Raw genomic sequence first — 72,089 nt, 5'->3', positions numbered from 1 at the left:
AAGCATGTACCATATGCTGGAGAATGCTTCTCCAACCCTACATACTAAAGCCACATAACTGATGGGGGGACTGGACCTGCCTTGGCTGAGTCTACCAGGCTGGGCTGACTCCCCAGGGGAGACCTTGTCTTGGAAGAGGTGGGAATGGGGTATGGATTGGAGGGGAGGTCTGGGGGGTGGGAGGAGGGAGGACAAGGGGATCCATGGCTGATATGTGAAATCAAGTTAATTATAAAATAAAAATAAAAATAAAAGGCTGTCCCACTAGCAGTGGAGCCTGTCCCTAACACCTTGGCTGGCTTTTAGGAACATGTTTCTAAAGCTGGGTTGCCTTGCTCAATCTTAATACAAGGAGAGGAGTTTAGTCCTACCTCAACTTGATATACTCTGATTTATTGACCCCAGAGGAAAATGTGCCCCTTTCTGAACGGAGGTGGAGGATGGGTGGATTGGGGGAGATGTCAGAAGGGAGGTGGGGGGACACAATCGGAGGAGAGAGGGAGGGGAAGCTTTATGTGAAACAAATGAGAAAATTTAAGTAATAAAAGAAAAAGAAAACTCTCCCATTGTTTTCTCAGGCCAGATGCTTTGGGATTGTGGTGACCATGGTAAGACCAGGGTTTTCCATAAGCTTGGGTCCACTGCATCACTTCACAGAGTGTTATGTGAGTTAATTGGTCAGAATCAGTGCTGTGTGGAGTACCATAAGGGTGGATAAGAAATTCCACAGGTGGCATAAGCATTATGTGCAAAAAAGGCAACTCCACAACCAAAATACATATCTGTTCTAGAAATGACAAAGTGTAACCCTTTCCCTGAAAGAAGTTTAATGCAGTATACTTGCCACAAAGTCACTAGTCATTTACCCAGAAGTGTGATGTCGTATTTACAGTTCAGCGTTGGTCTCTACTATTGGAGGGTTTGTCAATAAGAAGTAGCTATACCCTAGTTAGCTTTGGTGAATGGCAGTTCATGTTGTTGAGTTTATGAAAAACCTCCTCTGCTACCATTGGCCCTTTGCTCATGAGCACATTTTGCATTGACAGATGGCTAAAGAAAGATACTAACTCTCTGCAGAACAAGTCATCCTGTCTAATTTAGTACTGAACCCTTCCTCTGCTAAATGTTGGAAGACTCTTCCTTGAGTGAGATAAACTTGAGAATGTGAGAATCCTCAGGCTCGTTACAGCCCTCCACATACCTCCCTCCCAAGTTACAGAATCCCATGATTTTCCATCCAGTTCCTTTTCTTGAATTATAGACATTCTTCAAACTGAGATTTGAATTTTCATTGTAGATCAACCTATCTTATTAGTGCTTGGTTTCTTGTATTTGATTCCAGACAACTTGAACTCTATGGCTGCTGGAAAGATTCTTTTTCTGGGCACCCATAGATATCTTTAAACTGAAAGAATGGAACTACATATTTGTACACACACACACACACACACACACACACACACACACACACACACTATACATACATACATACATACATATATAATATATATACATACATTATATATACATTATATATATATAGAGAGAGAGAGAGAAAGAGAGAGAGAGAGAGAGAGCGAGAGAGAGAGAGTTGGTTTGTAGGATGTGGTCCAAGTAACCCAAGACAAGCTATGTCACACTGGAGAGACTGAGGATTCAGTAGTTGTTCAGATCATGAGGCTGTATGTCTCAGTAATACTAATCTGGTTCTGGGAGTCTAGAAGACTGAAACACAGCTCTACTTCCTTTGAAGTTTGTCTAAGGTAAGTTAGGATGTAGCTCTGTTATTAGAGTGTATATCTAGCACTCATGGAGTCTTTGGTTTGATTCCTAACACTGTATCACCTGGGTGTTGTAGTACACACCTGAAATGCCAGTATTCAGGAGACAAAGGATACTGGGGTTAAAAGTTCAATGTCATTCATCCAGAGTTTGAGGCCAGATGTCAACTGCCCTTGGTTCTGTCCATTCAGGAGTGAGTGGAACCAAATAGTCAAGCTTCTGATGTGGGAGTCCTGGACAAAGTATGGAGGTGCAGGAGATTAAACCCAGACCCTTTGTTTGCCTTGGGTCTTATTATGCTCTTATGAAGCAAACTGTTTTTTCTCTCTTCAGAATCTAGTGTGTGGCAATGTTTATGGCTGAACCTGGGCCAAAATCTAATAACCTGATCATGGAAATTGCCATGTACCCTTCCTGCTTGATTATATGGAAGCATTCATATAGCATAGATGATTATAGTACTGATCTTTAGTAAGAAAAAAAAGACTCATAATCCAAAATTTACATTTGGGTTATACACTTTCCACAGGCAATACTTTTTCTTCTCTCTTAAAAGCTCATTCCTAGTCCAAATTTCAAATATAAAAGTTAACTTTCCATAGTCAATAAATTATGAAAACAAACATTTAAAACATAGCACTTTGAAATGTAGAGTCAGAAAGTCTAGTCAGACTTTTCTGCCTTGAACTACTTGAGCATTATTGATTTTTGTGTGCTAATGGCATCATCCTGAGACAGGACAAATTCAGCTTCTAGGCCAGTGAGGGGTTTGACTTTGGTAAGCAGTCAAGAAAGATTCACAGTACTTGGTTTAGAGCAAGACTGCCTTTCCTGTTGTGCTTGAGAATCCATTGATCTATTTCCCCGCTGACAACTTCCTTAAGTGCATTTAGTTTACAGAGCTGAGTTTTGCAGTTAAGTACGTTCTATAAATACCTTTGTATAGGCTTCCCTATGTGCACTTCTTGTCTCCCCAATTACATCAAAAGTTTCTTTTAGAGAAAAGCATGTGTTGATCTTTCCACCATTTAATTTAAAACTAATGCTCAATTAATGCTTAATTGATTTTCAGTAGAAAGACTTTAACATAAAAAATAGCCTTTTCTGGACCAGATGAAGGGAATCACAGTAAGAAATGATTAGAAAGTATGCTTGCAGTATTGGTTCTGTAAGTTCCCTTTTATTTCAGAGGGAGGAAATTGTTAACATAATGTTTTGAAAGGCGCTTTGAAGACGTATTTAAGTATGCTATGTAGTAACTGTAGCTTCTACCTATGCAAGCTTTTTGTTTGCTTGGTTTTGGTTTTTCGAGACAGACTTTCTCTATGTAGCTTTGGAGTCTACCGTGGAACTCACTCTGTAGACCAGACTGGCCTGAAACTCATAGAGATCCACCTGCCTCTGCCTCCACAGTGATGGAATTAAAAGAGTGTGCCACAACCTCCTGGCTCATTTTCAATAACTATCTATATATTAGTACAAGGAATTCAGCCTCTTTTAGGGATAGCAAGTGGATTTCTTATCTATTCTCTTGCTTTGAATATTAAGTTTGAGCTCCAGTTTTCAATCCACAGGTACTGGATACCTGCATCTTTCCACTGTAAGGATTTATTTTCAACTCCCTTCTACTTCCTAGATTGGGTACATTGGCTTATGAAACTTCCCATTAATCTCTCAGTGTTTAGGTGATCTGTACAAAATGGAGAAAGGTTCTGAATGTAGTCATCTAAAGTATACTTTCATTACATTCACGTTATTTAACAAACTTTGTTGACTACCTTTATACCATAAACACTTTGTTTGTTGTAAGAAGTAAGAAAATATCAATTATGAAATTCTCTTAAACAGAACAATATGGAAAGTGCAGAGTTACCTAATTTTATTGCAGGTGAGACACAGGAAACAGAAATAGAGAGTGTCGTTTTTTGATGAGCAAAACAGAGAGACTGGGATCCATTCATCATCTTGCTGATTCCCTCATTAGAAGGACAAGTAAATCTGTCACTGTCTTAAGTTTGAAAACCGTGTGCTGATAATTACATGATTCTCACTGGAAATCCAAGAAGATTTTTACTAAGGAGTAAATTACACTGTCTTGTCTGAGATATTTCTCTCCTTGGCCATTTAAGCTCAGGCACATTGTTAATAGATCTTGTTGTTAAACTTAAAGAGAACAGGAATGGTTTTTCACTGATTCTGTTTCCTTCTCTGGTAATAATTTGTTTATTTGTTTATTTATTTTATAAAAGCTTGTTTTGCTCCTAATTAAGTTGTTAGTTTTAGTTATATTAGGCTTTTTTGCAAAGCACATTTAACCTCAAAAATTTAAAGTTCCCAGAATGCAATAGCATGTTGACACTGTCTGCAACAGCCGTCTCTGAGAACGTGAAGTACGGTTTATCCAGGTGTTGAAGCCTATCCATCCCTGGGAACCCTCACACCAGAGAATCATCTTGAAACTGTAACTTAAACGTGGCACCTTTCAGATTATTTAGGAATTGTAACCTATTGAGGAAGAGGTGAGCAATAATGTATTTTGATGCTATCTCTTATTTGTCTTTATGAATGCATAAATCACTAAAAAAATGTTTTGGCCTGGCATGGTAGTGCACATTTTTATTCCAAGGACTTAAGAAGCAGAGAGGTATGTAGAGATCTCTGTGAGTTCCAGGTCATCTCAGGATGACCTACATAGTGAGACTCTGTTTAAAAAAAATGTTTAAAAATAAAATATTTTGTATCAAATGAAGAAGAATAGAGACTTTTTTTTAATGGTGGAGATATATATATATATATATATATATATATATATATATATATATTCTCCTTTAACTATGCGACTGAAGTTCCTGTGTGCCTGTGTGCTTGCAGATAGATATTTTTATCTATCAGTGTCTGAGAATAAGAATGTCCTACCTCCACAACGTATGAAAAAGTATACTTCATTTATGTGACATAGCCCTATACTCCCAGAATGCACTGGGCTTATACAGGTTGTGCTTCAGCTCAGCGTGTTTTAGCGCAGAAGCTTACCTGTCTACATCAACAATATAAACATATAGTTTATATTATAGTTTATATTGTAAGGGGATACTTAAACAAGTATATTCCATTAAATAGGATACCTAAACAAAAATGGATAGATTTCTAGATTCATCTGAAACACAAAACTATCTAAGAAGATACCAACAATTTACCAAACTCTGGAGCACACAGTTTCATAAAAACCACATGACTGATGCCAGGCGGTGGTGGCACACGCCTTTAATCCCAGCACTCCGGAGGCAGAGCCAGGCAGATCTCTGTGAGTCTGAGGCCAGCCTGGTCTACAGAGCGAGATCCAGGACAGGCACCAAAACTACACAGAGAAATCCTGTCTCATAAAACAAACAACAACAACAACAAAAACCAACAACGAAAAGTACATGACTAGATTTAAAGATACATGTTAACTACAGCTGAAAACAATAGGAGTTTTCAATACCCCAGTTTCTTCAATAGGCAGGTCAACTGAAAAAAAAAAAAAATAAACAGAGAAGCATCAGAATTAAAGAGAGTCTTACATTAAAATATACTTAACAGATGTCTATGACTATTCCACCCAAACATAAAGGAATAAAATTCTATTCAGTATCCCATGGAAGCATCTTTAAAATGGAACACATACTGGGACACAAAACAAATCTTAATTGAAATAGCTCTGTATTTCCTATCTGACCACAAGGCAATAAAGCTTAAATTCAATAGTAACCAAAACCCCAGCAATTACACATACTCATGGAGAGGAAACAATACATTAGTGAGTGATGAATGAGTCAAAGACATCCAGAAAGAAATAAAAAAGCATACTGGAATCAGTATGAAAATAAAAACACAATATAATAAAACCTCTGGGACATATTAAAAGCAATCCTAAGAGGCAAATTCATACCTCTAAGTGCCTACGTTTACAAAATCATAAAAAAGCAAAAAGAAAGAATTTGATGCAACTGAAGGAACAGAAAAATAAGAATAAACTCATCCCAAATTCAGAAAATGGCCAGAAATTATAAAACCAAGAACAGAAATTAATGAAATAGAGAAAAAATATAATACAAAGAGTCAACCATTAGATGAGCTGGTTCTTTGAAGATATAACAAAGACAAATTTTAGCTTAGCAAAAAAGAAAAAATGAAATGAGAGAACACACTAACAGAAACAGAATGAGACATGAAAAGGGAAACTTTACAACAGACAGAATAAACTTCACAATATTGTAAGGGGATACTTAAACAAGTATATTCCATTAAATAGGATACCTAAACAAAAATGGATAGATATCTAGATTCATCTGAAACACAAAACTATCTAAGAAGATACCAACAATTTACACAGACCCTTAAAATGTAAGGATGAAGAGAGTAATATAAAGCTTTCTAACTAAAATATATCCAAGCCCACATCCAGATGGAACTACAACCAATATAAAATATTTTCCTTAAAAAAAAAATGAAGCCGGGAGGTGGTGGCACACGCCTTTAATCCCAGGACTCGGGAGGCAGAGCCAGGCGGATCTCTGTGAGTTCGAGGCCAGCCTGGGCTACCAAGTGAGTTCCAGGAGAGGCGCAAAGCAACACAGAGAAACCCTGTCTCGAAAAACCAAAAAAAAAAAAAAAAAAAAAAAATGAAACCATGGGCTGGGCAGTGGTTGTGCACGCCTTTAATCCCAGCACTTGGGAGGCAGAGGCAGGCAGATCTCTGTGAGTTCAAGGCCAGCCTGGTCTACAAAGCAAGTTCCAGGAAAGGTGTAAAGCTACACAGAGAAACCCTGTCTCAAAAATTCAAAAAAAAAAAAAAAAAAAAAAAAAGAAAAGAAAAAGAAAAAAGAAAAAGAAACCATTCTAAACTTTTTTGAATCCAATATTATTCTCATACCAAAATCAGGAATAAATATAACAATAAAAAAGATGGTTACAGGCCAATATCCTTAATGAACGTAGTCATAAAAGCTCTTAATAATATACTTGTAATTGATCACATATAAAAGATCACCCTCCACAATCAAAGTGGCTTTATCTCAGAGACGCAGGAATTATTCAACATACATAGGTTAATGAATGAAATAAATCATATACATGAACTTAAAAACAAAAGTGACATAACATATCTAAAAATCCAATATATCTAGAAAAAGCATTTGGCAAAATCCCACATAATGAAAGTTCTGCAGATAAGGAGACTAAAGGGAATACACATACTTCAACATACTAAAATCTATGTATGGCAAAATCATAGCCAATATCATCCTAAATGGGAAATAAATTCCATGAAATTAGGAATGGGGATGTCTATTTTCCTCATTCTTTTTCAATTTAGTTAGTGTTTGATGCACTAGCTAGAACATTAAGAGAATGATACTAAATGGATGTAAATATGAAAAGATGTCAAAATATTTCTATGTATAGATGAGTTAGTATTATTCATTTTGATAACTCAAATTCTATCAGATAATATCTAAAAATGATCATCACTGACAACAAAGTGGGAGGATACAAAAATCAATATCAGTGGCCTTTCTATAAATTCCTAATGCAGATCCTGAAATAAGATCATGAAAGCACTCCATACATATTAGCCTCACAGACTATCCAGGAAAAAACCTAACCAAGGAGTGCACAGACAGCTATAATGAAAACCTTACATCTATGAAGAAAGAGATTGAGGAAAACACTAGAAATGAAAAGACCTCCATTATTGTGAATTGGTAGAATTAATAATGTAACCATGATAATCCTACTAAAAGCAATTTACAGATTCAATGCAATCACTATATGAATCACCACACAATTCTTCACATAAAGAAAAACTACCCAAAAAATTACTGTAGAAGCCACTGGATAGTCAAAGTAATACTGAGCCCCAAAATCACTGTGCAAGGATTGGGATACCAGATTTCAAACTATATTAGAACCATATTAATAAAAACACCATGGTGCTGGTACAAAAACAGACATGTAGATCAATAGGTCGCCAAAATATGACTGTATCTAATTAGAGCCATCTGATATTTGACAAAGATACCAAAAATACACACTAGAAGACATGAAAAAATTCAAAAAGGGGTGTTAGGAAATCATATGTACAAGGATAGAAAAATGAAAGTAGACCCATATTTATCACCCTGAACAAAAATCAACTTCAGATGAATCAAAGACCTCATTATTAAACCTAAAACACAGAAAAATTTAGGAGACAAAAAGCAATACCCTAAGAGATACAAGTTCAGGAAATAATTTTCTGAATAGGTCTCTATTATCCACAGGTAAGAACAAAAATTGACAAGTGGGAACTCCTGAAGATAAAAGACTATTTACATGAAGAGAAAAAAATCAGCCATAATCTAGAGAATGAAAGACAATCTATCGTGAATGTATATCTGATGAAGAGTTAATATCCAGAATATACAAAGAAATTCAAACACAGAAGAATGAGGAAAACAAGTTTTAAATACGACATGGAGGCAAGGGCTGGCAAGATGGCTCAGAAGTTAAGAGCACTGGCTTCTTTTCCAATGAACCCATATTTGAGTCCCTGCACACACTGTGTGTCACAAACATCTGCAACTCCAGTTCCAGGGAATCTAGTTCCCTTTGCTAACCTCTATACGGACAGCACTGAATGCAAGAAAAGCACTCACAGACTTAAAATAAAATAAAACCAAAGAGTCTGCCAAAATATCATTTACATAGTTACCAGAGAGTTGGAGAAAACAAAATTTCTTCCTGTTTTTCATAAATAAAATTTAATATCATATATTATATTTATGTTGCTAAAGCAGTGGTTCTGAACCTTCCTAATACTGCAACCCTTTAATATAGTTCCTCATGTTGTGGTGACCACCAACCATAAAATTATTTTCATTGTTACTTCATAACTACAATTTTGCTACTGCTATGAATCGTAATTTAAATATTTTTTTTCTGATGGTCTTAAGCAACTCCTATGAAAGGGTTATTTGACCCCAAAAGAGTCATGACCTACAGGTTGAGAGCCACTGTTCTAAAGTATAGTGCTAGTTACAATGCTAGATGAATTCAGTATTTTAGATTTCAGTGAACAGATGATCAAATACAGGGTCTTAGATGCTATTCTAAGTTTCTTTCCTGTTTCTGTGACAAACAACTGACCACAGTAACTTTGGGGATGAAAAGATTTATTTGGCTTCTACTTTCAGGTCAAAGTCCATCATTGAGTAAAGCCAGGGCAGGAATTCTAACAGGAGACAAGCCAATAAACCAGTGTGATATGGGCAATCAGACTCGCAACTGGAGTTCCCTCCTCAGATGACTCAAGTCTATGTCAAGCTGACAGTTAAACCTAACTGGGGCAGAAGTCTATTCGTTAAGATAAAATATAATAATCAGACACACTGTGGTTCATTTTGGAAAGAAGCTGGGATGAATTTCCAGTGACTCAATAATTACATGCACCTTCATTTGGAAAGAAGCTGGGGTGAATTTCCAGTGACTCAATAATCAGTTACAGTTGTGCTAAAAGACTTGAGTCACCTCAAGTTCAGCTGATCCTAGCAGCAAAGTATATTACTGTACTCCAAGGGCTAATTCACAAACAGAGAGAGAGAGAGAGAGAGAGAGAGAGAGAGAGAGAGAGAGAGAGAGAGAGAGAGAGAGAGAGAATGACTTCTGACTTCTATTTTAAAATCGGCTTAGTGATGGTGATCATGCCTGGCAGAAGAATTAGTGCCATTTTTCTTGAAACTAGTGTCACCAATTCCTTTCTTCTTCCCACCTCTCTCTCTTCCTCTCCACCTCCCTTTGCCATCTTCCTTTTCAATTCTCTCACTTTTCCTCTACAATTATCTTCATATTCTCCATATCTTTAGTCATAAAAAGGTGAGAATTTAAGATACAGGCTTTATCTTATTATTTTATATGTAGATACATACAATAATCAGGCTTTGTATGCAACCAGGAGTATATAAACTTTAAGTAGTATATTATCAATCAATAAGCACAAAACTAGACTTCCAGGAGTCCTAGAGAAATGCACAGTGAAAAGCCAATCACTCTAACTGACAGTTAAGTTTTATATTAAAACATGAATTAAAAGCATATAATAGGTTCATGGACCACATTTTATCATAATCTAGAATATGTAGTCACCAAGAACCATAGCTTTGTGATACAACACATCTCTTGAAGTGTAATCCCTACACATTGGTTTTAGGGATGATTTGGTACCCCTGGAAATTACAATTTATAGTTATTTCTTCTAACTGCCCACAGTTCATCTTTATAGAATGTAAAATATTTTTCAAATATTTGCATTCATGCTTAATTCAAGCCCATGATAAGATTCATAGCATAAGTTTATTACTTTTTGTTTGCCTTCATTTCATCACCCCAGTCCCTGCTCTCATGCACTGAAACAAAAAGTATACAGTCTGTCTTCACAGTCTCTCAGTGGTATACGCTGCTCAATACAGTGAGACACTGAGCTTCACATGTAGTTTTCTTGGAGCTTCTTGAGACACAATGTGTTCTAATTTATTTACTCTTACCAGTTCCTGGAACATGAAGTGGATTTAATCTCTGGATCCCGATATTCTTAAAATCAGTAAATGATTCTAGGCCAATACTAACGCTGCTTAAAAATTATCTATGATTAAATATGCATACTTTAGTTCTCAAATCACTTTAGTTCTCAAATGCTATTTTTGCTATCTCCCAAACATGGCTATGTGATACAAAGATGGAGTGACTTCTATTTTTTTTATTTAAAGCATCTCTGACTTGATACAAATCTACAAGCCTGTTTTGTTGAAACTTTCAAATGATTTTAACTTCATGAATCTAACCAACTTTTATTTGTCTATTAGCTAGAATATCAAATATGTCAATTTCCTTTCATTTCTTATTTTTGTGTAAAACAGTGAATGATTCTTTGCTGTTAATGTCACTGATTTGTCTTACAAAATCTTTCCTATTTCATTACTTTTTATGTTGTTTCTTTAGCAGACACGTTATTTTTCACATATATTCATTGTATGTAATCATGGGTTTCATAAAGACAATCTTTTGCAAACAGATCTTGTACTTTGAGTATATGCTAGCTACACTTTCTGCATTCTCCCTCTCCCTGTCTCTTATGAGTCTGTGTTCCCGAAGTCTCCCATCTGTCTAATATCCTGTGTATATGAAGAGATATACAGCCAAACTAGGACTGACTCTCCTTTTGATCTATTTGATAATATAAATTTTTTCAACAGACATACTAGGTACACTTTTTGTCTTTTAAAAATCTGCTAGCATTTGGACAGAAACACTTATTCACTGTTGGTGTGAGTATAAACTACTACAGGAACCAGAGAAATCAGTGTACATGTTTCAAAAAAGATTAAAAGCAGAACTGTAGTCTGTACAAGCTACCATAGAGATACATCCAAAGAAGTGCATATACTACTACAGGGATATTTGCATACTCATGTTTGTTGTGCCTTTATTCTCAATAGAAAAGAAACAGAATTAGCTATGTCAATCAAAACAAGAATAGATGAGTAAAATATGGTCCATATACAAAATTAAATTTTATTCAACCAGAAATAAAAAAAATAGGTGGATGGAGAAATTGTTATATTAAGTGTGTTGCTTTGTTACAGAGATCAATGGGCTGCTTCAGCACTATGTACTACAAATAGAAGATGTACTTTCCCATCATGTGCAAGGAGTCTAGGTAATACATCACCTTTTCTGTGGAAAAGCGGTAAATTTTGGCCAGACTGGAGGCTCTTGTGTATATGTTTTCTGCTTGCTGAAGACAAGGAAAATAGTACAATTCTGAATTTCCCTGTTACCTGGAATGGCAGGAGGGCACCTGCATAAGCCAGAAGCATTAACACAGTGGGCTATGTTTTAGCTCCCTGGGCTTATCTTCTAGATCTCCAGGATCAGGTACTCATCTCTGGGATGAATGAAAAAGAATTTCTTACATCAAAGTACAACCACAATGATCTAGCTATTGACTTAATGTATTGTTTAAAGTTCACAATCCATTAGTGGCACGCAGTGAGCCTGTCTACATTCTTTAAGGATGTAGATCTTGGGGTTTTTTCTGGCTGGCTTATATAATTACATAATTATGCCTGTCTGCAAGATCAGTGATACAGTGATATATATATATATATATATATATATATATATATATATATATATATACACACATATATATATAGTAGTGTATTATATATAAGACATATTATATTTTATATATATATATATATATATATATTTACAAAGATATTCATGTGCTGAAAACAACACCATGCTATGCATTAAAAAAGTAGTTAAAAAATAAGGCCCCCCGTTGGGGAGTCAACAAAGTCTGGCATACTAAGTTGAGGCTGGACCAAGCCCCTACCCCCTGTGTCAAGGCTAAGCAAGGTAGCCCACCCTAGGGAATGTGTTCCAAAAAGTCATTTCATGTACTCTGGATGATTCTTGGTCCCACTGCCAGGGGCTCCCCAAACATATTTAGCCACATAACTGTCACCCACATTTAGTGGGCTTAGTTCAGGCCCATGCATGTTCCCCAGCTGACAGGCCAGAGTCCATGAGCTCCAACCAACTTGGGCCAGCTGTCACTGTGAGTCCCCCCATTATGATCTTGACCTCACTTGCTCCTGTGATCCCTCTCGCTCTCTTCAACTGAAGTCTAGGAACTCAGCTTAGTTGTAGATTACTTAGTTGTAGATTGCTGTATCTGCTTCCATCAGTTACTACATGTAGATTCTATGGTGACAATTGGGGTAGTCACTAATGTGATTATAGGGAAGGTAAGTTCAGGCATCCTTTCCATTATTGCTAGGAATCTTAGCTGGTGTCATCCTTGTGGATTCCTGGGGATTTCCCTAGCATTTCCCAATGGTTCCCTCTACCAAGTTTTCTCTTTCACTGTTCTCTCTCTCCATCCCTCCCTCCAGTGGCTGGGGAGTGGGATGGGAAGAAATGGGGGAAGCAGAGAAGGGGAATGAAGGGGAACTGGGATTGGTATGCAAAATGGAAAAAAAACCTTTTATTAAAATTAATTAATTTTAAAAAAAGTAATTAAGGTGGCTTGGAAATTGCTCAGAGGGTAAAATGTTTGGTGCGCAATCATGAGGACTTAAGTTCATACCCCAACGCACGTGTAAAAAGAGATGTATAGATCATACATATGTAACCCTATTCTGCGATAGGCATGAAGACAGGCAGTTATTGTGGGATAAATGGCCAACAGTCTACCTATAAAGAAAGGAACTCCATATTCAGTGAGTTCCCTGTCTGCCTGAATAAAATAAATTAGAACAATGAAGGAGGACACCCAATGTGCCATGGTCTCTACAGGCACACACATCTGCACGTTCACGTGCACACACAAATGTACATGTACACTGTCTTAGTGTTGTGTTGGTGCGAGGAGATCGCATTACCAAGGCAACTTATGGAATAAAATTGGGTAATGGCTAGAGTTTAAGGGGGCTACTCCATGATCATCTTGGTGGGAAGCAGACATGGACAGTTCTGTAGCAGTAACTGAGAGCTTTACATCCTGATCTGAAGGCAGCAGGCAGACAGAGACATAGGGCCTAGTACAACTTCAGATCCAGTGGTTCTCAACCTTCATAATGTTGTGACCCTTAAATGCCGTTCCCCAAACAATAAAATTATTTTGTTGCTACTTCATAATTGTAATTTTGCTATTTTATGAATTGTGATGTAAACATCTGATATGCAACTCCAAAGGGTGTCATGACCCATCCGTTGAGAACCACTTTTCAAAGTGACACTCTTCCTCCCACAAGCCCAGGCCTTGTCATCTTTCTCAAACAGTCCCAATACCTGGTAACTAAGCTATTAAATATATGAGCCTATGGAGGCCATTCTCATTCAAACCACCACACATGCACATGGTACACACACAGAGGTACACACACACACATAGGTAAATACACAATTATATACACATGTATACACACATTCATGCACACACATCAATATACACATGCATACACACACAGACACATGCATTCAAGCATACATGCACACACATACACATGTGCACACATATGCACAGACATACGCACACACACACACACACACACACACACACACACATTTTTTTTTCTAAATTTTCCCAAGATGTCTTAGTGTGACATATACCAGCTCCTGTTTTTTTCTACCTTCTTCATCCTAGCCTGTGCATACTATTTTTAAATGAAGTTCACAGAACCCTGCTATGGGGAGCCACACAGGGCTTTCAATTACCCAACACATACAGAACCAATACACTTGTCTTACTACATTTTAATCTGTGTTTATGATATAAAAGTTAAAATGTAGTATTCTTCATGCTCCCTTTCTGTTTATAATGGTAACATAAGAGACCAGCTTTTCTTCCGATAATAAATATATATTCATGTATACACATATTTATATACATATATGTGTGTATACATATATAAACACACACACAGATATATAATGAAACATTTGCTAACACACACGCCCTCCTGCAGGGCCAAAGCAGGCAAAGAACTATGCTGTAATCTAATTTTTATTTAAATTTAAATACAGAGGCTATTTATTGCACTTTTCTTCCGTAGCTAATTTTAGAAATGCTATCCTCCAACTGCTTCATGGTTCCCATATTGATTTCTCTTCTTTCCACCTTCCGCAATGTAACCATTAGCAGAACTAATGGCCTAAAGATATTTACTATAATAGCTAATATAATGATGAGTTTTAGAATTAATGATCTGACATTTCAAAAAGGAAAAGCACAGCTCTGCTCTGGGTTGTTGCTATTATGCCAAGTATCATTTTCTGTTTCAAAACATTATAATATAATTAAAAATTAAAAACAAAAACTAAAACAGTAATTCACTCATTTATTTAACAAATATATTTCGAAAATTCCCATGTTCTAGTAGTCTTCTAAAAATATCTTGGTAAAAATGGCACATAAAGCAGGAATATAATTAAAAGTATTTGTATTCATCTGCTGTGTTGTTTGTGTGGGATTATATTTTAATCTGATTGCTGTTTTATGTAAGTTTGAAAAACTTTATATATAAAACAAAACATGCATTCCCATTGACTGCCAAAACAAACGGCAAATGCATAAATGTGTAATTTGTTCTTCAGATAACTCACTTGTCTTAAATAATTTCTTAAGGTGACTGGTTTTTAATACAATGAATTTTAGACCATTTGAATACAACTAATTTCATTCTCTTATTGTTTTTACTGTGTTGATTATTAATTATTAATTAATTATTATTAATTAGGAGGCTAAAACTGTATAGCTTGATGCTATCCTGACATCAACACTAAGAAACATTATAAAATAGAACCTTAAGTGTCTTAAATGACTTTTTTTTTGCAACCAGAAAAACAGAAACACTACAGAGTGATGACAAAAACTGTGTTAAAGATATCTTTAATAGCAGTCAAACCGATTCTCTTTTGTTTTGTTATCTCTATCTCTTTTCCAAGTAATCAATCCTTCAAACCTCTCTGACACATCTTCCCCATCCATATGCTCTGTGCATCATCGATCGGCTCTAAGTGAACATTAATTTCAAAATAAGACTAGAAGACAGACAAAAAAAGTCAAAGTGCTGCCAATCCATAATCTTATCCCTTATTTTAGTGTAGATATCACTTAATTGTAAGCAAAGGTTTTAGTTCTGAAAATATATAAGGGCCATAAATCTTGAAGCTGAAAAAAAAAACGGTGCCATCATCTTAAATAATAGTCTGGTAACAAAGACTCCCTCTTTGATCAATTTTTATCTAGACTCTTCTGAATTCTTTTCCCAAATATACATTGACTTTGGAGTTTTTTTGTTCTTTTTTCATTGCTTAGCATTATGAAGTACCTTACTTTGCCAGTTTTGCAGGAGTCCCTTGCTATCAACCTCTGTCCACCCTAGATAGTTGACCATATGTCTAACTACCCTTTCTCATAAGCCACTCAAATCTGTGTTCAACAAGAATAATGTCAAGTTGATTTAGTCCAAATCCCCCAACACTGGTGCTTCTGTTGACCAACTCCCACCACTCCCAGCCATCACCATGTGGCGGTGTGAATGGTACCCATAGGCTCATATATTTGAATGCATAGTCATTATGGAGTGTGCTACTTGGCAGGGATTATGAAGTGTAGCCTTGTTAGAGAATGTGTTACTTAGTTGTGTGTCACTCATGATGCCACTCTGGGGTTTCAGATGCTGAAGCCAGGCCCAGTGTCTTTCTCTTCCTTCTGCCAGCAGATCTAGAGGGAGAACTGTTAGCTACTTCTCCAGCACCATGTCTGCCTACATGCTGCCTTGCTTCCTGCCACACTGAAAATAGACTACACTTTCTAAAACTATAAGAAAGCTCCAGTTCAATGCTTGCCTTTATAAGAGTTGCCATGGTCATGATATCTCTCCATAACAAAAGAGCATTAACTAAGGCAATTATAAAGACATCTACTTTGTCATCTTGGCAAGAGTCCCTTGCTATTAACATCTGCTCATTCTACATAGTGGATCAAACATCTAATTACCCTTTCCCATAAGCCACTCAAACCTGTGTTCAATATGAATTATGCCAAGTCATTTTAGCACACATCTTCCATCCACTGATGCTTCTATAGCCCAACCCCCAACACTTAAAGCCAACTTGCTTGGTTGAAAAATCCCTACTAGCCTCCAATTCATACTGGATTAGGCCTAGTCCTATAACTGGGTATCTTTTCCTTTCTTTTAACATTCTTTGCTTATAATCTACTTTTACTACTACTACCATTCAGCACTGGATTTCCATTGTGCTGGTTAAGGTGGCTATCAGCACTTGACAATGTTGAGAGATAATTTATATGGATTGGACAGCTGTGTGAATGAATCAGTAAAATATGGATTAGTCCAAACTTTCTGTTTTTGTGTGTTTGTGATGTATGCATGTGTGCCTGTGTATTTCTGCAAACACCCATGGAGGTCCATGTGGAGTCCAGATTCCCATCTCCAGGTTATTTACTTCAGAGCAAGCTGCTTACTCACAGCACAGCTTATTATTCAAGATAGACTGGATGCACAACAAATTTCAAGGACAGAAGCACCCAAGGATCTCTCCCACAGGGCTAGGGTTACAGAGATGTATTACAGTGCCCTGTTTTCATGAGGTGCTTGGGATCTAAACTCAGTACAATAAGAATTTTACCTAATAAGCCATTTATCCAGCCCTTATTCACAATTTCATTCATTTTTTTTTCCTTTTTCTTCTACCACACAGTGATCCCACTTCACATATACCCATTCTCCATTTGTTTTCCACATCTTAGTGAAGTTTTACATGATGCTCTTTAACACATTCATTTTTTTTACATGTTCATCGCAGCTGAAAATTCATTCAATGTAAAGAACTTTAATGGCCTTAATCCTCCCACTCGCTCTACAGCAAATACTGTTTTCTTTCTGTGGGTTTTAAACAATGTTCTCATTCTCACCAGAGAAAATTCTACTGTATACAGCCACTATCAACCAGTCAAAGCTGGCTGGGTCAGGTAAAACATATTGCCCATCACGAATCCCCACTAGATGATGCTTCAAATGAACCTAACATGTGCAATAATGAGCACATGCTTCAAGATTTGGGGTCTACAAGAACTCTTTTTATAGAGAAGAAAACAGAATGAACCAGCAAAACTAGAAGAATCCTGATGGAACATAGAAGCTTCACCCTGAACTGCCTGTCTGTTGTATCAGGACACTGATCAAAGACTCCTATCTTTTAAGACAAATTCAGTGTGTCCCTTTGTATGTGGGTGCAACAACTGAAACTCCCACATTGTAATGAATATTAATGTTGGTTGTAGAACTGAGAACAAAGCAAGGATTTTGCATGATGTTTGTTATTGTTGATTGGATCTTGATTATTTATTGTGTACTCACTCTACGTGATTTAGATGACTTTAGTGAAAGACGGGTATTCTGTATTTCATATGCAGATATATGTAGGTCCTAACTTTGGGAAATATATATGAAAACATACTACTCTAGTAGCATCCCAAAGTACATGTATTCATACAAAGCAATTTTCCTTTTTTAATATTTTATTAAGAAATTTTTTATTCACTCCACATACAGAAAACAGATCCCCTCCTCCCACTCCCCCCAAGAATTCCACCCCCAGCTTGCCCCCCCATCCTCTCCTCCAAAAAGGTATGGACTCCCATGGGGAGTCAGCAAAGCCCAGAATATTCAGCTGAGGCAGGTCCAAGTCCCTGAGAGGCACCCAAAAACAACAGCAATAGCCTGTATTGTTTTGAGAATCACTTAAATTTTTCTGACCAGCCATTTGAAAATAGAGTTTCTTATGTCTAGTAGTAGGTTTTGTTAGACTGTCTATGACTCTTATGAGCCTTATGAGGTACATTTCTTCCAATCACAGTCACTCTATGACTTTTACCATGAAAGCATGTTGAGTTTTGCTCTATCTGTAGAAGTGATCATGTGATTCCTACGTTAAATCCATTTATATTATTTATTACACTTGATTTACATGTGTTGAGCTATTCATGTATCTCCAGGTTAATGTCAACTTGATTATGGTGGATGACCTTGATATCTGCCTGCATCCAGTTTGCTATTTTATAGAGGAGTTTTGCATCCATGTTCATGAAGAATATTGTTCTGTCATATTTTATTGTTGCTGCTGATGATTTTGAGTCTTTAGTGGTTTTGATATTAGATTGATACCAGCTTTATAGTTCTTGTTTGGGAGTTCTCTCTCTCTCTCTCTCTCTCTCTCTCTCTCTCTCCCTTTCTTTCTAAGAATAATTTAATAAGTATTACCTGTAGGTCTTCTTTGAAAGACTGGTAGGATTCTGTTGTAACCTATCTTGGCCTGGGTTGTTTGTTTGTTTTTTGCTTTTACTGTAAGGGTTTTTACTACATCTGGCAACAGATAATGGTGAGGATATGGAAAAAAGAATCCTCATTTACTGAGGATAACAGTACAAAGTAGTTAAAGTAGTTCAGCTCCTCTGAAATTCAGAATGAAAAACATTCAGAAAGCTAAAAATAAATCTACCATATGACCCAATTATATCACTACTTGACTACTTGGCATATCCCCTAAGGACTTGATATCCTACTCCACAGATACTTGATCTGCCATGTTCATTGCCAGGCTTTTCACAAAACCTAGACAATTATATCAACCTAGAAGTTCTTCAAATGACAGAAACTGAAAATCTGGTACATGTATATAATGTATCACTATTATGTCATAAAAAAAAATGAAGTTTGTGGGTAAATGGATAGAACTAGAAAATATTATGTTGAGTAAAGTAATCAAGACCCAGAAGACAAATACTGTATGTTCTCTCTTATCTGTGGTTCCTAGCTCCAAATATTCAAACATGACTATTTAATTCTGAGTTTCCACAGAAACCAGGAATGTAAAAAGGAACCGTGGTGGTAGTATAGACAGGGAAATAGCAGGAAATAGGTGATCTGAAGAGGGAAATGGGAAAACTCTGAAGTGGGGATTTAATTAAAACATCAGAGGTTGATCAATGCAGACAGAGAAGGAGAGAGAAAAGTATATCTTAAATGGGAGTAAAATTCCTTGAATACTCCTCAAAATTATGAAGTTCTTTTTGGAAGGTTCATCAGTTGAAATAAATTTTCACATTAGAAATAAAAAAGCTGTGGTAACGATGTAACAGATTGTTATCTAATTTGATACTTTTCCTTAGGAATAGAGTGACTTTATTTTATGGTTGAATATGATTGAGCCCCAATTAACCATATTGCAATGTGGATTGGCTTTCCCACTGCTGAAGTACCTGAGGTCAACCTTGGTCAGATTTGCTAACATACCAAGTGCTAATGGCCCAAAGTGACATATTCATAACCACAGGACACTTAGGGCTGTTGAATGAACTGGTAATCATTAAAAGACAATAAAATATACAGCATTTATGAAGCAAATACATATTTTCTAAGAATTATAATGAGTATTTGGGATCTACTTCTATGACCAAATCAGCATTAAAAGAATAAAATCCATGCTATTTGTGAAGTGAATACATTTTCTTCTAGTAAAATTATATTCTAATAGTCATAATACTATGAGCTTTTTATCTAATTATGTGACTTAATCCATGGTCAACATTAAAGAGTAACAAGTTCATAAACCCAACACTTGATGGACTCGACATGATTTGGAACAACATACCCATCATGGACTGGACATGATTTGGAACAACACACACATCAATCATTTACTAGCAAAGAATGTGACTTTTCCTACAGTTCTGGACAGCTGAAGAAAAAGAATTACATGTAAGAGGGACAGTCAGAAAGCCCTTCTACTGTTTTCAGGATGGCCTCTCAGATGAGTTAAGAAGTTTCACAGATAAATCCTCATCTGTTTCACAAATACCACCTTGGAAGTATGGTAAAACAAACTTCTTGATTGAAATGAAGTATCACCAACTAACCTGAAAGCTATTCTGTGACATGGAGAGGAAACATTTCAAAAGTGAGATAATTGCAGGAAAAAAAAAAGAAAAGAAAAAAAATCTCATATTTAGTTATGAAGCGTTTTGACTCAATATATGGGAACAGAGTAATATTTTGGAAAAATTAAATAATGTCATTCCGACAAATTATGCAATATGAGAAAAGCTACAGTTGTTAGGACCCATTACCAGCTGATCACAGTTAATTACTGAATATGACTAACAAGCAAGCAAATCCATTAACACATGACATATGTACTTTTAACTTAAATCTGCTATTGTTGATTGTCATCTACAGTCACAGGAAATTATGTATGATAAATACATAGCTCACCTTACTTCAATAAGATGAATAGTGCATTTATTTCATAATTTATGTTTCATTGAGAATCTGAGCTAGAATTTCAACAGAGTTAGAATGACTTAAAACTTGTTTTGAAAAAAAATAATCAAATCAAGGCACAAATCATTATACATATGATGTTAGCTCAAATGGTAATCATTTGGAAGTCAGCATACTTTAAGAATCCTATAGAATGCCTAGCTTTAAATGAAATTGAATAGTTTCATATACAGAGTAACTGGTAAACCTAAATTAATATCTGAAAAGTTTAATGCATAGTTCTCTGCTGTTAAAAGAATCTAAGGAAAGAACATAGGAGCAAATGTAGGTTTAAATCAAATAATCTACAGCTGAATTGAATAAATTCATGTGAAGTATAAGCATATTTATGGGATATGTTATATTTTGACTATCATATAGTCTATAAAGTAATCTTAATAAGCTACTCAAAGGATTCATAAAGATTACAAAATCAGCTAAGCTTTAAATCAATCAACTGTTGTAAAACAAGAAGTGATTCTAAACAATCAATTGATAGGAAGTTATTTTATTCACTATTGTGAACACTTGAAATAAAGGCTTATTCAGTATTACATACTATTAAAATAAGTTGAAATTAGTCTGGTCTTTAGATGAAACAAAGCTGACATTGTATTTGATATGATTAAAGAAATCTGGACAGTGCCAAAAATTCAAGCTAGTGTAGTGCAAGGAAGTTATACCAAATAAATCGTGGAAGATTGATGAAGGAAATAAAATTATAAAAGCTGAAATTATAGAATAGAAAAAATAAATACCAAAATAAAAAGTCAACAAAGACAGCAGTTTTCCCTCTAAAAGGTAAAAGTTGTTTATAAATCATAGGTGATATCAAGAAAGAAGAGGGACAAAAAGAGTAAGCAGAAATTCAAAGATGAGAAACAAAAAAAGTAAAACTATTATGAATATTAGCATGGGAACAAATATGTATCTCACATAATTAATTGAGAATAGATATTACATTTGTCTTTATGATCAAAATTTCTAGAAAAAGGCATCAGCCTTTGGAACACAAATGGAAAACCCTAGTTCTCTAAGCACCAAAAATTATAGAATATATGAATAAACCCAGATCGTTCACAGTGAAAACTGCATGCTCAGATACCTTTACTGACAAGGTTTTCAAATTTATTTCAGTCATACACAGTTTTGCAATGTGAAAAGAGGTGGAGTTTTACAATTCTCCAATACTACAAACAAGGCACCATATCCTAAAGAATAGGTACACATTAAACTACAAAAAATCAAGCATAAATATAAAGTTAAATTGCTTGCAAGTCAATATTACATTTTGTATAAAAAAAAGGTAACATGTGTATTGCAGTCAATAAATGTTTACCATCAGAATGTCTGTCTAGTTAGATACTACAAATCATATGTCCATTTTAGCAGATTAAGAGGCAAATAATGAGTGACATATATTAATGCCACTAAAATTATATTAGAAGCTAAAATTAGAAAAGGTCAGAAGGCTTAGTGTTTCTAAAGTCCTCTTTTTAGTCATAGATCAGGACTTATGAAATTATCTTTCAATTCAAAATGGTGCTGAAAGGTTTCTACCCGAGTACGGAAAGACAATATGAATTAAATAAGAATTACTAAGAGTTTAATAGGATGGAAATTGGTATAAAGAATGATTTAAAAAGTAAAAATAAATCTATTCTATGATGCACTTATTCTACCCCTTGTCATATTGACAAAGGGCTTGACCTCCCACTCCACAGATACTTTCTTGGATATGTACATTTCTGCCTTTTCACAACAGCTAGAAGAAGAAAACAGCTCAAAAGTCCTTACCCAATGAATCAATAATGAAAACGTGATACGTGTGCACAACGGAATTCTATTCCTCTGTAAAGAAACATGAAATTATCTGCAGGAAAATGCACAGAATTAGAAAAGATTATATCTAGTGAAGTAACGCAGACCCAGAAATTCAAACTCTACATCTTTTCTCTTTTCTGCTGTTTCTAGTTCTGAATCTTCAGATGTAAGTATACCTACTTATATCAAAGAAGCTTTCCTCTACAGCAGATGATCATTACAGAAAATTACAACTGGTCATAATGCAGAGATCAATGGGTAGTGGAGATCCGAGTAACAATGGACAAATCTACATTACACCTGTGTCTTTTTCAGAGACGATCACAATGGAGGTGAGGGAGGAATATAAGAGCTAACATAGCAGGAAGTTGACAGTGAAACAGTCTTTTCTAGAAACAGCTAGCTACATAAGAAAGACTGGAACAATGGCAATATCAATAGACACATTAATGTAGAAGGGGGAGATAGTCACGGGCACCAACCCTAGATAACATCTATAAGCAACTAATTAGTGCTGGAATGAGAATTGACCTCCCCCAGGGATAAGCTCCCTTTTGTGATCCAATACAAAATGGTCAGCTCTGAATCCATATACACACAAACAACAAAAGTGGACTCAGCAAGGTGTATTTTTTATATATTAGTGAAAACATATACTATATGTGTGTGTGTGTATGTGTGTACCTAACAATAATAGTAAAAAAAAATCCATAAATTTGAGCAGACACATGGGAGGATTTGGGGAAAGGAAAAGGCAGGGTTATATAATCCTATATAAGGTAATGTGGAACAATAGTTACGTAATTCTATTTCAATAAAAATGTATTAGATATATAAATTCATTATTCCACGTGAAAAATAACACAAATTTAAATATCAGCCACAAATTAAGTAACCTGCTTTAGAATTTTCAAAAACTTAAAACACAAATCTGTGAATTACAATTTAAAAGCTAATGGATTAGTTTAGGTTTTCAAAAGAGAAGTTAGAAATTTAAAAATATGACAAAATAATTTTTCCTACAGCTTTCACATAATCTTGGTTAACACAGACATTTTAAAGAGGAGACAAGGGCTGAGATGGTCGTTTAGTGGTACAGCACTTGCCTGACTTCCATGAAGCCCTAAATTCTATACCCTGCACTACCAAATACAAACGCCTAAATAAGACATAAAAAATAAAAAAGTTACATGTACATTTTTATTAAATTCTCTCTCTTCTCCCCACTTCTCAAGTCCCCATGTTTGTGTGTATTGCGTGTGCATGTGTGTGTGTGTGTGTGTGTGTGTGTGTGTGTGTGTTCTCACAAAGAATGCATGTTTCTCAAAAAGATAGCTTTGAACTCTGGCTTTGACAATGAGTAAACATTTAGAGAATTAACCAGACAAGGAGACAAAAGGCTGATGGTGAATTGTGCAGATGGAGACTCCTCTGCACAATTCTGTATCACTGTAACTCCACATAGAAATAAGGACCTAGAGTTCTCTTTAGGAGTTATGTTTCATTTTCCCTTGATGTCAGAGAAGTTGAAAATGTTTTTACTTTGGAAACTTGCATACTGCTTTCAGAAAAATTAAGGGAAGGCAGGGGGCTTTACCTTAACTTCTTTCCAATCACCATAAGCTCAAAGTAGTCACTTTCTTAAAAGGGATATTTTGGAGCACCATGCTATGGTCTCCAAGAATTGCGAGAAACCATCTCCATCAAACACTACACAGAAAGTAAGATGACTCAGAGAGATAATGCACAGAATTATTCTCCATATATCTGGATTCTCAGAACTGTCTTCTACATAGCACGAAAAGCAATATTCAGGGGTATATCTCTTAACCCTAACACATTAAATTTTTTAACATGTAGTTTTTCTAGGGATGCCATAGTAAAATGCAATTGACAATGTAGCTTAAACCAAATAACAGTATTTTCTGTTGTTCTAAAGGATACAGTTCCAAATGGTTCAATTTTTTTTCTTTCTTTCTTTCTTTCTTTCTTTCTTTCTTTCTTTTTTTTTTTTTTTTTTTTTTTTTTGGTTTTTCAGGACAGGGTTTCTCTGTGTAGCTTTGTGCCTTTCCTGGAACTCGCTTTGTAGACCAGGCTGGCCTCGAACTCATAGAGATCTTCCTGGCTCTGCCTCCCAGTGTTGGGATTAAAGGCGTGTGCCATCACCGCCTGACTTCAATTTATTTTTGAGAGGAGGCTTTTCTCCATGCTTGTAAGTAGCTAACTGCCTGTTCTTTGCATCTTTATTGGGTGAGGATACAGCAAAAGGGAGAGAGACAGGGAGAAGCAGAAAAACAGTGAGACAGAGACAGAGGGAGACACACACACACACAGAGAGAGAGAGAGAGAGAGAGAGAGAGAGAGAGAGAGAGAGAGAGAGAGGGAGAGAGAGGGAGGGAGAGAGAGACAGAGACAGAGAGAGAGAGAGAGAGAGAGAGAGAGAGAGAGAGAGAGAGAGAAAGAGAGAGAGAGAGAGAGATTCTTTTTCTTATTATAAGGGCATTGATCTGATTCCCAAAGCCCCATCCTCATGACTTCATCTATCCAAAGATTTCTTCTCTAAACACTATATACCCTAGGGTTGGGATTCCGTAAATAATCTTGGAAGAGACATACAGATATGATGGCACACATATCAGTATATCAGTACAATGGAGATCAAAGCATAAATATAGCAGCATAATACAAGTTTAGGCAACTGAGAGATAGTCTGTTTAAAATCACACACAGAGGAGGTAGGGTGGGGTGGACAAAATCTAAATAAGAACAATAAACAATTTTATAAGTATTCAAAGCAAAAACAAAAAGTTGAAATGAGCAAGTAAAATACTCATGACCTTAAAATTCACTAAAAACATTAAAGCAAAAATAGAGATTTTTGCTTCCAGTTATGATGGCATTAACGGAACCAAGATTCCTTCTCTTGCTTTTTAAACAGCTAGAAAAAAATAGATAATATGACAATATGATAAAAAAAAAACCAGACAACACTTTTCCTACATTGATAGAATGGAGTACAGATCTGCAAATGATAGAGAAAGACAGGTTACAGATGTTCTTTGAAACTGCCTCTCCTGCCTGAGGAAGTTTGCACTTTATTCACAACACAGGAAGGGTGACACAAAGGGAAACAGTAGTTTTGAAGGATAGAGAGCACAGCAGTTTTGCACAAGAGACAGAAAATCAGAAGTTCGGGGTACTAGGCTATGTTTGCCGTCATGAAGGTAGATGTACTGAAAAAAAAAAACCCAGAATTTAATCTTAATCTTCATTTAATTCATTATGCATGGTGTCTAGCTAAACACTACCAATACTGCTGGAAGTAGGAAACTGTCACTGCAGGTGGGGAATCTCAATAATCCAGAATAGAGAAATGAGAGCCATGGTGGAACTAGCAAGCAGAGATGATGGGATGACAGGAGAAAGCATGACTCCCAAGAGGAGAGAACTTACCAAAGGAAACTTCCATGTATGAACAATGCACATGCAGAATGAATTAGCACCCAAGATGAAATTTAATGCCGATTAGACACAATGAAGAAATGTTTTGAGACAACAGCAAAACAGCAGTGTACGTGATGCAAAATGAGCCACTCAGAAAAAAATAATACAGTGAGATTAAATGAGCAAAAACAAAGACGCACTAAGCTGTGCTTGTCGGTGTGTTGAGGAGCTGTCAAAGAACCTAACTTGTCACAAAAAGCTCTACAAAAGGAAGGAGCAAGGACGACATTGAAGTAATGGTGGCTTCAGTAGCTGAAAACAATTTTAAAACACTCAGAAACCAAGACATGCAAGACTGAAATTTAATAAACTGTCAGTGAAATAACTGTAAAAAATAAACCAAGGCACATCGTAATTATTATCTTCATAATGCTGATAAAGAAATAATGTCAACAAAAGGAAAAAGGAAAAAAAACTACCTATACCTATCATAATGTGCACTGTAAATCATAACAGGAATCTCCAGACCTCACATAAGAAGGACATTGAAAAGGCACGCTAAAAAGAATATCTACAGATAATTTCAAAATGCATATGTATTTTTAAACACAATGGTTGAGAAATACATCCTTATGGATTTATACCCATGTAAAAACCCTTGTGTCCTAGGGTGTGCTAGTAATCCAAGCCCTAGGGAAGCAGAGACAGAAGTTTTCCTGAGGCTTGATTGGCAGCCATTTTAACCTGCTGTCTGAGTTTCAGTCCAAAGACTGATCCTGTATCAAAAGAGGTGGGCAATGTTACTCTTGATGACCCTTATATGGTTCTCCAGTTGACACATATATAATACACACACACACACACACACACACACACACACACACACACACACACTCACAAATGCACAGACATTGGAAAAATCTAGGGACTGCAGCTGAATAAAGCTCACCATTTTAAAATTTAAAAAGCGCCTGGCAGTGGTGGCGCACACCTTTAATCCCAGCACTCAGGAGGCAGAGCCAAGCAGATCTCTGTGAGTTCGAGGCCAGCCTGGGCTACCAAGTGAGTTCCAGGAAAGGCGCAAAGCTACATAGAGAATCCCTGTCTCAGAAAAAAAAAAAAAAAAAAAATCTGCTAAAATTTAAAAAGCACTCCTGAGAAAGATATGGCATTTTTAACATCTATATAATACACTCAAATTTTTCATATATCAGTAAAAAAAGTAATTGTTTGAAAAATTTGGCAAATGCTTTAAAGAACATTCTATTCAAAAACAACCAATCCAAAAAAACTAGTCATGCAGAGAGTCACTCGGATTCATTAGTCATTAGTAAAATGACAGAATATTTTAAACAGAACCTATATGTAACTAATTGAACATAATTCATCACCATACACAAAATGTCTGATATTAAATAAAACTACATGAGACATGAGAAAGGCAAGAGAAAGAATCTACGCGACAGAGCAAGAATGAAAATAGTATAGTTCAGGATTTTGAAATTATCATGGAGAAAACTCAACTGGAACTAATGTGTTATGATCCCCACATCATTGAGAAGACAACAGAAGAAATGGATAAGAAGAGAATTAAAAATTCTAAGAAACAATTAGAAAGAATGCCTTTAATTAAATCAACTGAAAATAGTCCTAGGCATAATCATTAAACATGAATATAGGACAATAAAAACAATATGTTTAATTAAAGATTCAGATAATGAAAAAACAAACAGCTTAGATGAGAACTGAGAAATAGTATCAAAAGTAGGTGAATTAAGTCCATTGATATTGAGGGATATTAATGTCCAGTGATTGTTCATTCCTGTTATTTTTTGGTGGTGATGTGTGTGTACTTTTCTTCGTTGGGGTTTACTGCTGTGGCTTTATCTATTGCCTGCGTTTTCGAGGGTGTATCTGGCTTCCTTAGGTTGGAATTTTCCTTCTAGTGCTTTCTGTAGGGCTGGGTTTGTGGATAAATATTGTTTAAATCTGGCTTTGTCATGGAATGTCTTGTTCACTCCATCTATGATGATTGAAAGTTTTGCTGGGTATATTAGTCTAGGCTGACATCCATGGTCTCTTAGTGTCTGCATTACATCTGTCCAGGACCTTCTGGCTTTCAAAGTCTCCATTGAGAAATCAGGTGTTATTCTGATAGGTTTGTCTTTATATGTCACTTGGCCTTTTTCCTTTGCTGCTCTTAATATTTTTTCTTTATTCTGTACGTTTAATTGTTTAATTACTATGTGGCGAGGGGACTTTTTTTGGGGGTCCAGTCTGTTTGGTGTTCTATAGGCTTCCTGTATCTTCATAGGCATTTCCTTCTTTAAGTTGGGAAAGTTTTCTTCTATGATATTGTTGAATATATTTTCTGTGCCCTTGAGTTGGTATTCTTCTCCTTCTTCTACCCCTATTATTCGTAGGTTTGGTCTTTTCATGGTATCCCAAATTTCTTGGACATTTTGGTTCATGACTTTGTTGACTTTAGTGTTTTCTTTGACTGATGAATCTATTTCTTCTATTGTATCTTCAACGCTAGAGATTCTCTCTTCCATCTCTTGCATTCTGTTGATTATACTTGCATCTGAAGTTCCCAATCGTTTTCTCAGATTTTCTATTTCCAGCATTCCCTCTGTTTGTGTCTTCTTCATTTTTTCTATTTCCCTTTTCAGGTCCTGGACTGTTTCCTTCATTTGTTTCATTGATTTTTCTTGATTTTCTTTCAGTATTTTATTGTTCTCTTCCAGGACTTTTTTGATTTCTTCTAATTTGTTTGCCCTTTCCTCTAGTTGTTTACAGCGTTCTTCACATTTTTTTGTCTTTTCCTCTACACGAGCCTCTAGCTTCTTCATAATGACATTCATAAGGCTATTTTCTTCTGCTTCTTCCAATTTCTGATATTCAGGTCTAGGTGTTGGAGGAGGGCTAGGCCCTGGTGATGGTGTATTGCTATTCATTTTGTTGTATGTGTTTCTGCCTTGACGTCTGCCCATCTCCTTGTGGTTCGTTCTTGGCCTTATCCGCACACTTGGTTCAGACAGAGCTGACAGATTCAGGAAGTCTCTCTCTCTTGTCCAGATGGGAGCTCTCTGTGCTTCAGAAGGGAAATCCGGGGCAAGATGGGAGCTGGAAGCTGGGGGCCTGGCCTCTAAGTCTCAGGAAGAGGCTTGGGGCTCAGGCAGATGGGCCTGGGGGCAGGGTGTGGGGACTGCAGGGTCTGCCAGGGGTCTTAGAGAAGGGGATCCTTCCTAGTGGGGCTAGAAGGGAACCTGCCCTGTGACCAGAACCTGGGGCCAAGTTGGGCAGGTCTTCCCTGGAGTGGCTGGTGCCCAGGGATGGGGTTGGGGGCAAGTTAGGGGACTCACCTGTGCTTCAGAAGGGAAGTCCGGGGCAAGATGGGAGCTGGGAGCTGGGGGCCGGCCTCTAAGTCTCAGGAAGAGGCTTGGGGCTCAGGCGGATGGGGATGGGGGCAGGGCGTGGAGACTGCAGGGTCTGCCAGGGGTCTTGGAGAAGGGGATCCTTCCCGGTGGGGCTAAAAGGGAACCTGCCTGGTGAGCAGAACCTGGGGCCAAGTTGGGCAGGTCTTCCCCGGAGTGGCTGGTGCCCAGGGATGGGGTTGGGGGCCTATCAAAAGTAAATACTTTGTAAATAGAACTATAACAGGAAAGAGTGAACAAGAAATATGTGGCAGAGTTTTTTATTTAAAAGTAAACAGCAAATGACAGATGTTGTCAGTTCAGCAGTCCTCACAAATCAAGAATGCCAAATGAGAAAGGCAATAAAACCTTACCTAGGAAAAAACAATGTGCACACTAAAGAGAACCAAAGTTAAAGAGAAAACGTTGAAGACATCCAGAGCATGGAAACACACATTGTTTTAGAACAAATGTAAGACTTCCATCAGGAATGGGAGAAAAATTAAATCAAAGGAAAAATTCTTAAATCATTCTACATGGCAGTCTTACCCTATTCCTAAATCCAGATGTAGGATCTCAAGTCACATTTTGCTGTTATATACTTGGCCAGGATGCAGAAAACTCTATATTAACTAAGTTCATAAGAACAAACAAAAGTGAACAAACAAAAATGTAGAGTGGCAGATCTCCTTAGTATATATGCAAAATTCTCATTATGATACTAGCAAGTTACACAACAAATGCATATAAAGAATTATATCATATCACCAAGTAGAATACATTCCATGCATACAAAGCTAGTATGAATTTGGAAAAAACATGATTTATCATACCAGCATGAAACAGATACATATTAGTTATAAAAGTAGTGTTATAAAATAAAATCCTGAAAGAAAATGAGTTATCTCTATCAGGGACCATTATTAAACATTTAGCTTTTTAGACAAAGGATAATAAGGAAGACTGAGGAGCAAGGCATCATGACAATAGTCTGCTGAGTAGTGCTGAATATCTGTTCATATTGTAGATTCTAACATGTACATGAGTTTCATAAATCTTTCTGTATTATATGTGGTAATAAAATAATAACACTGAAAGTTTCTCTAAGGTATGAGACCATAACAATATGAGCCTGCTGATGAGAACAGACACCAATGTAGGGAGGAATAAGATCAAGTAAATAAAGACAAGACATTTAACCTATAAAAGGGTCAGTCCCAAGCAGTGTTAATTTGGGAAAGTTACAGCCCTGAAGAAAAATAAATTCCAATTAAAGAGCAACATGAGTTAGAAAAAGTGATAGAAATAGTCTTTTCTTAGCCCCCAATCCTCTAATTGCTAAGGAAAATGTATACTTTTCTGAAATTCTGTTCAATTAAAAAGTATATTTATGTATGTCATTACTGATTTAATTATTGTCTATTTCCTTCTAGATTTATAATACAAAGGAAACTGATGATGTTATTTTCAGCTATTATAATTTCATATCTAATTATCAGAAAAGAGAGTAAGGACAGAACTTGGGGAAAAGTCTATTAAAACAAATGCCATCATGTCCTGAAACACTGATCAGTTAGTTAATAACACGTCTTCCCAAGAATAGATCCTCAGAATTTCTATCATACAAGTTTAACATTGGCTCCAATGAAGCTGGGAGTAACTTTTTCAGACATAGAAACAGATTTAGGGTAGTAGAATCCCAACATGAGATCCATTAAAAGTGAAAGCTGACAACTGAAATAGTTACCAAACAACATTCATTATGTAAAAGATGACTCATGGGACAATGTGGGTTACAGTACAATTAACATTGGTTCTTGGCAATAGATTGCTTACACAATCAATGGATGATGTCAAAACACAAAAGTAGTCCATCTAAAGATACAGAAGGCCTGGAGATAAAGCTCAGAGTTAGAGCACTTGCTTAACATGTGGGAGGCCATAGATTCAGTCTATCTATTTAAAAAAAAAATGAGAAAAGTTAAAACAGACATATAGAATTATAGTATATTTTAGACCTGCTTGAACTTCATAGTGAATTCAAGGCTATTTAAGGCTATATAACACAACCTCAATTCAAACTGATTAATTAATTAATAATAGCAAGAAAGAGAAAAGTTATAGAAAACATGAGTGGTCCTGATCACTATTTGGCTTATTTTTGTTTACCATTTTAGTAGAGCTTCTACTCAATAGATAATAATGATATTCCATTGAAGAATGTTATCATACGCATTGTACATACAACTACACTTCACTTAAATGCGTTTCATCTGGTACACAACGCATATGACTGTACACAAAACGGAAGGCATGAAGTTTCATTATAATTGATTTCACAGTGTACAAACTAGAAGTTATTGGAACTGTTAATGTCAGGGTGGAGCTCTATAGAAGACATGGTAACAAAGGTCAGCGCAGCTTGTCAGCCAGTTTCAAAACAAAGCCTCTTTTTAAAAGCCCAGTCACAGAAACACCAAGCTGTAGCTAGAGTTTTCCTGCCTGGCCCACAGTCAGGACAAATCTCTCTCACCCGCCAGTCCCACAGCCACTCAGACCCAACCAAGTAAACACAGAGACTTATATTGCTTACAAACTGTATGACCATGGCAGGCTTCTTGCTAACTGTTCTTATAGCTTAAATTAATCCATTTCTATAAATCTATACCTTGCCACGTGGCTTTTGGCTTACCAACATCTTCACATGCTACTTGTCATGGCGCCGGCTAGCAGTGTCTCTTCCCACCTTCCTGTTCTCTCAATTCTCCTCTCTGTTAGTCCCTCCTATACTTTCTGCCTGACCACTGGCCAATCAGTGTTTTATTTATTAACCAATCAGAGCATTTGACATACAGACCATCCCACAGCACCAAGCAACTTCACTCATGACAAAATGCAACAGGAATGCCAGCTACAACAGGAGATAAGGCTTACTGAAAGAACCTGAAGAAAATCATTGAGATACTTATTATTTTAAAAATAATAAAATATCCCATTACCAAACTAAAGTAAGCATGTAATAATGTACATGGCTCCAGTAAAATTTACAATATAAATTTAAACACTCTTTCTTGTCTACTATGAAAATTGAAAAATAAGTTTAAATATTTAGCACTAGTTGAACAATGCTGAAAATGAACAAAATGTACAGATAATTCATTTCCTAGTCTATGGAAACGTACATGACAAATAGAATTATTGTATTGTTGCATGTTATTTGTGTAGATGTGATAAGTAGAGCAATGAAATAAAATAACATCAGGATATGTTCATGCATATATGAAAGATGTGCATGTCACAATTTGAATTTCAACTTAATTAAAAAAGGAGAGATTCTTCAATAAACAATATTGGGACTATCAGTTACCAGGATAGAAACAATGAAATAGAACTGAGCTGTACTCTAAATCTAATTTTATTTCTATATTACACAATAGATGAAAGCAATGTTTGAAATAGTCACTATGTGGCAAAATATATTTCTTCCATGTTAAAGAAGGATAGTTCAATTAATTCACAAAAGGAAGCATGTCAGAGGAGCATGCACACACTCATACAAATATGCAAACACTAAAAAATACACAAAAAGGGCAGTTAACACCTTTTCCTCACTACATGGACATTTCCTAAAATCTCGGCTGTTTTTCTGCAGCTTAGGGTCCTATTAGTAAATTGCTTTTTATAACAAGGAAGGTTGTCATTGAGAACCACTGTGGGATGGGGTTAGGTTAGAGCTATAGTCCTCCTCTTCCCACCTCATCTTTGGTGGGTAGCACTGAAACAGTCTTGTGTGTTACCTGTGCCTTATCAGCCTGTGTCATTTAGATATGGAGAATTTTATTATCATCCTCAAGTATGAGATGTCAGTGCTTTATAACAAAGCACATTATTAAAATTAAAACAATAGCTACTGATTTAGAGGGATGTGTGGGACCAAACAAATCCACAAAGAGTTTAATATGCCTTTTCAACAAGTTCCCATGATGTTGTAGGAAATATGATACCTAAAATTAGGACTAGCTCAGGATTGCACCAGGAATGAATTCTGAGAGAAAAACAAATCCGCACACAAATTTCAGTCTTACTAAGAGTCAATAAAATGATTAATAAAGGAATGGCAAACAGTTTTCAATCTAATGAAAAAAGTAAAAACATATATGTAATAGTATTCAAATATATAATAATTTATTTAAAATATGAAACAAAGAAAGTGGCAACAATAGAAAAGTGGGAGCATTGAGCAGGGTCTTTGGGTTTCACTTGAATGAAGCCTTCCTATAAGCCCCAGTGTTTACACTTTTTGGATGACAAAATGTAGTCATTTAGATATTTGCATTCACGTGATAAGCATACAATCCTAGTGAAGCTTATTTCTATATTCACACTTGGTTCAACTTTCAGTAAGCTTCTACTCATTCAGAATTTTAGAAATGCTTAATTTATAATTAACATTAAGGTGAAAAGACTTGCATGCCCAGAGCATATAACAAGACATTTAATATTAGGAAGATGAGAATCTCTGGATTTTCTCATCCTTCATAAAGATTCCAGGGATATTATATTATCTTTTTAAACAGTGCACTACGTTTATGTATCATTTACACTTTAATCTTCTGTCATAATTGTTCTTCTTTATAAAAATCATTGTAATATAATTTTATTTATTATTATTAGTGTCTTAGCATGTGCATGTGTGGAAATGATATATGTTTATATATGTGCAGACTTGTGGCACCCTAGTACACTAAAGTTTCAGAGTAGTACAGCTTCAGAATGAGGGTCTTTCTTTTTTTTTGTTGTTGTTGTTCTTCAAGACAGGGTTTCTCTGTGTAGCCCTGGTTGTCTAGAAACTCACTCTGTAGACTAGGCTGGCCTTGAACTCAAACTCATAGAGATTCACCTCTGCCTCCCAAGTGCTGTGGGTTTTTTTTTTAATTTTTTATTATTATTAAGAGATTTTCTATTCATTTTACATACCAACCCCAGATTTCCCTGTCCTCCCTCCTCCTGACCCCAAGGCTTCCCTTCTCAACCACTCCCCATTCCCACCTCCTCCAAGACAAGGTCTCCCATGGGGAGTCAGCAGATTCTGGTACATTCTGTTGAGGCAGGTCCAAGCCCTTCCTCCCTGCACCAAGGCTGGCAAAGTGTCTCACCATAGGCACTAGGCTGCAAGGCATGTACTGCCACCTCTAGGCAACTCTCTCCTTTCAATGTGGGATACAATTTAGGTCAGTAGGTCTGAACACTGAGTAATTTTACCTGTAGAGTGATCTTACAACTCCTATCAATTTATTTTTACTAATGCATAAAAGTAAAAAAAAAAAAACTGTGCATATAAATGGGATTCCCTCGGATGTTTCTGGTAAGACGTTGCATAATACTCTGTTTAATTTGTGTTCATCTATTACCATAAAATTTTGTTGTTTCTCCATGGTTAAAACTTTCAAATTTTGGTCCCTCAGCTCTGAAATGATAATAAGTTTCTGCTGTGTACAGTATCCATGCTTTGTAGTAACAAACTATAATTTTTTACTTCTATGTAATCTAACTCCAGTACCTAATGATCAATATCTGCTAATTCCTGATTTTCCTCTCGGGCCTCAGATTTACTTCATTATACCTACCACTTCTCTGACACCTACAATTCATCAATACTATGAAGACAGGTTAAAAGTGAATAATATATATTTGATGATTCTTCCATGACATTTTCTTCAACATTTTCATCACCAATCTTCACTTTCCGTATTGAGGTTTTATAAAATTTGGGAAACCAGTACCCTTAACTGCCAACCTTTCTGAATTTTGTCTCTAAACATTCAGCAACTAGGATGTCCAGTCTAAAAGCATTCCTAAAACACACTAAGCATTCTGAACATTCTCTCTATGCTTTGAACAGAATCATGATATGATAGATAGAGAATCACAAACCTACCCAGCAATTCAGGTATCTGTCAAGGTTCCTTTGGAATCACTGTATCTGATGATTTTTTCTTGTTGCTATTTTCCACAAGGAAGGATTTTTATCTAACTACATAAAGATCATCATAAAGATCATCATAAAGATCATCCATCAATGCCAGAGATGTGCTCTCATTATAACTGTGAAAGCCACATACAATCAGTCTTTAAAAAACCTGATCCAAACTTTGGGGAATCTACTGTTTTATTTTAAACATGAATATAAGACACACTTGAAATGTCTAGCAGTGTAAACTGCATAAAACAGAAACTTCATTTTAAAATTTCCAGTGGTGAGTTCTCCATTACAAATCTTCTTTTGACAAAGAAAATCATTTTTATATTAATATTTATCTTTATTTTACTTCATAAATAATAAAGTCAGGTTTTTAAATTGTGGATTATTTCTGTGTTGGAATCATTACTGTAGGAAGCATTGAAATTATTTGAGAGGTGCTTATTTGTTTTAATGGAATTCTATCCTCAAGTCATAAATAAGTAAGTAGATGTTAAAATGTTATTTGTTTTTCAGATATTAAACAGCTTGTTAAAGCTTCAAAACTTATCATAGCAATCCTTATGTGCATGCAAGTTCTCAAAAAGGAAAGCTTGATTCTTATTACAGATTTAAGCTTCTGTGGCATCAGGAGGAAGTAAAATAAGAAAACAAATAAACACCTTGTAAGAGGTAGATGAGTAGAAAGCAACACTGAGTCCTCATCTCTAGAGCCGAAATAAATGTTCCTGGCTTGGGGATGTCAAAATTACGATGGAGATTCATTTTTATGCCAAGTCAATTACTCCTTGAAGATTACTAAGTCCAAAAGTGATTTTAATTAGACATGGAATCAAATTACCACCATGCAATGTCACAGCTTATCCAGTATGTGTGGTTTTTCAGCAGTGATGGAAGAGGTGATCATTGGCCAACAGCCCAAAGGGAGCCCACATGTCAGCAATCCCAACTGCATGCTTTCTTTGCCATCTTTCATTACCATCTCTTTAACAATTCTAGAAGGATGTTTGCATCAAAACTCTGTTACTGAAGTTAACTATGCCATCTAATTTCACACTTCAAAATCAAGTATTCAATTTTTCTTATATTCTTAAGGTTTTCAGTTGATAATTCTAAGTCTATCACTTAGTCCCTTCACGGCAAAAAATCACTGGAAGTGTTGTTGGAGGTTTTAATCAATACAGCATTCAGATCCTTTTATTCTGAATTTCTTCCCATGGTAAGTCATGTATTTTCACTAAAAGTAGTCTTTGGATAGACTGCCAAGTTTTTTCTTGATGTAATGCCTCCCACACTCTGTTTAATGTTGATGAGAGATGCATTCATATACCCAGAATATTCTAAATCTGACATATGCTCCACAGTTGCCCACACTGATAGATGATAGTTAACTATAGGGATAAAGTACTTGTCAGGGTAATCAAGATAGCCTTCAGTTGAATTAGTATCAATTGGCTTGTCTCCATTTATTTCAAAGCCAATACCTTACAACGGAGATTGCTTCCACTCACTAAAAGCCCAGTGTTGAGAGTACTCCTCACAGGGCATTAAATTCTCCTGGCCCTAAATGTTAAGTCATCACTATCTGCAAAGCCAGAGCATCTGTGCAGACCTCTTCACAGGGCACTGCTCTGTAGGAAATACTGCACCAGCAGCACTGCGGGCCAACAGAAACCAGAGGCATGGAAAGCAGAGACGCTCTGAATCAAGACCTGCTAGCCAAGACACATTCAGTTCTGTTTTCAGCCCTTATGAGCTTTTGGAAGACTGTGTATTCTCACTCCAGCTTCTGGGATTTGTATCTTGAAAGGACAACACATCAGCCCATTAATAGCTGTCTAGGGTTGAAATCTATCTCTGCAAGCCAGACAAATTCAATTTACAATAAATCTATTTCCATTGTCTTGGATGATGCTATTTCCCACACGTAAGGCACATGACAATTTCTACTTTTCAGTTCCTATTTACCCTGGGGTAGCTGCCTCTGGGCTGGGTTATCCTCATCCCGTGTGTAATTGTGGTTTAATGAGAATTTTGAGTTATATTCTTTTGTACCTGCTTCAGAAGAGCAAAGGCAGGGTCTTGTTTTTATACATAAATCAGACCAGATTAGGTGAGAGGTATCATTTGTCAAATGCAAAGAAGTTACGTGATTTGCCTAATGAAATTCTCTGTTGCTATTCAAGTTCGATCCTGCTTCATTGCTGATGGCTTATGTTAGTGCGTAGCCTTATCTGCTTCCCTTTTCCCTTTGGAGATCAGCACCATGCTCCCAAACTTGTTTCCTAATAACAGGACCCTGTCATTGCCTTTCAGAAGCAGCTCAAGAAGTGAAAAGGATCTATTTCAAAAGTAACTAAGATTCCTCTGAAACATGTTAAGTGCAAAGCACTTAGGTAATTACTTGTATCTTTTTGAAAGTAACTGGAAAGATATGTAGTGAACATAACATTGGTAGAGTCTGTTTTAGGTTGGCTTTCTCTGAGAATATTTGTTTTGTACTGAGAATTGCATAATTTAGCATGTTCTTACTCTTCTCTTGATTTGGGAATTACAGAATCTAATTTATACTTACTTTATATAAGCAGGTAAGCTTTCAAATTTAGGGGTTTGAAGTTGTCCTCTTGATGACCCTAACTTTGTTTATTTGTGTGGATCATGTATTCTAAGTTCATGTATATCAATGTGTAATATGTGAAAATTGCATCTATCTCACTGAGCACAGTACTTGTAGTCTCATAAAAATGGTTAAAAGAATAAAATGAATTAACTGCTTACTAATTAGTATTAGGCATTGCAAAGTAATACTTTTAATCATTGAATAGCTCTGCTAAATTCAGAGACAATATGCCTCACAATATTCAGCACAATATGACACACATATTCATGGAAGGATCAATATCATTGTAGGGTATAATCTGTAAATCTTAAATATGGAGTTTGTGCAGAATAAGTAAACTATTATTATTAAAATAATCTTAATATTTAGAAGTTATAATAGCTTATTGATGTTATTGCTATTATGCATTCAAGAAACAGCTTAACATATACTATTACATATGCATGATATGCATGTACTCACACAAGTTTGTATATAACAACACCTTCATTAAGACACGATTATGTGTAATTTTTAGTTTCATCAACAGTCTTTTTTTAAGTAAATTAGAAAGAGGTGGAATGAAGAAAGTATGCTTTTGCTGGCCAAAAATTAGAATGACAGGGAAAAATATCACTATAACAATAGTGGTCACCTCAACTACTCTGAGTTACAATAGGTATATTCCATTGCAAAAGTATACCATTGCTTTTCCTTTTTGCGTCTGCATTTTCTATTTCATTCTAGAGCTCCTGTTCAAGCAATACTACTTGTTTTAAGGAGAAATACTAGTGATATGCTATGAGTTTGCAAGGAACTATTTGAAATTAGCTCCTAACTAGGAATGTATATACTTTCTCTTTTTTTCAAGGTAATTAATTCAATGCAGGATTTTCAGCTTAACATTTTTCCCTATTTAAAAAGAAAGAAAGAAAGAAAGAAAGAGAGAGAGAGAGAAAGAAATAAAGAGAGGATAAAGAGAGAAAGAAAGAAGAAAGGGAGAGAAGGAGCAAGGGAAGAAGGAAGGAAAAAAGGAAGGAAAGAAGGAAGGAAGGAAAGAAAGGAGAAATGAAGGAAAGTTTCCACTTCTAAAAATAATAAACTTGTAACTTAAAAACAAAACCAAAGAAAAACTGCATTAAGTACTATCTTACAATGATTGTTTTCAATATATAAAACATTTCCATGTAGCATTCCACTCTCGTTAATTAAATAGATCTTTTGGTATCCTGTAGCTGCCAGTATATAAAAATGTGTTTGATTTCAATGTCCTGTGATTAATACTAGGGAATCACACTCATAAATGTATTTCCTTAGCTAACAGCTTTTCTAAAGTTAAGTGCTTTCATTAAGAAAAAGTGAAGCTTAGCAGCAGAAATTAAAAAAATAGTTAACTATTTAATTGTTTTGTTTAAATGTGTGATATTACCTCTGGTATAGATATAATCTTTCATTTTCTTAAAACTTATTAAAGGTGAAAAATTTAAGATGTCTTTCTCAATATGCTCTATTCAATGAAAGGGTCAGGAGTCACAAAGCAAATACAAGCCTCAAAATAAATGAATAAAGCATGCATCAGTGGTAGAGAAATAAGTAAAATATACACAGGGAAATGCTACACTGAAAAAAAAAACTTTAATTTGTCAACTGCATATTTTATGTTAAAACTGCAGTTATAACAAATTCTTTTTTTTACAATAAAAAAAAATGTTCTTTTTAGATCTTAAATGTAGTCCTCTAACATGACTTTGGGAATAAAAGCAATAACAGGCATCTTGCTGATTGCTTTAATCTTACATAATTAGTAGCATAATAAAGACAGAAATTATTAACACCAATCTTCATTCTCCACTAACGGCATAGATATTTTTATTGAAGGAATCCTGGCATTGCGATGTGTTGGTAAATTAACCTATGCTTATGAGGCATCTCATCCCCACTTCCTTCAAGATAATTTCGCTTGATAAACACAATAACTAATTCCCAATTGAAGTTAAGCCAAACAGTTGTGGGATATTTTGATCACATTCTGACACTCCAGAGACTGCCAATAATTTTAAACCTTGAATCAGAGGGCAGAATCAACATTAAGTTGATTAACCTTAGAGAATTAACCTTAGAGTTTTTGGAAGATCCAGATTAGGATAGAGAGACACAGGAAGGAACAAGAAGGGACTTAGAGATATCGGTGGCCTTTTCGATCCGGGGAGGTGGAGAGGCAAGCTCAGTTGATCTCTTCTCTGTTGCTCTGTGGATCTATCAGGTAAATACCTCAATATCTGACTCTTGAGTTTCATTTAATAAAAGAAGAATAAAAGCAAATGCTTCACTAAACCTTTACTTTTTATAATAATACACTCACAGTTATTTTCTGTGTGTGGACATTTGGCATGATACATGCCTTCAAGCAATAATAAAGATATTTTTATGTGTTGTATGTTGTGTATATGTATTTTATTATAAAGTATTTGAAAGACAAATATATAATATTTGAAAACCATATATGTATGTTTTAATAAAAGAACAGTAAAAGTAATTGCTTCACTAAAATTTACTTTTTATAAAAATATACTCAGTTATTTTCTGTGTGTGGACATTTGGTATGATACATACCTTAGAGTAATAATAGAGATATTTTTGTGGGTTGGGTACATGTATTTTATTACAAAGTATTTGAAAGACAGATATATAATATTTGAAAACCATATATATATGTTATATATACATATATATACATATATATACATATATACATACATAAAGGATTTGAAAAATAGGAAAAATATCTCAAATAAAACCATAAAATTTGAAAAATAGCAAATCAATGGTTTAGGAAAGATATATTTTTCCAGGAATAGAAATTCTTGAGTTCTACATCTTAAAAACATAAACAAGGAAACAACTTATTTACTTGGCTTGCTAGAATTCAGGAAAATCGTAGACAAACCTATAGCAGGAGACTTCTTTGGATGGTATGTGCAGATTTTGCATTGTACAGTTTACCAAGTGTTCAAATACTCTATTTGCAATTCATTTTCCTACATGTAATTGGCATTTTTTTTTCATTTTTCAAATGTGTGTTTTTATAGGCTGTCATAAACTCTGAAAGAAATCGACACCATTGCATTCCATAATCCAGTCAGTCAGGCAAAATATTATTCACAATACCAACCCATTCCTCTACCTATAGCCTTTTGTTTTCATAACTCACTCAAGCAAGTTTGATGCAATACGTGGTCATTCCGAATCTGTTTACATAGCCACAAAATTATTTTAACATTTACATTGTCTAAGACACAAGGAGGCAACTATATTTTGCAATACATGCAAATCGTGAGTATGACAACAAATCAGAAAGTCTCATAATGATTTGGATATCAACATAAAAAGTAGTAGACTTTTCATATTCAGAAAAGAATTGCAATCAATAATGAATAATTCTGACTTCATTTTGCCTGTCAGTTTGCAAAATTTCCAATTACACTCCCAAACATGTCTTTAAACTTCCTGGCAATGGTGAGACTGAATTGTGCAACTTACTTCTGGAGCCTGAAGAGTTCCTTGCTACCATGAAGGAGTCAGCACTCGGCCTGGCTACTGCAGAAGACCAACAGGGTGAACGCATCTCCAAAGCTGGTGCTGAGAATAGTGTCGGAGAGAAGGGCCGTCAGCTACTACATCTCTCCTCAACACCTGGCTGAATGGATACAGGGACTCTTCAGAGGAGGCAAACAGAACAAAGAAAAGACATCAAAAAATGCTTTTAAAGTATCTGGAATTTTTTTCTGATAATTGCATGCTCAATCACAACTCATATTAGGATGTTCACTAATTAGAATTCAAATATATTTGCATAAAAAACTTTCCAATGGAAATGTGCAATATGTTCTCATTCCAATAAATATGTCAACACTCTGCCTTTAGTTTTGGAAGGTGTGTTATTCTCTCAAAACTGTAGGGAGCTTAAATGATTATATCCCACATAATATTCTTTATCTTTGCATTAATTCATTTTGTTGTATAACTCACACATCTTTAATTAGGTCCTGCTATGTCCCAGGTAAATGCACACACATAACATTAGATATAGCAAGGAACAAATCTAACATAGCCCTGTCTGGTCTTCAAGAACAACAGACTTTGTTTATATTAACTGTATTTTATTTCAAGGCAAAAATCAATACATTGCAATATATGCATGTCTGGAGAAAAGGTACTTATAATTGTGTAACATACATCGAATTGTTAAAGTTTATATTTGCATTTTTAAAGTGTCTGATGTGCAACAATTGCTTCTCTTTTTAGAGGTTTGACTCTCACCCTGTGTGAGATGCAACATTTAAATTTTTCTCATCTAAGAGCTGTCATAAAAGTTCCAGCTAATATTCCAACCTAACATTTTGAAAGCTGAGCTATTAATTTTTAAAATATCTTTAAAATTACTAAAAGAATTTAATTTTACTTAGACTGTAATGAATATCCACAGAAGCATAAGCACTGATTATTTTCAAAATATGACAATAAATAATGAATATAAGATGAAACAAATATGATTTAACTTTACTTATATGACACTTTTTATAAAGCCAATATTAAAGATTTGATGAATGGAATAATTTGTAAGTTTTCTGTTTTGAATTTGTTTGAGTCAGGGCCCTGCTATATAACCCAGGCTGGTTGTAAAACCTCAATCCTCCCACTTCAGCCTCCTTGGTTCTGGAATTGTAAACAAGTTTCACCATGCCTAAATATAAATCTAAACTTAAGAGAGTGATTCCTCTGTTTTAAAATCGGTACTGAAATGGCCCCCACAGTGTGTCTGCATGCACAAGACCATCCCAAATTTAAGCTAGATAATTTTAGAATGGACAGAGTGGGGGGCTTATGAAGTCCCACCCTTATCTGAGGAGTTTTAGCCAATGATGACTTCTGGGTAAGAGAAAGTCAGTATTCTTCAGCAATTCAGCCCCTGAGAGGCTAGCCAGAATCCAGCAGATGATCTTACAGTCTTGGACATATAGGCAAAATGAAGTAGACACGTGTTTACAAAATGAGCTCATGAAGATGTAAAAATAAAATCATGACATAATAGGAAAGAGGTTGGGGGGAGGGAATCAGGGATGGATATGATTACAATATCCTATGTGCATTCATGGACATAATGGGAAAAGTTATGAAAACACTGAAACTCTCTAATATAAACTAGTGAATGGGAGGATGTACATGTTGTTGATGGACTGTCATAGCATTACTATTGTTCCTCAGATTACAAAAAATACAAGATCAATAACAATTCCCATGTAGAGCAGGATTTTGAATACTGAAATTTTCTATTTTAATACTGAAATCTTCAGAAAAACTCAAAATAAAAACATGTTTTACTATACAATTGCATAAAGGTATATAAAGTTTATTTTAATAGTTTATGAATCTTTCAATGAATTCTATATCTTTTAACATTAATATAATAAAATATGAAGTTTTATGGAGTTATATAATAGATAGGATGATTCACATATATAACTGCAAGCCAATTATATCCCAACAACTGTGTTTATTCATTTATTAGTTTCCATGGATGTTTTAAACCAATTTTATATTCATATATGCTTGTTTGATTAAAAAATAATTAAAGGAACTTAAAAAGTGAGTCTCCCTCCTCATTGGAGACCTTGCCTTGGAAGAGGTGGGAATGGGGGTGGTTTCAGGGGGAAGGCTAGGAGCAGGAGGAGGGAGGAGAGGGGAATCTGTGGTTGGTATGTAAAATGAATAGAAAAATCTCTTAATAATAATAATTAAAAAGAATTTTTTTTAAAAAAAAGTGAGACTCCCTCCAAAGCTAAAAATTCCTTTCAGGGTATGTAGATTCTTATATACACAGGACATTTCTGCACCCAATTTTGCCTGCTCATTTCATTTAATATATCTTAGAGAACACTAATTCATTTTGTTTTGTATAGACAACCTAATATTTCATTAATGTAAATAAATCAGTTCACAAAAATATAACTGTTCAAAAAGTACTCAGGCTTTCTGGATTTTTGTCATAGAAATGATATTCTTAGTTCTGTGGCCATGCATTTCATACATGTTTGTGAATGCATACATAAGTCCCAGAAATAAAATGCTTAGGGCATAGATTGACTTTGTTCCTGAAGTCCTGACCATGGTTCTGCCTCTTCGGTAAAGATATGGTATACAATAAAATGACATTTGATGTCTGTCATTGTATCTTATACCATTTCACAGTTACAACATATAAATGCTCCAGACTGTTATCCAGGAATTACCTAAGGTCAACAGGATTCTATTTTCTCAAAGCATGTACCACACCAGAAATGTCATACTCCTCACCCAAACTCCAGTTCTTCAGATAAAGGTCCATTTATGTATGATATGCATTTTCTTTCTTGCAATAAATTTTATTAAGAATTTACTATGTGCCACATATCATAAAATAAATGTTACCTCATGTTTCCAAAATTCACTCCACGAACCACATTAGGTGATTGCATGTTCTTTTATGACTGCTCTATAAAGTAAAAACAGAAAATCTAGCAAACCTCGGGGAAGGTCACACAGTAAGTACCTAATGAATCAAGCCTGTCATGGATGACCAGTTACCTCTACAAAATGCCGTGTACAGTACGATGTAAATAAGAGTCCATTAGATCACTAAAGGTTGTGGTTTAGTTTGGATGTATGCCCTACAGAGTTCTATGTTTTAAAGCTTAAGTGCCCAGGTTTGTACTCCTGGAAACTGCCTAGAACTACCAAGAGATGGGGACTGGAATGAATTCATTCAGTTATTGGGACATACCGATGGTGTCTCCCCTCCAACTCCCTCTCTCTCTCTCTCTCTCTCTCTCTCTCTCTCTCTCTCTCTCTCTCTCTCTCTCTCTCGCCCACTTTCCTTCCTTCCTAAAGATATGACGGCTCAATTTTACACATATATCTTCCAATCTCAACATTGGATTACATATTTTATGTGCACTGTGCATGTGCATGTGCCCATGGAGGTAGGAGGGTGTTAGATCCCTTGGAAATTGAATTACGAAAAGTTATTAACCACCTCATGTGGGTGCCAGAAAGTAAACCCAGGTCCTCTAGAAGAGCAGTAAGTATTCTTCACTGCTGAGTCATCTTCTCACCTCCAGAATGTGACTTTTAAGGATATTTTCTTTAATATTAAGTCAGTAGCCTCAGGCATTTCTGTCATAATACAAAGATCACATAGATTCTACAGTAACATTCACATACATAGATCAGTGCAATAGTAAAAGAAAGCAATTGAGTTTGTGATTATGATACTGTCACTTTCCTACATTATCATGTAAAGTTTTTCTTTATTCCTTGAGAGTACATTGAAATTAAATGTTGTATAATGAATTCTGATACCCAGTTTTAATACTAAATTGCTGTTGCTGTGGCTTTCTCACAGTCTTACAATATTTGACACCTATTATATTCATGTATTCTCAAGAAATATGGTTCCCCATATAACAATTTTCTTGAACAATGATAAAATCTCTAAGAACTCAGAGAACTTGTGAAACACATTAGAAGTTAATAGGATACCTATTTCTAAGATGAGCATCCATACTTACTTAAACATCATCACTAAGAGCCTAAAACATCATCACTAAGTGATCATCAGTTCTCTGAAAGTACAAACTGACTTGGTTCTCATTATTAGTGATGGTAAGATTCTAAAACCAGATTTACCCTGAAATAATGGGTAAAACTACATTAGTCACTCTGCATTTACACTATTTTTCTTTACTTTTTTATTTAATAAAAATGTATTTACATAGCCTCCCTTATCTTCCCAAATTCACAGTCTCCTCTTTAATCATTGCTGTTATGAATACATACAAATGTTTAATTATTTCAAGTTATAATAGATATGAAAATGTGTCATGCAGAGCTCATAATAATTTTCTTTCCTTTCTTAAGATTATGTAACTTTAACATATTAACAACCAAGGAGGTCTTTGGAATCTATAAGGACAACAATGATATACTCTTTACTGTCCACTTCCCTTAAATTCACAAAATTTGAATATTCATGAGCCCAGCACACAGTACATCTATCTTATAATTAACGTGGAGCTAATTTATCTATGCCAATTGCTAAGGTACCTATAATCATCTTAATTAAATAGTAAGAATTTACTTATCTTGGTGTTTGTTCTACATGTTGCACAAAGCCAACTTTTAAAACATGAGCAATCAAGTCTCATCCGTTCACTGTCTTTCAATTGTTTACTTAAAAATCATAAAAGTATAGCTTTCATATAGCCATTATCTTTAGTAGACTATTCAAAACACAAGATTAATTGTACCAACAGTGTATCCAGATGTAATGGCCTATGTTTATAATCCAAGCACTTGATGAGAGGGTAAAATAAATGTGTTTCTGTGTTTAGAGCCAGCATGCACTAAATAGCCTTCATTCAGTCATCAGTACAGCAAATCCATGTGTCAGATAAGAGAAATGAAAATAACCTAAAATAATTCAAACCACAGACAAAATAACTTTGATAATTATTTCATGTGAATTAGTTTTTCCAGCCAAAAATGATCATAAAGATTTGCATAAACACTATTATTAAAACATAGTTTCTCGGCATGAACACTGTTAAGCCTAGGTAGTTTTAAAATTAAATTAGAGACACTGATTAAAAATGGAAATAATCTTGTGTCAGTGGATAAAAACAGCACAAAGTATTTGCTGTAGGAAAATGTTTACAAATAATAGCCCAATTCCAAGATCATATGACAAATAAATTAGTACCCTACTGGGGCGCTCGCCACTTATGTAAATGTCACATGGAAAATTAGCGCAACTCATCATCCCTTCCCTCTATCAGCAAGAGTTCAGCAGTTCAATAAGACATAAATCTTGGTGACCTAAAAATTGTATTGCTGTACTTGTAATTTCCTGCGAACAAGTCTTGGAGTAACTTAGTGATGCTGTTGCTTAGTAACCCACTGGCCATGGTGAAGGACTTTGCGGTCAGAGGACAGCAAGAGGAGATAACTGATCTGCATTGGTTTCATGGTTAATTCGTTCACTAAATTTCGTGAGAGTCCAAAAATAATGGATGCTAGACACAAAAAGGCATTAAATTAACCATTGGTTTAGTGAAGAAACTATCTATCTCCAGAATTGGACTTTAACTATAAAACCTCTGTGTATTAGATTGTGCTTATGCCACATTAAAGAAAAAATAAATTTGTCTCTTGGAGTAGTTCAAAGCAAGCATGAGCCCAAATTTGAAATCCCTATTTCTCTACTGGTGTCTTCCATCTTTCTCTAACAAAAAGTTTTGCACTATATTTATTGACAAGCACACACACACTTACACACACACACACACACACACACACACACACACACAATCAGGCATTATTCTGGGTCAGGAGCATGGAATAGTGAATAATTTAAGATAGCTAACTTTGAGTTGAAAGATAGTTCACTTTGACTTGAAAAATAGTTCACTTTGAGTTGAGGAAGCAAGCTGAATACACGGCAATCACAAAACGTAGTAAGACTGGTTACTTTTCCATTAAGGCAAGCAAAATTTAAACAGATTGAATTCACATTAGAAAAAAAGATTGAGTGCAGAGATTTAAATGATCTTAAGAAATCTCCAAAGTCAAATTCTAAAACAGAAAAAGAGATGTATGTAAAATAGGTACAAAGACTACAGAGATAATAAATGATTTTGACTCATGTGACTAATGCTTAACAAATTACAGGAATCAAAATAAACAAACAGTTTTTAAATGATTTAAATTATAGCTTCATGCCAGGCAGGGGTGGCACACACCTTTAATCCCAGCACCTGGGAGGCAGAGCCAGGCGAATCTTTGTGAGTTCAAAGCCAGCTTGGTCTACAGAACAAGATCCAGGACAGGCACCAAAACTACACAGAAAAACCCTGTCTCGAAAAAAAATATGATTTCATAATTGAAAGGTTATCAGCTAAGGTTTCTTGAAATTTATTTCTATTTTGTTACAAAGAAATGGAATTTGTTTCAAGTTAAAAGTTCTGAGATCACGTATTTGCTCTAAAGTTTGAAGTCGTCTTATCCCTGGGAAAGTATGGAAGGTCTCTTTTCCTCTGCATCTCCCCATCACTTGTCATCTTCTCTTTTTCCTTTTTGCCCTTCCCATCTTCCCATACAGTATCACCATCTCCATATCATATCAGAAATTATTTTATGAAGAAACCTGGCTATAACCCCCTAAACATAGTAATATTAATTTTGAGGAATACATGTAAGGAGAATTTCAAAGCATGTCTTTTCTTCAAAATTGTAACACATATACATGTTTATGGAAAAGAAATCAGTTTTTAATGTGAAGAATAGAAAGGGCATGTTTCTCTTGCTTACTACTATTCATTGTACAAGTAAGTTTTGAACACCTCATTTTCACATTAATTATAATAGACAGAGGTTAAGAAGAAAGTGGGCCTATATTACATGGGAATCTTTGCATTTTTTTAGTTTTATGAAAAATCTGTTTAATGGTACATCAGGGAAGTTCCAAAAAATCTTAAGGGCCAACATTTTCAGACTGTAATTCCATTGCTTTACTAAAACAAAAATTCAGAACACATTTAAGAGTTACAGTTAATTACTTTGCCTTTTCCAAACCCTGTTTAAAACAAGATGTAGTCACTTCCAAAAACAAATAATAATACAGCACTTTTCATTGACTAATATACTTTTTCATTATGTGGCTCTTTCACAGACATCTGTAACTCTCATATAGGTATATAAACAAATATTGTAGATACATTCTAACATGTTACATGTGGGTGAGTAAAACAACTACTTAAATATATAAACTAGAATACTTTAATATAGATATATAGACCAGTGTGTTTGAATATGAGGCTGTGTCTGTTGTGTAATTTTTGGAAAATTAAAAATCAAATGAATTTTTTAAAAAAAGAAAAAATGTTAGATATACCCAAGTTTGGGAGTTTGGTGTTCAACTCTGTTGAAAATTGATATAGGTTTGGATAATATGGAAAAACACAAGAAGTACACTGGGATTGTTGCAAAAGATTTCAAAACAAAGTTAAAACATGAAAGAGTAGGAACTGTAGAAGTCAGATTCACCCCCCTACATGTTTTATCCAGATTAGTATGTATCTATATGGACACATAATGAAAAACATATTATGTTAGCATTCTATATTCCCTTGATGAAATGGCCTTGTATATGTTGGCTGGTACTCTACCAGTGATATATTCTTAGGTATATATTTCACTTTAAATTTTCCATTATCCTTGGACATGTTGGCACATACCTATGACCTCAGCATGGAGAAGTATGAGGCAGAAGGATTATCAGTTTGAGATTACCAAGGCTTAATTATAAAACAAATATAAATACCTTGCCTCACTTACAACAAACACAAAAGTCACCCTGTAATGATATGTATTGGGCTTTTTATATTTTATTGATATGTAAGCATTTTGAGACCCAGACCACATGAGGAAAACTATATGCCTTGCAGCATCCAGTGCACTCATTTATTACAGAAAATAAGAACTTGAGAAATGCACATTACTAGATTTTAAGTGCATATAAAGGAAAAATCACACATCAAAAAATTTAAAGATAATTCTTGAATAAAATATGTGTAAAAATAAAGATGGCTCACATGGAAAAATAGGTTCTAAAGCGAAACTTGTGATTCCGTTAGAAAACATTCTGATGACAAAGAACCCATTGGAAAGAAGAGACAAAGGAGCTACAGAGGACATCTGCAATAATTCCCTGTAAGGTCAGATTCCAAAGTGCTGTAGGTAATGACGGAAGGAAGGACGCAGAGCTACAGATGAATACAAAACAGTATCTGAAGGCACTTTATTGCATTATATGGTAATTCTGCAGTCCTTGGGCCTTTTCTTCTTCAGCATTTTAGCCCTTACTTGACAGAGGACATAAGTAACACAGCTTATTAAGTCTGTGAATCTGGGACTGACACAACCTAAGATTGAAAAATGTCCCCACAGCTTTAATGGATGAGCACAAAATGTCAAAATGAAATATCATGCAGCCAAAGCTAAAAACACTCAGAACCTTAACTCTAAAAGTGAGGGATGTGTTTAAAGTCTCTATATAAAATAAGTATAAGGGATTAATCCCGTTAACCATTAAAAGTTATTTTCCAGAGGTGCAGCTTTGATGCTGACAGAAAACTGTAATTTATAATGGCAGGCCTCAACTTTGCACTGAACTGTCTGGGCCTCATCAAGCCACATCTAGAACGTGGTGTATCATTCAGAACTCCAGTAGGATTTCTGGAGATTCAAACACAAGTAAACTTGGCTAGTCTTAAACATTTCTTACCTAATTGTTTGGTCTGCTAGTCTAATTATTTACCATTGAGCATGATGGTTTCTGTGTTTTGTTTTGTCTTGGTTCTTTCCATGCATGGCTTTTATAACTTTGATTCCCAGTTAATTGAGATGATTTATAATACAATTTTGAGTTTACTTCAGATTCTTCATCAGAAACAACAGAAAAATTTCTGTGCTGCTCTTTCTTCACTTGTCTATGGCCTATATTGCCTTGACTGATTTTTCTATATTGAACTCTTTTCCTGTTCCAGAAACAAATAACAATCAATCATTTTCTGTAATAATTTTGACAACAAACTATATTTGATAATTTTTGTTTCTAAGGCAATCATTGTTCCTAAGACACAATACTCTACAGAATTCTTTTCCTGTAGTATTGTGTGTGTGTTCTTGCATGTGCACATGTAAGTTCAGGTGCACATGTGCAAGTGAAGGCCTCAATCAACTTCTCTCATTTTTTTTTTTTTTTTAGTCATTTACTTAATTATTTCAAGTCTTAGGCTCTCAGTGAACCAGAAGCTCGCTGATTGGCTACCTTGACTGACCACTGAGCTCCTGGATTCTTTTTGTTTCCACGTACTCAGTCCTGGATATGCAGATGTGCATCTCCTCACCTGGGTTTTATGTGAATACTAGGGAACTCTATTTATGTGTCTGTTGTTGCATAAGCACCTTACTGACTGAGCCATTTCTCCAGCATACTCCTATGTCTTTGTCTGGTCCTATTTTGTTTCAAGTTTGAAATAGATTGGTCTTTGTTTCTTAATTGTTCAATTAACTATGATATTCAATATCACAGAATATTTGGCAAGAAGAACAATAGATTTTATAAATATTAATTCCATATTTAAAGACATAGATAGTGTTTTGATTTCAGCAATTAAGTATTTTGATATTAGTTCCTTCATACATCTCTATCATTTAAATTTTCTGATATTTTATTAATTTTTATTTCATGTGCATGAGTGTTTGCCTTAATATATGTGTACCTCACGAATGCAATAGTTTTGGAGACCAGAAGAGGGCGATAGAGTCTCTGACTGAAGTTACATATAGTTGTGAGCTGCCACATGAATATGAGAAAAAAAATACAGTTCCCCCGGAAGTCTATAGGAAAAGCAAAAGTCCTCTTAACCACCGAGCCATCTCTCCAGACTTAAAAAAACAAAAAAAAACAAAAAAACAAAAAACAAAAAACAAAAAAAAAAAATCCTGTGTCTTTATATGAACCATTGATCACATAATAGATCATAAATTTTGCTTTGTGAAACTGTTCCACAATATTTAGTGATATTTACATTAATTATTACTCTACAGTAATTGCTATATTTAGATAAAAGACTTTTGATGACATTTATATTTATGGGAGTTGTTAACTTTTGTGTATTCTGCTGAACTGAAAGTGGGGTGTGCATAAACTGAAAAGAATGTCTTCAGCTTAATAAATACCATATCCTACATATTCATTTTGAAATCAGAGTATGTTTAAGCACTGTTTAATAAAGGTAAGAAATATTGAAATTGCAGATATTCTCACTCAGATATTCTTCTTTGAACTTCATAAAAAAAATTGCAAAAATGGATGACAGGTAACACATGATATTGTGATATGACTGACTATTTGATTTACTAATGAAAGCCATCTCAATATTGGAATCTGATCTTAGATTTGAAAGTGCAGCTAAGATTTGTTTTTAGCTGATGCCATCCATATATAAATGAATGGCTATTCCAGGGATTAAGTTAAAATGTTGTTTTTAAACCCAAATGAGTGTATTCTTAAAATCATTTGTTAGTAAATAAATTTTTAAAAGATCTCAAATAAAACCAACATAGTTGATCAGTTTTTGATAGAGCCATTAAAATTGAAGAGCCAGTTTTTCAAAGTGATAAGAATGTCTCTCATTTAAAATGCTCAGACCCTCCACTGAGTTAAGAGCATTAGAATCAGGAGACTCATGAAGTCATTATGGAAGGAAGCTATAAAATCTGCACACTTCCCTAACCTCATACAGTAGGCTTGATGGATAGATTCTTCTAGAATGAATAATAATATTTATGAATAACTATCATTTATAAATATAGAATAAAAGATGATGCTTGATTATAATGCTAATTGAGAATAAACAGACATGTCCACATATATAAGCATCCTGAAATGTATTTAATTAATTTAATTCTTCTTTTCTAAAATACAGTACATTTCATAGTTGAAAGTGAATTTTTATCATTATTTGAAGTGGTAAAGTGCGTATGTTTTTCTTCTTTTAGAATCTTAGGCTTATTAAAATAATTTATCTACATGAGTCACAGTTTTAAACTTTTGTGTTTAGTGATTATTTTTCCCATCGCTTTAGTTTGCATCACAGATTTGTTTGAACTGTTCATTTGAACTCTCAGAGAGGTAGTTACAGACAATTGTTTTTGTGTTTCTTTTTTTAAAAACAGCAACTTCAACTAATTTCGTCTGTGTGTGCATTTAGTGATGGCTGACCCTGCAATTTTATTCAATAAATTTGACTAATGGCGGATTGCCCAGTGAAGTACAGCCTCTAGATGTTGAAAAGTCACACACACAGGAGAGATGCAGCCAGCCTCACCACCAGACGCTTTCCATTGACTGAGCAGAGTCCTGGAAGAAAGCCTTAGCCTGCATCCCTGTTACTGTAATATAGGGAAAGCAGAGCAGGCAGTGTGCCTGAAATAACAGGAAATAAATGAGCACAGAGAGAGTAACTCTAAGGATGTTCTAAGTAAGTGGTATTTTGGTACATGGTGACATTGGTTATTTATTTTATTTTTATTTTTTATTTTATCCTTATTATTTTTAATTTTATAGCTAAATTTGAAGGATATTTATAATGAAGAAACTAAGGAGGAACAAAAGTGTTCCTCTAACCATACCTTCCTCTTCCACCAGAGTCCAGGCCAACACCTTGAAGCCCATGTCAGACTATCCCTCAACCTGTACTCTCCAAGCATAACTCCACCTGCCCCTCTTCTGCTCATTAGCATCTCTCAGCCTGCACCACTGACAGAAGCTTTCCACCCCATCAAAGGCCAGGCCAGTTCCCCTAAAACCAGGTAAGCCACTACCACACCATCTCCTGTCCTGCCTCTTCCTGCCCAGCTGAACCCCCAGGATCCTAAACCCCAGAGTTCCTCTGGACAAATCAGACAGAGCCAGAACTGCAGCCCCAAATTTGGGCATCAACCCTCTGCTGGACAAGTCTGGAACACTATGAAAAGACCAAACCTAAGAATAATAAGAAGAGAGGAAGGAGAAAATTCCCAGCTCAAAGGCCAAAAAACAAAACAAAACAAAACAAAAATTTAGAAGAAAATGTTCCTGACCTAAAGAAGACCATGCCTATAAAGGTACAAGAAGTTTACAAAACACCAAATAAACTGAACCAGAAGAGAAGGACCATTGCCACATAATAATCAAAACACTAAATGCGCAGAACAAAGAAGGAATATTAAAAGCTGCAAGGCAAACAAAAGCCAAATAACATGTAAAGGAAGATCTTTTAGAATTACACCAACTTCTCAATGGAGATTCTAAATGCCAGAAGGGCCTGGACAGATGTGCTGCAGACTCTAAGAGACCACAGGTGTCAGCCTAGACTACTATCCTCAGAAAGACTTTCAATCACTATAGACAGAGAAAACAAGATATTCTATGATAAAGTGAAATTCAAAAAAGTATCTGTCCATAAAATCAGCCCTACAGAAGATACTAGATGGAAAACTCCAACTGAAGTAAATTAACTACACACATGAAAATACAGGCAATAAATAATCTCACACTAGCCAAACTAGAAGAAAATACACACACACACACACACACACACACACACACACACACACACACACACACACACAAAAAAAACCACCATCCAAAACTACAACATAATAACAGGAATTAAAAATCACTGAACATGGATATCTCTCACTATCAATGGACTCGACTCCCCAATAAAAATACACAGACTAACAGAATGGATGAAAAAACAAGATCCTTCCTTCTACTGCATACAAGAAAAACATTTTAACATAAGATATAGACATTAGCTCAGAGTAAAGGTGGGAAAATATTTTCTAAGCAAATGGCTCCAAGAAACAAGCTGGTGAACCTATTCTAATATCTAACAAAATAGACATCAAACCAAAATTAATCAAAAGAGATGGGGAAGGATACTTCATATTTTTCAAAGGAAAAATCCACCTATATGACATCTCAATTTTCACCATCTATGCCCCAAACACAAGGACATCCACATATGTAAAAGAAATACTACTAAAGCTTAAATCACACATCAAACCTCATATCAATAACCCACTCTCACCAATAGACAGATCATCCAGACAAAAACTAAACAAAGAAATACTGGAGCTAACAGACGTTATGACCCAAATGAACCTAACAGATATCTATAGAACATTTCACCCAAACACAAAAGAATACACTTTTTTCTAAGCACCTCACAAAACATTCTCCAAAATTGACCATGTACTTGGTCACAAAGCAAGTCTCAACAGATACAAGAAAATTGGAATACGAACTGCATCCTTTCAGACCACCATGGATTAAAGCTGGATTTCATCAACAACAGAAAACTTACAAACTCACAGAAACTGAACGACTCTCCACTGAATTACCACTGGGTCAAGGAAAAATAAAGAAAGAAAGAAATTAAAGACTTCCTAGAATTCAATGAAAAGGAATGCACAATATACCCAAACTTATGGGACACAATGAAAGTGTTGCTAAGAAGAAGTTCATAGCACTATGTGCCTTCATAAAGAATTTAGAGAGATCTCCATACTAACAACTTAACAGCACACCTGAAAACTACTGAACAAAAAGAAGCAAACACACCCAAGTGGAATAAAAATCAGGAAATAATCAAACAAAGAGCTAAAATCAATGAAATAGAAACAAAGAGAACAAAACAAAGAATCAATGAAATAAAGACTTGATGTTTTGAGAAAGTCAACAAGATAGATAAACTTTTATATTAACTAACTAAAAGATAGAGAGAAACTATTCAACCTAACAAAATCAGAAACAGAAAGGGGGACAAAACAACATACCCTGAGGAAATCTAGAGAATCGTTAGGTAATACTTCAAAAATATGTACTCAACAAAATTGGAAAAAACTAAAAATATACATATTTTCTTGATAGTTACCATGTGCCAAAACTAAACCAAGATCAGACAACCAGTTTAAGTAGGCTTACAACCCATAAGAAAATAGAAACAGTAGTTAAAAGTCTCCTAACCAAAGAAAGCCCAGAGACAGATGGTTTCAGAGCAAAATTCTACCAGATTTTCAAAGAAGAGCTAATACCAATACTCCTCAAATTATTACACAAAATAGAAACAGAAAGAACTTTGACAAATTCTTTTTATGAGAACACAGTTGCCCTCATGTTCAATGTGCACAAAAGACTCCACAAAGAAAGAGAATTACAGATCAATTTTCTCATAAACATTGATGCAAAAATATCCAATAAAACACTCAGAAATTTAATCTAAGAACATATCAAAAAGTTCATTAACCATGATGAGCAGGCTTGATCCAGAGATGCAGGGATAGTTCAATATATGAAGATCTGTCAATGAAATCTATCATATAAACAAACTGAAAAGAAACACACACACACACACAAAAACACACACACACACATTATCGTCTCACTAGATGATGAAAAAGCCTTTGACAAAATCCAAAATCCCTTCATCAGAAATGTCTTGGAAACATCAAGGATGCAAGGGACATGCCTGAATATAATAAAGGCAATATATAGCAAGCTGATAGCCAACATCAAATTAAATTGAGAGAAACTTAATTCAATTCTACTAAAATCAGTGATAAGACAAGGCTGTCCACTCTCTCCATACCTATGCAATATAGTACTTGAAGATCTAGCTGACCCTAATAGAAGAGAAAATGAGAAATAGCCTTGAACACTTTGGCATAGGAGACAACTTTCTGAATAGAACTCCAGTAGCACAGTCACTAAGATCAATATTTAATAAGTGGGACCTCAGGAAAAACTACAAAAAACTTCTGTAAGGTAAAGGATATCAATAGGACAAAACACTAGCCTACAGAATGGGAACAGATCTTCACCAACTCCACATCTGATAGAAAGTTGATTTCCAAAATACATAAAGAACTCATGAAACCAGACATCAAAAAAACAAAGAAAAACAAACAAAAAACAGAAACAAATAATCCAATTAAAAATGGGTACAGAGCTAAACAGAGAATTCTCAACAGAAGATTCTCAAATGGCCTAGAAACACTTAAAGAAATGTCCAACATCCTTAGCCATCAGGGAAATGCAAATCAAAATGACTTGAAATTCCATCTTACACATGTCAGAAAGACTAAGATCAAAATGACAAGTGACAGCTCATACTGGTGAGGATCTGAGGTAAGAGGAACACTCCTCCATTGCTGCTGGGAGTGCAAATTTGTACAGCCACTTTGGAAATCAATATGTTATTTTCAGAGGAAACTGGAAACTGATCTATCTCAAGACTTAGCTATACCACTTTTGGGCATATACCCAAATGATGCTCAATCATACAAAAAGGAGACCTGCTCAACTATGTCCATAGCAGTTTTATTTGTAATAGCCAGAACCTGGAAACAACCTAGATGTCCCTCCATTGAAGAATGGATAAAGAAAATATGATACATTTATACAATGGAGTATTACTCGGGTATTAAAACATGGCATCATGAAATTTACAGGCAAATGAATGAAACTAGAAGAAATCACTCTGAGTGAGGTAACCCCGACACAGAACGACAAACATGGTATGTTCTCACTTATAACTGGATTTTATCTATAAAGTAAAGTACTACTGTGCTACAATTAACAGACCCAGAGAGGCTAGGCAACAAGGAGGACTTGAGGGGGGATACTCTAAAATGAGATTTCGTTGATGGACTGGCATTGGGTGGGAGTAGGAACATGAGGGATGAGATGGGGAAAGATACAGGAGTAGAGTACTGAAAGAGATGACTGGAAAATGGGGGTGCATTTGGGGGTGAGGTAGAAACCTGATGCAAGGGAATTTCCCAGGACTCTGCAAGGATGACCCCCCTGAGACTCCAAAGGATAGGGGATCCATAGCCTAAACTGACCATCTCCTGTGACCAAGCCAAGAATTCTAGTGGGGGGATTGACACACCAACCCAGCCAGATAATCTTTGACCTACAGTCTGTCATGTCTATGGGTTGTGCTGGGGTAAGGGTTGTGCAAATTTTGTGGGAGTGGACAACCAATGACTATTCCAGCCTCAGACCCATGCCACAAGAGTGAGCCCCCTCCTGACACTGCCTGTAGCATCACAACCCAGAGGCTGGATTATCCAGAGACCTAGGATAGAACCAAACAGAACTGGTGAAAAAATGTCAGTGTGATGCTGCTAAACAATATTCTGCTTATACTCATAGATTGGTGCCTAGCCCAACTGTCATCAGAGAGGCTTCATCCAGCAACTGATGGAAACAGATGCAGACCCACAGCCAAGCACTAGGCTGATCTAGGGGAATCCTGTGGAAGACAGGGAGGAAAGATTGTAGGTACCAGAAAGGTTAAGCATAACACAAGAAAACCCACAGAATCAACTAACCTGGGCTCATAGGAGCTCACAGAGATTGAACTGATAATCAAGGAGCCTGTATGTAACTAACCTAGGTACTCTGTATATATGTGACAGTTACATGGTTTGGTCTTTTTGTGGGACTCCTAATAGTGACAGCAAGAGGTATCTTTGCCTCTTTTCCTGGCTTTTGGGTCCCTATTCCTCATATTGGGTTCCCTTGTCTAGCCTTAATACAAAGGGAGGTGCTTAACCTTACTGCAACTTGATATGACTTACTTTGATGACATCTATGGGAGGCCTGCCATTTTCTGAATATAAATGGAGGAGGAGAAGATTGGGGATGGGGGTGGCATAGAGGAGGTGTTCAGGAGAAACTGGGAGGAGAGGAGTGAGCGGAAACTGCTGTCCAGATGTAAAATATATTGAATTTTTTTTAAGATTCTCTAAGGTAAAAGGTCACAGGTCAAACTGCAGAAAAAAAAATCTGAATTGAATTCAAGTAGTTATTTACCCAGACATTTTCCAGATGCACAATAAACCATAAATGGTGCAAGAAATAACCTCCAAAAGAGTCCCAGAAAGGGCAGTTTTTCCCATCACAGAGATCAGAGAAGATGAAGCTTGTGTGGCACTTACAAACAAACCCTTAGCAACCAATTGTGCAGAAGCACAAACGAGCAAACTGCTTTGCTTTGGTCTCTTCTTGGACACATCTAACTTTTGATTGTCTTTTCCCTCTATCAAGAGGCAAAAGATATTTACATACTTAATGAAGGCTCAAGTTCATTGCAACTCCTCTGTGTAGAGCTTCCACCCTAATATGTGAAAGAATGAAAGTGTTTTGTGTCAAAATCAAACTTGTACCTAGAGGCCCTTGAGACCTGATTCATCTCCATTTTTTTTACTTCAAATCAGAATATTAAGGCTGTTGATTTTTGTTGTTATTTGTTTGTTTGCTCCTTGTTATTTTTAAATCTACATGCTTTGGTCTGCTTTGCCTCATTTCGTGATTTCTTTTGTATCAACAATACTGATTTTAGTTTTCAAAAGTTATCTAGATAAATAGATATTAATAATAGCTTACAATTTTATCTTAAAGATGACTTCAACTTCTAACATGAATTAATATTGCAACCCGTGCTTGTATAAAGTCACTAATATTAAAGAAAAAACAATCCATTTTGTTACTGCAAAAGCTAATTAGTAGTCCACAGTGAATCAGAAGTACCCTAAGTGTGTTTCACTGAAGACTAGCATAATATATATATTTTAAAAAACCAAGATGAAATGCCCTTATCCTAAAATAATCACATTAAAGGTAAAAAAGAAATTAACTTATGATTTGAATCTAAGATGTTCTCCAATTGTGGCACTGGAAATTAGGGTCTAGCTGGTGAAAGTAGATCATTAGGGATAGATTTTTTTTAAATTTTATACCCTGCCCTTAGTGCCAGCTCTTAATGTCTGTTTCTGGTCAGTTATATGGATTATGAAGTAGATAGACATGCATTCCCTGGAACACCCTGAAATGTGGAGATATTTTACTTATGCTCTAACAAATAAAACTTGCCTGGGGATTGGATGACAGAACCAGCCACTACATTAAACATAGAGGTCAGGAAGTGGTAGCACACGCCTCTTATCCTAGCATTTGGGAGGCAGAGATTCATCTGATCTCTGTGAGTTCAAGGCCACAATGGGAACAGAGCCAGGCATGGCAGCACACGCCTTTAATCCCAGCACTAGTTAACCATAGAGGTATATACAGACAGACAAGAATTGATAGAGCTGAGTAGAAAGAAGTGATGTAGCTGAGCAGAGAGGAAGTAAGATGGCAGGACACAGAAAGATATATAAGGCATGAGTATACAGGAAGTAGCTCTCTTAGGCTGTGGATTTCCTAGTAGTAAGAACTTGTGGCTGGATTGTTCTATTCCTCTGACCTTTCAGCTTTCACCCCAATATCTGGCTCCAGGTTTTTTTTTTAATTTTTTTATTTTTTCCACCCCCCAGGTTTTTTATTAATAAGATAAATAACCATTTAGCAATTCATGTTACACTAGGGGGTTCCAGCACTGGAATGTGGTGCAGTGGATACCCAGAAATGGTATTTCACCAGGAGCACTCTAAAGTTGCCATTTACATTAATTCTGGCATATGTTTACCAAACTGGGTACATTTGATGGAGTTTAAGAAGGGTAAAAAATAAAATTTATTTCCAAAAGCATGGTGAAGGAACTGTGAAAATAAGGACAGATTGTAGGTTTTAGTTTTGAGGCAGTGGACTAGTTCCCACACATCAATCAATAAAAATAGCCCCACAAGGAGTAGAACACCCAGAATTCTATCTCCATGAGCCTGGTGTAGTTGCCATATGACACGCTAGAATGAAACTCGTGAATCACAATGAAGTAAAATGTCAACTGTCTGAAAACAGCAGACGAAGCCATGCAAGCTAATAAGGAGAAAGCATGACAGCTAAGGTGTGACGCGCAAAGAGAAAGCTGCCTGTCCTGATTCCAACTCTTAATTACAGTTTCACCTGGGACGAATAATGTTTTTAACCCCCACTTTTTATATCTAATCTACAAATGCTAATTTTGGACAGTGTGTGAAATTGGTCATAAAATTTGAATACTGAAAAAGATGTCAGAGATTGGATCAATAAATCCATTGCTACTGCTAGACTCATTCTTGCCAAGAAATAAAGAAAAGACAGAGCCACGAGGCAAATTATACCAACAGGGTCCACTTCAGTCACTGAAAGTAACAATTTCGAGCTATTAAAAAAGCAGTGACCTGACAAAAATGGATGAGATTCAAGGGCTTTGTCCTGGCTAGTTTTATGTCAACTTGACACAAGCTAGAGTCGTTGTGAAAGAAGTAACTTCAATAGGGAAAATTGTACCCTCCAGATTGTCTTGTGATGCTTTTTGGCACTTTGTGGTGCTTTTTTTTTGTGATTGATATGGGAGGACCCTACTTACTATGGGCAGGCTAAGCAAGCCATGAGGAGCAAGTCAGTAAACAGCACTCCCCCATTAGAGTGATTGTCCTGCTTAAGTTCCTTCCCTGACTTTCCTCAGTGATGGACTATGGAGTTCAAGCCTAAGTTGAAATAAACCCTTTCCTCCCCGGATTGCTTTTGAGCATGATTTCATGACAGAAACAGAAACCCTAACAAATGCAGGCTCCAAGGGGCTCTACCAATAATTGAGAGGTTCTAGCTTGGATTCTAACAGTTAATTTGGGGGAGGGGGTGAGAAGACATGATGTCAAGGACACAGACACCAGGAGTCCGTTGAAGGCAAATAACAAACTCATTTATTCAATAACAGGGAAGTCCTTATATATCCTCCTCCCAGTACCCAGTCTATGTGGTCCTCCCTCATTGGCTGGGCATGATCAAACACTCTGACAGCAACTGTTGCTAGGTCCTCAGGCAGACTCCAGGTTGGCTCTTAAGGAGTACATTATGTGCATGCCTTGTCCACTGGTTTGAGCCAATTTCCTCAACATGGGCCTGTAATGACACTGAGATTTCAAATACCAGAAAATTAAGTGAAACCTTAGTGTCATTGGAGGACAAAATAAATTGAGAATTGATATGATAATATTATATTACTGAGGTTATTTGTGCAAGTGAAATTAATAATCAAGACATATAAAAATTTCTGTTTAGTTTAATGTATTTTATATATCTTGAGTATATGTCCCTGAAAATATTATTATGATGGCAATTCATTCATAATATTTACTATGTGTATGTATTCCCAGCAATAAAAAAATAACTGCTTCATATTCTATAAGAATTGGGTATTTACATTCATTATAATATACTTTTTTTAAAATTTGTGCTAGCTATTTACGAATTAAAGTGCCAAAAATATGGCCTAATACTTTTAATTAATATTAATTCATTGATCTGAGTTTACAAATATTATTTTTATTTTTCTAATCCAAGTGTAAGTTATTTCAGATTTTGTTGTAGCACATTAATACAATTTAGCTAAGAATACCAGCTGAATAGTAAAACTGAATTTCTTAACATGCTTTAAAAGTTTTTGATTTGAAATGTTGTTAGCCTTGAAAACATATGCTAATAAGAAAAGAGTCCTTAAATCTTGCTGAATTTGACAAGTTAGACATGTCTTTCAATGTTTGACCATCAATTGAAAATAACTTTAAAAAGAAAGATCATTTCCTTTCAAAGTAGAGGTCATTACATTCTCTTAAGAGAAAGGATCTGGCATTTTTATCTTGAATTTTGTTAAAAAACACTTAGGAAAAGGTTTCTGTTTTATGTGAGAGTATTTTTGGTTGGTTTCATTTTCTTTGTATATTTTCTTTTTTTTTCTCCTTTTTTCCCTCCCTTTCCTTTCCCCCTTTTGTTCTCTGTCAAATGATATAAAGAATAAAATAATCAAGAAAGTATAGAGAAATCAGAAATGAACTTGAGATAAGATAAAAGGGAATGAGTTGCACTGGAGGTTACCTGGAGGTTATATGACTAGTCAGAGGCTGGTGATAGCATGGTGAAAACAGTTGTAAAGAATAAAGGTTGCATGTGGGTGACACAGAATAGCAGCTCTTACAATAGTAGAATAATTTCTACAGCAATTTTAAAACTATGCATATGAATGTCAGATATAAAATTACCACACAATATGACTATAAAAGGATACTGTGCACTTAGGAGGGTATATTAATAATGTTTTTAAAGACTGTGAGCTTAAAAATAATAAAGCCTCACTAAAAATATACTTGTACTGAAATAGAAAGGCCTAAATGGAAGAAAAACATGAAATATTTCCACAAATAAATACGTTCACCTCTTTCATAAGATTTCAAGATTCAAATCAAAGTAAGAAGTTGCCACAGTTACTATTTTTGGTGCTGTGACCTAATACGTGACAAGAGGCAACTTAAGGGAAAATGAGGTTATTTAGGATAATAGTTTAAGGGGATATAATCCATCATTTCAGGTGAGAGATGACAACCTAGATGTCCATCAGCTCATTAATGGATGACAAGAATGTATTTATCACTCATCTGTAAAGAAAAATAAAATTGTGAGATTTACATGAGAATGGTTATGGAAAGAATCATTTAGAATAAGGTGACACAGGAAGACAAACATTGCATATTCTCTCTCATATGTGGATGTTACCTTTGAGTCTTTAGATGTATATGTGCCTAAATCGAAGTACCCAGGGAAGGCAGGAAACTAGTAAAGGGCCATGGGGTGGTTTTCAAGGAAACAGAGACAGAACACAGGTTATATGAAGGGGAAGGAGGATTACTAGGCTAGGAGTGGCAGGGTAGAACACAGGTAGAGTATGTGACTAGAGAATTAACATTAAAGAGCTTTCATTTTTATCATTTTTTTCTTTTATTGAAAATAGATTCGTTTCTCATACAACACATCCTGAGTATAGTTTCCCCTTGTTCTACTCTTCCTAGTTCTTCCCCCAACTCTCCTTCCCTCTGGATCCATTCCATTTCTGTCTCTCATTAGAGAAGAAAAGGCTGCTAAGAGATAACAACCTAACAATACAAAACAAAATATAATAAGATAAACCAAAAAGTATCGTGTCAAATTTGGACATGGCAAACAAACAGTAGGAAAAGAGTTATGAAAACAGGCAACAAGAGTCAGAGAGCCACTGGTTTTCATGGTCAGGAGTCCCATAAATATACTAAGCCAGTAACTCTAATAGGTATGCAGAGGGCCTTGTGCAAACCCATGTAGGCCCTGTGCTTGCTGTTATACTCTCTCTCTGAGCTCATATATACATTGTTTAGTTGATTCAGGGAGCCCTATTCTTCTGGTGTCCTGCATCTGCTAAATATCATATGCAACCATATTACTGAAGAAGCTGCCTAAATTATATAGCTTTATATACATAAAACAGGTTAAAACCCGAGTAACCCTTTAATGGAAGACAATGCTTCCTACATATACCATGAGTTATAAAATAAAAATCAGTGCTGGAAATGGGTTGCCACTTTTCAAGTTATTTGTCTAGAGAGTCTTACAGACCTTTACCAAACATTGTAGACTAGTGGCATTGCTGTTGGCTACCACGAAGAACTTGACGGTAACATCCTGTTGCTGAAGGTACCAAATACTTGAATTGTAGGACATGGATAAACTAACATGGTATGAATATGGAATCTTCATATCTACTAGGCTAGTATGCATAATGCTAGAAAGTTCTATGCATACTACCAGGTGAAAAAAAAGTCATCAACAATTTTATCCAATTGGGCACCCAGAAAGATACAATAATAACTAACCTGGTAAGAAGTACCCATAGGTGAAATAGTGTCATGAATGTTGTAGAAATACTCAACCACTTCTCGATTGGGTTAAAAGCCTACTCTACAACATGGAAATCATACTTGGTATCATTACCTGGGTAAAAATCCATTCCTGGCTGGGTGATAATGTAGGACTATATTACTGTAAAATTGACCTAGTAACAAACTTCCCCCAATGTTCTTATCTTTATAACCATAGATTAGTACATCTTTCAACCCTCATCAGAAAAGCTTTTTTCTGGTGCTTTTATAATAGTAATTGCTATAAAATTATTACATAGATCTCAAACTAGTGAAGACACAGAAAATAAAAGACTTTGTGGTGTTCAGTTCTAAATGGAACATCTATAGCATCCTCCCAAGGATCAGGGATCTGTCATTGCAAAATAGGAGGTGGAAAGATTGAAAGAGCCAGAGTATTAACTGAACATGATAGCATAGTTACACACAGGAACTCATTTCTACTATGGCTGCATGCACAGAACTTGTACAAGATCAAGCCAGCCCAAATCCCAGCATGGAATGAGAAGGGAGTCATGAAATCCTTATTATTTTTTGAGGGACTATTGACAAATTATGGTTATTGGAGTAGAGAAAAGGAGTTTTTCTCAGCAGTGCAGGGTCTGAAAGGATGCTTGTGTTTCAGTAAACGGTATTACATCATGAAAATAGAGAAAGCACTGGATGGACTCAGTGAATATTAAAAAAAAAGAGAAGACACATGAATTTAGGAGAGAAAAGTAGTGGGTAGATAGGGAGGAATTTGAGAGAAGGAAATGCGGTGGCATTAATCAAACATATACGTGTATACTAATAATATTTTTAAATAGAGAAAACATCTGGATAGGCCTCAGAAAAGGTATATGGAAGCAAATAAATATAAAAAAGATAACGTCATATATATGTTTAATTACATGCAGTATTATATATTATATATATTATAATATATATAATCAGAAAACACGAAGCACAACAATGTGGCACAAACCTATAGTTTTAGAATAGTTAAAAATGTCATACTGAAAGCTGATAAACATATAGAGGATTCAGAATTCTCATCCATCACTGTGAGGTAGTTAAGACAGATCAGCCATTTGGAAAACAGATTGCCCATGCTTTAATCAGCTAATCTAAGTTTTAATCTAAAACTGAGTGCCTTCAGGATTAAGTATTTACAAAAGAAGTTGACCATTTACATCCTTATAAAACTCACACAATGATGTTTATTGAAGCATCGTTTGTAATCATCAAATTAGAAGAAATCAAGATATTTATGAAAATTTGTGAAAAAAAATGTGCTTTAATTCCAACTCTATTTTATACAAGATAAGGTAAAACTATAAAGACAGTAACAGGACGGGTGGTTTCAAGGTTAAAGAGAGAGGAAATATAACACAGAGTGCAGGGAATGTATATAGGTCAGTGAAGCTCTTTATCCAGATACCAAAATGATGGATAGATGATATTATCATGTGTAAACAAACACAGATTTGTGCAGAACAGAGTACAGCCTAAATGGACTTTAATTCATAAATATATCTTTTTTGATTTATTCATTGAAAGAAATGTGTCAAATTAATACAAGAAATGAATAACAAAAGAAACTTAAGAAGAGGGGAGATATAACAACCTTTTGGTTCTTTTGCATAAGTTCTTTGTAAAATTATGCTCTCTTTTAAAATCTAGTAAAACATCAAGCAAACACTGTGTTGATAGTCTTAATTTTTTCTGTTCTGTGAAGTGATGAAACCTCCCCATTGAATAATGTGTGTAATATGTTGTGAGACTATATTTCATTAAATAAAAGGAATAATCAGTGAAGAAATGTGTAACTTCTAAAGAGCAAATATTTTTATGTAATATAATGAAAAGTACAACATGAGCAAGCACAGGTAAAACATAGATTAAATGGTTACAATAATGAGCACTTCTGCTCATTACCGGCTAAAGGACTTGTATCTCTGTTCTCACTAATCTGTGTCAAACAAATCAAAAGACAGGCATTTAACTTGACATTTAATGATATGGTTGGCTAAATTCAATAAGTTTAATGGCTACTTATACCAGTGATATTTTGAATTGTAAGACAGGGAACTCCATACTTTAGAATTATATCCTTCAGCCATCTTATTGTTAATCTACTATTTTTCATCCATCCAAGTTCAATAAAACTGATAGAGTATATCTTCTTTACTGGAAATCAAAAAGATCATTTTGGGATGATGGGATTTCTTGGTGGTTAAGGGCACTGGCTGCTTTTTTAGAGAACCTGAGTTAGATTCCAACCCAGCACCCACATGGCACTTCCAGCCATCTGTAACTCTATTTCCAGAACATCGGGCACACTCTTCTCACCTCCACAGGTACTGTGTATGCCTATGATGCACATGACACATCCAGGCAAAATACCCTGATGCATAAAATAATAATAATAATTTTCAAATGTCAGATTCTAGTGGCAAAAATACCTTTGAGGAAAGCAGACCTTTCTCCACTCATAGTTCACACAACACACATATAATCCTTGAATTTAGAAGCGTATACCAGAGGGAAATGTACTGTAGTCTCACCATTCTTATTATTGGGGTGGAAAAACCCATAAAATAATAGTACAGTTTATAAATAAGAAAATAATACATCAGTCCTGTTCAAATTAAATTCTAATTTTGGTAACATACCGATAATTCAGTAAGGCAAAGCAGTGAGTATGAACTGAGACGATTGTGCATGGAGACATTAGAAGTAATAAATGGCTCGTATCGATTAAGTGATGGTGCTTGGATGAGCACTACATGAAAATACAAGAGCCTTGCTTTAGAGATACCTACAGGAGTAATACACCAACTGTGGAGAACAGGCTGGTACTCAGAAACTACAAAGGTAGTACAGCCACGTGTTCTCTGCTGGAGGGATGCTTGATGGGTTCAGTTTCATTTCTATTCTTTCAGTGTCCCTTGGCATTGGCTGTTCTGGTTAAGCTCATAACTGAAGTCCTTGAGGCAAAGAATAATCAAAGCTATAAGGATCACAAAAAAAAAACCAGGGGAAGGCATCTCAACCTTTGAACAAAAGGAAAATAGGACATTCCAACCCCTCTGTCTTTCCATGTTGTATCCCAATCACATAAAATAACTATGTTCTAGAATTTTGTGCTTTCTGCTTTTTCTCCCCCAAACTTTGTTGGGATATAATTATTATATTAAACTTCACAGAATTTATCCTATTTCTTTTAAATATTATAGGTAGATATACTTGTTCATTTGGTTATAGCTCATTTTCATGGCTGCATTCACCTATACAAGTACACTTAACATACTTATTGGTCTGCACATGGATATTTGAGTTTCTAACTTTCATGTTACACAAATGCAGGCAAATATCTTCATTCATGTTAAGGAATTTCTATGTGACTATTATATTTTGATAACTAAAATTGTTGTTATGACTTATGTACATAAGGAGATTTTCAAGGTAATGGCAAGTTGACTCACAGAGATTCACTACCAAATTAGCTCTCAACAGCTAATATTCTATTCATTCCATTAACTTTATTCATAGGTATTTTGGTTGCTCAATATGGGTAGATTTGGAGTGATATCTCAGTTTTTAAAAATCTGTTTGTTTTATTTTTTATTTTATGTGTTCTCTCTCTCTCTCTCTCGCTCTCTCTCTCTCTCTCTCTCTCTCTCTCTCTCTCTCTCTCTCTCTCTCTCTCTGTGTGTGTGTGTGTGTGTGTGTGTGTGTGTGTGTGTGTATGTATGTGCATGTATGTCTGGTGCTCCTAGAAGTTACAAGAGGGCATCAATCCCTGTAACTGGAGATATGAATGACTGTAAGCCAAGATTTTGGTGCTGTCTATCATACCAGGATTCTCTGCAGGAACAAGTGCTGAGCTGTCACCTCCTGCCTGTTTGTTTTACTCCTGATTTACCTGATTATCAATATGATTGAATATATCTTTATGAGTTTATTGATTAGTTTTATTTATTACTCTGCCAAATGTGTCTTTCATCCATTGCAAGATGATTCTGTAAATATTTCTATGTATATGGAAGTTTTACATATCCATTAACTAATCCTCAGTCAATTATATATGATATATATATATATTCAAGTTTATATGAATGAAAACCAATTTATGGTTACTCTTTGCATTTATTAATACTCTTGGTTCATAACTTTAAAAAGCACAAGTGGTATTACACTGTTTTGCATATTTCTTATTATTTATTAAGGTATCATTTATATAGTAAAGACTGTTTTTTGTTTTGAAATTTTAAATGATTAATTTTGTACATGTGTACATATAAATATTCCCAAACTAAAACTAATTTGAGACTAATATAACAATAAACATTTACATGTTTTACATGCATCATCAATTGTACGGATTTCTTTTCTTGGTTGGAGTTACTATTGCTATGATGAATATTATGATCAAAAGCATATAGGGGAGGAAAGGGTTTTTTCACTTATACTTGCACATCAGAGCCCATCATTGAAGGAAATGATGACAGGAATTCAAGCAGTTCAAGAACCTGCTGCTTACTGAATTGCTCCCTCCCCCTGGCTTGCTCATTCTACTTTCTTATAGAACCCAGGACAGTTAGCTCAGTATAAAACTAACAGCAATTGGCTGGGCCCTCCTGCATAAATCAATAATTTAAAAATGCTCTAAATGCTTGCCTATAGGCCCTTCTTATGGAGGAATTCACTTAATTGAGCTTCTCCCCTATCTCAGATGACCTTGCCCATGTCAGCTTGACATGAAACCATCCACCATATTTTTCTTTATAAAGATTAAAATTTTATTTGTAATTATGTGTATGTGTGTGATTCAACATGGGCTCTGAGAACAAAGCAGGTTTTCTAAAGCAGTAGATAATTTAAATGGCTGAGCCATCTCTGCGGCCCTTTCTACTGATTCCTTTTTAATATATTTATTTTTCCACTTACTGAAAATGGACTTTTTTCTCATAGAATATATCTTGATTGTGGTTTGCCTTCCTCTACTCCTCCCAGTTCCTCCCCACTTCCCTTCCTATCTAGATCTACATCCTTCCTGCCTCTCATTAGAAAGCAAATAGGCACCCAAGAGATAATAATATAATATAATATAATATAATATAATATAATATAATATAATATAATATGATATGATATGATATGATATGATATGATATAATATAATATAATATAATACAATCTAATATAAAGATAAAACATAAACTAACACATTGGAATAGGGCAAAACAAATAACCAGAAGGAAAACAGCCCAAGGAAAGGCACAATAACCAGATACAGATTCAGAGACCCACTCATTTGCATTCTCAGAAATCTCATGAAAACACAAATCTGAAAGCCACAATATATACACAAAAACCCTGTAGGTTAAGGGACTGGGAATAATAAATAAATAGACAAACAGAAATAAAATTATAGCTAAATTAAAAATTAAATTGTTGAAATATACATTTAAAAGCCCTGACATGATATTATGAGACAAATAACCTCTAAAGATGCTGTTGAATTTGTTTTCTTTTGGCCATCTACTTCCTACAGATTTCCTAATACTTTACTTCTCCCCATTGCTCAGCAAAGACACCTCAACCTTACAGAAATTTCATGTTTTGGATATTCATATGTAGGCTCTTTATCTTCTTTTGATGGACTTTCATTCAACTATATCAATGCAGTACACACATGGCTCGTCTTTGCAGTTATACTTTACATTTGTCATGCTCTTTTGCCTGTTTTTAATGATGTAATAACTCTATTTAGATATTACAATTTGATGTTCTGATATGTGTACAAATTATGAAATTATTAGTTCAATCTATAATAATAAGTATATCTCTGAACTCATTTATCCTCCTCCCTCTGTTATTATTTATTTATCGTTTAGAGGTGAAAATATTTTAACCTAAAACACAAGGACACAGAGTAAAATGGTAGTTGGTACGTGAAATAAAAAGCAAATTGTAAATAGCTCAAATAACGTTTTATAAAATGTGTTATGTAAGATGTGGTAACCACACCCACTCCATTGCAAAAGTTACATTTTGATAGGAGTCATTTGATAGCATATTACTAGAAGCTTTGTTCAGGTTTTAAATATTTAGTGATATTTAGTGATCTTTTTATCTTCTTATTTTAGTTGTATAGCTGTCAAATTTCATAGCAGAATCTATTACATTTGTTTGTAATAGCATTTAATTTACAGACCAACTTTAGAAGTTATCTAGAAACAAATCCAATGTAAATTTTATAACATTTTTCTTGGAGAAACCTATACTACTTTTTAGGAATTTTAAATGTCTTGTAGGACATTAGGTAATGTGTGAAAAAGAACATATAACCGATTATACATACTACTGTTTGCATTTATTAGAGCAAAACAGTCCCTTGTGTCTGTCAAACTGCCTTGTATACTTCTTATTTTTACTTCATTTTGTAGAATTTCTTTACTGCTTCTTTAATTCGTCAATTATTTTTCCATATTGTTAGATTTTTTTTTTTAACTATAGGAAAAGTATTATTTAATTTTACAGATTACAGTCCATCGCTGAAGGCATTCAAGGCAAGAACTGAAGCAGGAATTAGAGGCAGGAAACACTAAGGAACTCTACTTGCTATTGTGCTCTCTGCCAATGCTCTTTTAGCTTTCTTTTTTTTCTTTTCTTTCCTTCTCTTTTTTTATTTTTTATTTTTATTGATTCTTCCTGGAGTCATTGGTCTGGCCCCAGGAGTCTGGTTTCTGCTATACCATCTATAATGGCCTCTCAATGGGGTTCCTCTTGAATATCCTGTTATTGTACTGTGTCATGGAGATCCTCCTGTTTTGGATCTATAGGTTCCTCCCCTTTTCATGCTTCAACAGCTCATAAGGCCGGGCAGTGGCGCATGCCTTTAATCCCAGCACTCAGGAGGCAGAGCCAGGCGGATCTCTGTGAGTTCGAGGCCAGCCTGGTCTACAAAGTGAGTTCCCAGGAAAGGCGCAAAGCTACACAGAGAAACCCTGTCTCAAAAAACCAAAAAAAAAAAAAAAAAAAAAAAAACAGCTCATAGATTCAGTGGATGTTGGGGTAGGCCAGCTCACAGCCCCTGTTCTGAGCTGGGTGGTAGCTGAGTTGCTTAGCTTGATAGATTTCCCTCATCTTCATTGTTCAAATGAGCTCTCCAGTATTGCCTAAGCTACTTCATACAATGCCACCTGCAGCAAGGAGCAGGGCTAGTTCTCAGGCTCCTAGGCCTTCAGATCTGAGTCCCCCTCACTCATCGACAGGACCAGCTCTACTGTTTTGCCCAGGCAAGATGCAGAGCTATGTCTCCCAGTTGCTGTAGGGGGCTGTTAGTGAATATTATTTTAAGGTGTTACTTTTGTTTGTGTTGCGTTTGTTTAACTCTGTGAACCTGTGTTACTGTGCCTGTCTGAAACACCTGATGGTCTAATAAAGAACTGAATGGCCAATAGCAAGACAGGAGAAAAGACAGGCAGGGCTGGCAGGAAGAGAGAATAGATAGGAGAAATATGGGAGGGAACAAAGAAGTTTTCAGAGAAGAAGGCGAACTCCAGGGACCAGCCACTTAGCTACACAGCAAGACTAAGAATTATAAAAGACAAGGGGAAAAAACAACAGGCAAAAGGAAAATGGGATGAGTAAAGTTAAGAAAATCTGGTAAGAAGCACGCCAAGCTCAGGGCAAGCATTTATAATTAAAAATAAGCCTCCTTGTGTGATTTATTTGGGAGCTGGGTGGCA

Source organism: Peromyscus eremicus, chromosome 14, assembly GCF_949786415.1.
Source record: "Peromyscus eremicus chromosome 14, PerEre_H2_v1, whole genome shotgun sequence".
In the NCBI taxonomy this organism is placed as follows: Eukaryota; Metazoa; Chordata; class Mammalia; order Rodentia; family Cricetidae; genus Peromyscus; species Peromyscus eremicus.
The sequence above is the reverse complement of the archived record's forward strand: the minus strand, read 5'-3'. Positions refer to the sequence as shown.